Source organism: Gracilinanus agilis, chromosome 1 (assembly GCF_016433145.1).
Source record: "Gracilinanus agilis isolate LMUSP501 chromosome 1, AgileGrace, whole genome shotgun sequence".
Lineage (NCBI taxonomy): Eukaryota > Metazoa > Chordata > Mammalia > Didelphimorphia > Didelphidae > Gracilinanus > Gracilinanus agilis.
This window is the reverse complement of record NC_058130.1, coordinates 661,210,779-661,282,867: the sequence shown is the minus strand read 5'-3', so window position 1 is coordinate 661,282,867 and position 72,089 is coordinate 661,210,779.

Here is a 72,089-nt window from a genome sequence, read left to right as displayed (position 1 = left end):
TGTTTCAGTACCATCCACTCAGCTTTGAGTCAGACAATCATTTAATTATAACTTGAAACACAATAAATATTTTTCTCAGTGCTAGTAGCCATAGCAAAACACCAAATTTTTCTGCTTTCCTATGCTTTGGAAAATTTTTAAAGTCCATGCCTGTTCTTATATGTCAAAATAAAAGGCACACATTAGAAAATACCCAATGTGGATGCTTCATAATCAAGACTATAAGTATACTGAGGCATTTGGGAGTGCAGAGCTATTTCAGGACACAAAGAGGCTTGGGTCAAAAGTTCTCCATATCCATTAATTGCATTTTTGTATTACAATACTTTCTGAGGCCCTATTAATAAAAAAAATCACGGGCAGTCATTTAGAAAAAGTTGTTGATGACTATGACTTCATATTTACTCATCTATCATTTTATACCTTTATGCCATTGCAAGTCTCTACCATTGATAGGCTCAGTACCACCATTAGAATAAGTAGATTTTATCCTGTCCACACAGAAATTGAAGAATAAGCATTAAGAACTCTATTTCCATGCTTAAAGTAGACGCTTTAATATACTTGTGCAAGGTTTTATAGCAACTTTTAGAAAGATTAAAAAGTACATAATCCTTATTCTTAGACTCTTACTTCAGGATTTTATTTTTTCCTTCAGAATTTTTTTTAAAAAGTCTATTTACAATTTTTATTCTCTACACCTTCCAAAAGTTGCACATATTAGGGAAAGGGATTTTGTTAAATATCTTCTCTATGTTGTCAGAAATAGGTTCTATTTTACAGACCCCTCCCTGCTAAAGAAATGGTAACCATCTTGCTCATTTGACTGTTTCTGCCAAAACCTTTTGCTCTTGACTAATTTTACTGTTTTTTAAATTAGATTTAGACAAATAAACAAATATTAAAGGCATTTTCTTTTCTTATTTCCTGAAATATTATGGAATTTTGGAAGAACTGGCTAAAATAAGTGCAGCACATTACTTACCTTACATAAATTCATTCATTCAAATTTTTAGTGACTACCTTATACAGGCAAAAGACTATAATAGACCCATTGAGAAGTCTGTCCTCTGGGAGTTATAGTCTACTTAAGAAAATAAATTAGTCAACACACAGAGACCTAAAACACAATACAAGGTAGTATGTGATTATTATCATAGGAATTACATAGAAAACTGGAGTCCATAGTCAATAGGAATCCATAATGAGGTGATCACTCATAGATGAAAGAAGTTCAAGGCTTTGTGGCAATGGTGCAATTTCAAATAATTTTTTTCTCAGTCGGTCAACAGGGACTAATTAAAACCCCTCTCGCTAAGTGCTTGTGATATAAAGAAAGCCAAAAATGCAATCCTTTCCCTCAAGAGGCTCACATTCTAATAGGGATAACAATATGGAAATAACTATGTACATACCTAAGAGATACAGCAAAACTGAATGTAATTTCAGAAGGAAAGCCACATTTCAATGGGTGGACAATAAAGCGAGGGCCTTACAAGGGTTTTAGGCTAGCAGACTGGTATGAGATCACATATTATTTTGCTATGATGCGCTTCTTGTTTCTTTCACTACCTGAGTGATTTTGACAAAATACTTTGTTCTGTCAAGATCTTAATTTTTTCATCCCCCAAATGGGGTTAGACAAAAGATAACATCTAAGATTCTTCTCCAGATCTAGTTCAATGACTGCATGATCCTATGACTTCTGTGACACTGACAGTTCTGATAAAGTATCCCCAATTCCTTCTAGAATGAAAGGGTGAGGATCCCAGAATGAAAATGAAGAGATTGCTAATCATTTGGAGGATTGTTTTCCATCTGTCTTCTGAGTACAGCTTCCATTCATTCACAGTGCCCCTTTCCCAAATGCATGCCCTGCATATCATACGACCTCCCCACCCCCAATTAGTGAAGAAGATTTAGATCCACAAGCTTTTGAATTGGCTACAGGTATTGTGAATCATTAAAAGCATATGCCATAAAAAATGAAGACATTTTTCAAATCATTTAAATTATAATAATTAATTTAATACGCTTCATATGTTTAAACTATATTTAGTTGCATGCCATATGTTTTCTGACACGAAATGGAGTTCCAGATTTTTCTATTGCTTTTAAAAGACATTAGCCAACCTGGAATTCAGCCAGGACACCAAGAGTTAATCTGCTCACATTAGAGAAGCATGTCATCACAGTATCTTTAATGAGTATCAAGAGGTAGGGTCCTTGATTTTTCATTCATGTGATTCACTTAGAGGGCCATCAGACTATGTGTTTAGACCCACATGCTCTGTGGATTAGTGAGGGCTTTGTGTTGCCTGACATTTTTATAGTATTTAAGTTCAAAAAGCACTTTTACTGATAAGGAAACTGAGACTGGGGTGGGAGTGAAGTGATTTTTCCATGCCTTCTAACCAATAAGAGTAGGATTTGAACTCATGTTTTTCCCAACTCTAGATCTAGTGCTCCAAGCCCAGCATTATAAGACCTTTGCTTTGTGATTTCCTGCTGCATTACAGCCAAATCGCTTCCAGTTTTATATTATATATCACTACCAAATAAAATTTAATTCTCAACTCTGATCATCTCACTCCACTGCTTTAGTAGCTCCTACTGCTAACCAGATAGACTCCACATTCCTCATCTTGCATTAACCTCCCTCAATTTAGTTCTAACACAGTTCTAATCTTGGCTCACACTATTCCTATGATACTCTCCACTCCATATATGCTGGACTAATTGTTCTCCCCAAACATATCTCTCACTTTCTTACTTTTGAGTCTTTTGGCCACTCTACTCCTCTACACCCAAAATGCCTTCTCCCAGTCTTGTAATCACATCTTCACCCACTGAAAATCAACCCTCTACCCATGCTTAGTAGATGGGTCAGTGGCCAGCTTAAAATCCCTAAGAAGACTTCTAAAGATTGCCATCTGTTTTTCCTTCATGATACTCCTTTGGTAAGAAATTTTACCCTCTTACAAATTTCCGTATCAATTTGTGTTTCTCTATTATACTTGTCATAGTCTATTTTAGAATATACCTTTTTAGAGTTGGAAAAGAATTTAAATATAATCTTGTTCCCTCTTCATTCTTACAGAAGAAGAGACTAGTTACTATTGATATATTCATTAGTTAATTATAAGTTTCTTGATGTTAAGGACTATGTGTCATTTATCTTTTTATAATTCCTCATTTCTCCAATGGTGCCTTTGACATAGAAGGTACTCAATACATGTTTGTTGAACAAATAAATAAATGAATGATAACATAGTAGTTAAAGAAACTAAAATCAGGTAGTATCATTGGATTCTTTCAGATAGGATTTAGAGTTGAAAGGAACCATAACATTAGCTTTCTTAACTTTTTAAGAGATGAAGGATTTGAGGAGAGAGAACAAACAAGTTAACTAATATTTATTTCATTTCAATTCTATTCAATTAAAAAAACCTATTTAGTGAAGAGTTTGAAGGAAACCATGAGGGTAGTGGATAGAGAGTCATTGTCAAAGAGAGGAAGACCATGTTTCAAGTCTTAGTTCTGATACATACCTGCTTTGTGGTCCTGACAAAGTCACTTAACATTTCAATGTGCTATATTATTCTCTAAGGCTGTCAGTTTTAGAGAAGGTGCCATAGTGAATTAGTAGAGGGAATTTTCTACTCTGCCAGATTCCAGTGAAATTAGAGTCAAATTCTGTCTCTGCATCCAAGGCAATGATCTAGTTGCTAGTTGTGAATAGGAGAGTTGATATTTGAACCCAAACCCTTTGGCTATAAATCCTGAATTCTTTCCTTCATTTTGCGCAAATCTCTTCCTTCAAGGAAGATAGGTTTGGAAACATTTTGATATTAAAAGCCTTAGGCTGTCCTTTTAAGTTTTGCCAGTTCCTTCATTTTTTTCCCTAAGGAGAGGGAAAAACTTTTCTTTACAATTGCCTCTTTTCTATCTTCTTTCTAGTTGCAGTATACAGGTAAAGGACTTTGAATTAAACCACTGAGGAAGTTAGTATTTAATGAAGAACCACTCAAAAGTCTGGATAAATGCCAGTGTAGCAGTGGCAAATAAAATATTTTATGACTTAAATATTATTTTAAGTGGAAATATTAATCAACAACCAATGATATTCCTTTTAATACTCCAGAGTTAACATCTATTTTTAAAAAGACGTTTAATTTTTTGGATTTATCTGTCATTATTTTCTGGCAAGAATTTCTTTTCTGTTCATCTGGGCACTTATTTTCAACTTTCCCAATGACATTTTGCACACAAAGAATCATGTTTTGCCTTGAAAATGAGTTATGGTTAAGGAACTTCTGAGTGCTCTCCAGTGACTAGGGGCTATCTTGAAGATAATTGTTGATTAAGGATCATGTGGAAGGGACTTTTGTCAAGAAATCTCCAACTAACTCTTGATTGTTGATCATTTTCAATTTATGTATTACAAAGGACTATAGAAATTTTAGTTATTCTTAAACTTGCCTGGATTATTGAATTAGCTGCCCAAATCAGTCTTCCTACTTCCAGTCTTCCCCATATCTAATTACCCCATTCTAACTGCTGCCCAAAGAAATATACTAATATCCTTTTGTACATCATTCCCTTATTCACATGGATTATCATGGTCTAAAGAAATGAATTATGAACTCTTGATCCTGAAACTTAAGTTTCATCATGATCTAGTTGTGAACATTGCATTGTTAATATTAATGTACCCTAGGTCTAAGTCAAATAACATTATTCTTTTAGGACCATTCTTAGTTTATCTCATATCTCCATATCTTTGCTTATGATGCTTCACCTTTATTAGAATGAACTCTTTCTGGGCAGCTAGGTAGCACAGTTGATAGTGCCAGATCTGGACTTAGAAAGGCCTAGATGTGTGACTCTGGGCAAGTCACTTAATTTCATTTACCTAGCCCTTGCTCTTTCTGCCTTAGTGCTGTCATTAAGAGAGAAAGTAAAGGTTTAAAAAATATACTTTTCCTTTTCCCAGAAAGTCCATGCACCTTCTCCCAGCAGGCATGGAGAGGCTCAAGCTAGTTTGCCTTTATTCCCTTCTTGCACTTGTTCCTGAATTCCTGGACTTCAAAACCATGTTTGTATTGCTGTCTCATTCTCCCCTTAATGCCTAAGGCCTGTTTCCCCTGGAACAGACTACCACTTATTACCTCTATGTCCTTAAGGCAAGTTGATTAATCTCTAAGTCTCATTTTTCTCATCTCTAAAATGAAAAATTGAAGTAGCTGTCCTCTCATGTCCCTTACAGCACTAACTGCAGGATCTCCTGATTCTCTTCCTCATCTCTTTCCCTTGAAGTGTCTTCCTTTCTTCAAGGTCAGAGCCAACTGCCACCTCTTCCTCAAAGTCTCACTTGACCCTCCCTCACTACCTGTTCCCTAAAAGTGACTTCTTTCTGCTAAAAAATTCATCTTACTACTTTGCCTATACTTCTCTCTTATAGGAGAAATAGAGTAAAACAGGTTGGCCTGATAGACCAACTATAGATTAATCCAAAAATAGATGTTACATTAACAAAAGGGCATGGTACAATGGAGAAAAATCTCTTGTTTTGGATCTAAAGGACCTGTGTTCAAATTCTGCCTCCATCATTTACTGTTGATAGCTCAATAAGGCTCAATTTCTGTCTCACATGGTAAGATTTTGATAAAAGAAGATAAATGATCCTCAAAGTCCTTTGTAGTCCTAAATGAATCTACAAATCTATGAAGAAAAAGTTTTAAAAATTCACATTTTTAAAAGCCCTGGTCTTGAAGTTAGATAATCTAAGTTCATATCTTACCTCTCATACTTAATAGTTTGTGACCATGACTAAGATATTTTACCTCAGGTTCCTGACTTACAAAACATAGATAGTAGTACTCACAATATGCCCCATAGGATTAGCATCAGTAAAATGGCAAAAATAAGGTGACATGTAAGGAGTTATTATTATTATTATTATTACCATGCTTTCCTTGTATTGTAGCTATTTGTGCATCTTTTCTACTCCATTCCACATCAGCTGTGTTCTTTGTGGTGGCAAAAAATTGGAAAATGAGGGGGTGTCCATTGATTGGAGAATGGATTAATAAATTGTGATATCTGATGGTGATGGAATACTACTGTGCTGAAAGGAACAATGAACTGGAGGAATTCCATGTGAACTGGAATGACCTCCAGGAACTGATGCAGAATGAAAGGAACAGAACCAGGAGAACGTTGTATACAGAGCCTGATACACTGTGGTACAATTGAATGTAATGGACTTCTGTACTAGCAGCAATGCAATGATCCAGGACAATTCTGAGGAACTTATGGAAAAGAACGCTATCCAAATCCAGAGAAAGAACTGTAGGAGTGGAAACACAGAAGAAAAACATGTGATTGCTCACATAGTTCTATATGGATATGATTAAGGTTTTGATGTTAAACGATCACTCTACTGCAAATAAGAATAACATGGAAATGGGTTTTGAAAAATGATATATGTTTAACCCAATGGAAGTACTTGCTGGCTTTAGGAGAGGGGAGGAAAAAGGGGGAGGGGACAAAGAATCATGAATCATGTGACCATGGAAAATTATTCTAAATTTAAAAAAAAGAAAAATTTTTGCTATTAACTTGTTCTTATCTTTTATATCAAGACAAAATCTCCCCCCCCACACACCACCACTTTAACTATTGGTCTTAGTTATTTGATGCATAACCTTTAATATACCTTGCAACCCTATTTTCTTCAAATATTCTGGCCCCTAAGTTAAAACATTTCCATTTCCTTTGACATCCTGCTAACCCTACTTCCTCCTCCCCTTCTTTGCTCACTCTAATCAATCTATAATTATTCCCTTTGCTCTTAAAATAATTTGGATTTGCTCCATTGGTTGAGCCTGTTGAGATCTTTTTGGATCTCAATGCTGTCATCAAATACAGGAGCTATCTTTTAGCTTTGTGTCATCGCAAATTTTCTATGTAGGTTATCTTTCCCTTTCCTCTAAGCGATTTATAAAAATGTTGAAGAAATCAAAAGAAAGGGCTCACTGAAGTCTTTTTATTATTTAACTTTATTGTTTAAATTAAATTTGGACCTGGACTTTCACGGTTATTTTCTGAGGACTTCCATTTCTCTTGTGTGTAGAGGCAGTTACTTTAACCCCTTGTCTTTTCTATTCAAGTATCATTTGTAGCACTGGAAATATAGTAAGGCATTTTCATGATCAAAATTCCAATATCTGTTTTATGTATAATGTCTCTATTTATCTCTGCAATCAATAATAACCAAAGCTACCTGATTAATGACATTTGAAATGTGAGACATTTTTGTCCAGATGTCATAGTGGAGACCTTGCAGCATTTTCAATCAGAAAGAACTGAGTTCAAATGTGTTCCATATACTTACTGTGTGACCTTGAGAAAATCAATTTAATTTCTATCTAGTTAAAATTCCTAATACATAAAATGGAGATGATAATAGTACCTACCTTCCAGAGTTATGTGAATAAAATGAGTTAATATTTGTAAAACATGTTGGAAAATAAAAAATTCTATATGAATTTAGACTTTATTACTATTATTATCATCATCATCATCATTTAGAAAACATGAACACATGTTTAAAAATTAATTTATTTGGTTGTTACATTAAAAGTCCCAAGTATTTGCCTTCCTAATCAAGTTTGCTCCTCCAAATAGTGCAGTAGATAGAACACTGACATTAGAGTCAGGAATATCTGAATTCAAATCCAGCTTTAGACACTTGCTAGCTGTGCAACCCTGGGCAAAACACTTAAAACCTCTTTGTCATAGTTCTTAATCCATAAAATGAGAACACTCTGGAAAAGAAAATGGAAACCACTCTGGAATATTTGCCAAGAAAACCCTGTGAACAAAATGTCTATAGAGTCACAAAGAGTCAGACGCCACAGAAATAACAAAAATTTTGCCCCATGGCTAAATCCTCAAGAATAAAGTTGACAATTTAAGCTATTTCCTATTCAGTGTCACAACCTCAGTACAGCTATAGAGCTGTAGGAATCATGATTTGTAGATCAGTGGATAGGTAAGTGTTAAAAACAGCTGCCTCGACAAGGTCCTTATATTTGTTATATCTAATTTTCACTGGAACATCAGGCTAAATACAACCATTTTTGTTATTGTTTCACACTGGCTACTTCATTAGGAGCCCTCTATAAAGTTTAATGACCAACAGCTATAAATATTTAATATGCATTTGACTAAAAGCATAGGTGAAATTAAAATGAACTAGAGTTTTTGAAATCTGCTAAATTGACAGGTGTTGGAAGGATGCAAGATATTTGAAATCATAGTTGATTTAATATGGAGCATTCAGGTAAGCTGTTTATACCAAAAAAAGTTATTCGGCATTTAGAAACTAATAATAATTTCTGATCAGGTTCTAAGAATTAATCCCTAAGAGGTTATTTACACTTATAGCTAGCATGTGATATTTTGTTTTTGTTTTATATATTGACCTTGCCAACTTAGCTCAAGACCAATACATGACTAAACAAGACTGTGTGTTTTACGTGCAGTATTTTCAAGCGGTTGAACTGTTTGTGTGGACCAGTTATCCAATTTATAGTAGGACATAGATAAGAGTCACAGAGGAGTTGACATCTTCCCTTCATTAAGAAAGAGTTTGTGCAGTCTGAAGGCAGCTTGAAGCATGCCATCTTTCACTTTATTTTCTCCATAAATTTTTCTCTAGTTTAAGTGATATGTGTCTTCTTTCACTCTATAAACATAGAAATATGTTTTTATAATAACATAGGTACAACCTATAACATTTTACCTGCTTTCTTCGGGAGGGGGAGGGATGAAAAGAAGGGAGAGAACACAAATCACAAAATATCAGAAAACTATTATTGAAAATTGGATCAACATGTAATCTGGGGAAAAATTAAAAATTAATTTAAAAAGAATACACACTTTGTACTCATTTATGTGCATTTTCTTCCTCCCTTTAGAAAATAAGCTCTTTGAGAAAAGGAACTGATTTGGTTTTTTCTTTGTATTCCCAGAGTTGAATATATCACCTTGCATGTAATAAATACACAATAAGTATTTGTTAATTGATTTATTTTTATATTTCTTAAACTTTATGAAATATTTTAAAATAATTGTAGTGATAACTTTTGTTTTATCATCACTTAAATATCATTCTTTATTGTTTTTCCTTCCCCTGCCAGGAAACCATCCTATATAACAAAGGATGCTTTTTTAAAAGATAAAGGGGAAGAAGAGGGGAAAATAACTGAAGAAAAGAGAGCAATACTTGGAAAAAAAATCTGAAACTAGAAGCAATACTCTAGACTTGTATATTTCTTACATCCAAAAAAGAGTGTGGAGAAATAACTTTCTGATTTATTGATTAGTGCATTAGAGAATATATCCATTGGGAGAAAGAATAGGCATTTCATCATTATGCAATACAATGTTTATTAAAATATCTTTTATATGATTATCTGGCAAAATCTGTTTATTCTCCAAAATATGTCAGATGGTGTAAAGCTTGGTTTAAACCTGTAATTTAAAAAATTCCACCTCACCAACAGATCCTAAAATCTTAACTGTGTCCTTCACTAAAGTCCAAATTTGATCCTTCCTAATGGAATGTAGGTGATTCCCGATAGGTCCACAGAAGAGGACAAGCTCAGGCATGTCATACAAAACTAGAAACATTTTGAGTTTGGACCCAATGATAGATTGTATGTCTCTTGTGGAAGGACCAGCTTAGCCACGTCAGGACAGGCTTTAAAAAAAAAAAAGATGAATTAGAAGGTGACAATTGAGTTTTGTCCCTAGAAACTCTGGGGTGACTATCAATCAAGATGGAAGTAGAGGGAAGCCCCAGTCTGATAAAACCATGGATCTGTGAAATATTAAAGTAAACTAAGAAACTATAAAGGAAACTATGACAAAAAGTCTTTACAGAAAATATATTTTTTTATTTCATGGAATGGATGTAGTCTAGAAAGTTCAATATTAGATAAACCATATTTTTGTTGACTCTTTAAAATATATACATTTATACACACATACATATATATGTATATGTGAAAAGTACTCTGGAAATTACTGGTTTTCCATAAGAGTACCCATTAAGAATCATTTTGTGCAACTTAGTTGCTATTTTGGGGAAACAGGACTTGATCAATATTTATCAGTAAGAGCACTAAACACCATACTTTGAGGAGTTAGTCCTATCTAGAGGTAATCAAATTCAGAAGGAGGCTCTAAAAGGAAAATGGACAATTGATCAACTGCTTCACCTATTTTAATCTCTGGAAACTGACTGATAATGATTTCTTTCCTAATATGCAAGTCTGTTCTTTAAGATATGGATTGTAACTATCCAAAGGAAAAATATCTGAAACATTTCTCATTTGTGATACCAACTGGAGGCTTCTTAGAGTATTTTGCTATGTGACTTGTCAAAGAGGTCTGTTCTGCTAGAGCCGGAGCACCTGCTGGCAGCCCGTCTTCAGGTTCCTTCATTGCATGCTGTCAGTAGACCCTCTCTGCCAGAGTAAACTCCAAAGACCCCTTCAGGCACTCTTGAAATGTCATGCTACCAATCTACCACATTCTGAAAACACCACCAGCAGGCCAACCTCGAAACAGGTTGTTAGAACAGACTATATGGCTGTCTCTTTTTCCAGTGATGGTGCTAATTACAGCATTCTACAAAGTGTCTAGTGCCAATAAATATCATTCTTTTACCTACTCATTTTGAATTAGGTTCATCTTTATAGTCCAGATTTTTTTCTTCAATCGTTTTTGCCAACTGATATTTATAGTGAAATAAATGAAAGGGGCTTGTACTGGCTATACAATTAAGGTACTTGAAAGAAAACATCCTTTGCCTTCCCCCACTCCCATCCCCCCAAACTCTTTCTTAACTTAAGAACAGACATGTGTCTATATTACAACTAGACTCATAATATCCTTCTTGTTCTTGCTATTAAAATAGTTTACAATTCATGGTGAAAAAAAATAAATAAATAAAATTAGTTAGAGCCTCTGGCAAATGCATAGAGTCAATCAGCCCTACCCTTCCAGAAGTTTTAATTTGCATGCCTGTGTCTCTGGAAACATTCCGAAGTCTTCTAAGAAAACATTCCAATGTCTGCCTTTGTGTGAATACATATGGTAGAAGCTGTTTGGAGCATAGAACTCTTCTCATTTAAGACCAAACATACCCCTTTTTAAGTTCAGAGTATTCAGTAGAAGCCCGCCATTGATATTTAACATTATAGAATATATATGTATAAAACAGAGACTAGTGGATAAAGGGAAGGAAACCAAATGAGGCCAACTTACATGATGATTCAGCCTTCCTAAAATCATAATGAATTGACCAACAAGCTCAGTCTTTGTGATTATGTGTAGAGTCCTTGGCCCATGGAAACCCTAATATAGAAGAAGCCAAAGAGCCTGATTCTGGAAAGTCATGATCATATGTGTTCTAAATGCCTTAAAGAGATCTTGGAGAATTTATGGATACATTCTATAACTAGTTTCAATCTACTAACCATATGGCAAATGCGATTTTCTCTTGATTGGCTATAGCTATGGAGTCAAAACGGGAATATATTCAAAAGGCACTAGTTGACTTCATGTTTTCATTTGGTTTAACTTCTGCTCTGGTTGTGTTCTGAAGAGAGATAATGCTATCAGTTAGGGAAAAGACTTTGGGACTTCCTCATCTAGAGCTAAAATGTAATCCATGAACAGAAATCTCAGTTCTTTACCTTTCATTTTAGGTGAAAGAGATAAAGGGTTAGAATTTCAAAATTTTTGAAATATCAGAAGCCACCATGAAGGAAAGTCATGCTGAGTCAAGTTTGAGGCTCCAAAGAGCAAGAAACAACAACCATCAGAATCTAACACTGCACTGGCTGAAAGGAGGGTTCATTCAAACAAAGAAACAGGCTTATGAGGAGATTGTATGAAATCCTAGCCCATCTTCCTCAGAGAAAAAAGTAGTATAGGGGAGACTATTTTTCTAAGCTATTTGGGGTGGAGGGAGGAGGTGCAGTGCATTTGTACTCTTTTTGCTATATCTTTGAAGTAAAAAGCTAATGTATTAGGTAAATGGAACTGGACCTTTAATCACTGGAAATTAACAAGATGTGTGTGTGTGTGTGTGTGTGTGTGTGTGTGTATAAACACTTGAAGAATGGGGGGGCTCAAACCTATAACATTAGAAAAAAGGCAATCAAACTCTTCATGATTATCCCTAAAACTTTTAGGTAGAAATAAAGCCTTCCTAAATCTAGAACAAAAGATATTTCCTTCCTCTCCTCCTCCTCACACCCCTCCCCTCTTTCTTTTCCCCCTCCCCCTCCTCCCTCTTATCTTTTTCCTCCTCCTCCTCCTCTTCCTCCTGCTCCTCCTTCTCCTGTTTCTCCTCCTATTCTTCCTCCTCTTTGTCTTTCTTCTTCCTTCCTTCCTTCCTTCCTTCCTTCCTTCCTTCCTTCCTTCCTTCCTTCCTTCCTTCCTTTCTTTCTTTCTTTCTTTCTTTCTTTCTTTCTTTCTTCCTCTTCTTTCTTCTCTCTTCTTTTTCTTCTCTTCCATTTCCTCCCCCTCCCTCTAGGTGGGGGCATAAATTAAGTGCATAATAAAAACTTTTTCATTGATTCATTTATCCAATCCTGATATTTTCAATCAGAAGGTCATTAAACAAGTTTAGCTCTGTTATTTTTCAAGGAATCTTGAATTATTTCGATGTATTTGTTGTATCTTCTTCTGCCTCAGTGGTTGCTATTGTTATACTGTGAGGTTCAGAAAAATGTTGTTATGGGAAAATGACTATTTAAAAAGAAAAAGTAACAATAAAAGTCAGCTTAGAAATAAAAATGAAAAGACAAAAAGATAATCAATATGGTACATGGTTATTTTAGGATGTTTTACTCAGAAGTCCTAAATGACTTTTAGTCCAAAAAAAACCCCTAATGATTTGCAGAGTATTTGATTCGACTTAATCAAGTGAATCCTTTAAAATTGCAGTGATATATATACACCAGACTTACAAATATGCAACCATTCATTTCAATATTAATTATGAAATTCTGCCATAACTCTGGCAATAAGACAAATCAGACTATTAATTCAGTAATTGTTAAATCTGAAATTCAAGACAACTCTGAAATAATATTAACCAGCATTTTGCACTACTTTGTTCAATCACAAAATCTGAGTGAAAGAAAGCTCAGAAACTTATTAGTCAGTCATGTACATGACCAAGAATCCCTTCTATGACATAGTGTGACACGTGAGCTCAGGGCTTCCCTCTCCTGACAATAAAATATTCTAGGCTCACTTAAACCTTGTCTAAGCCTCAAGACAGACTACAAGGAGGCCATTGTCTCTCTGATTCATGTCTTCATCATGAGTTGCTCCAAGAAAATATCATACTATGAGTATAGCTTATGTCTTGTTCTTCCCAAGTGTAGGAGAGAATCAATCAAAAAAGTGGGTTATAGAAATATATATATCTTGGAGAGAACTTACAGCCAATCTAATTACTTTACATATGAGATCTAAAAAGACTAATGACTTGCATAAGGTCACATAGATAGTGAATAAAAAGAGCTGTATTTCTTATCTAACTCCAAGGCTCTTTCTAAAACTTCTGGAAATCTCAAACCAGTAATCCCTAATTAAGTCAACATCCTGTTCAGCACAAGGGCTTTCTTAAATCTTCCCATCCATATCTGAATCTCCAGTGAAATTTGCCTTGTATTTTTTTTAAAGAAAAACTGAGTCTATGTGCAAAGATTTCTCTTTTCTATTTCTCATCCTACATCACAAAGAAGTCTTCTACTGTTATCTATTCCTTTACTCCTATCTCACAAGAAGAGGTGGTCCTTTTCCTGGCCAAGGCCAATCCCTCTAAGTATTCAGTTAATCCCATTCCTTCCTGTCTTCTCCAGTAGATTGTTCCTTCTACCATATCTACTCTTTCACATATCTTCAATTCTTTCCTATCTGGAGGCCACTTTCAAATTGCCTACAAAGATTCCCATCTCTCCCCATTCCTCAGAAAGCCTTCATTTGATCTATCAATCTCTGCTATCAGATCATATTTCTCTTTCCTTTAGTGACAAACCTCCTTGAGAGTGCCTCTACTTCCTTTCCTTTTACACTCTTCCTAAGTCTCTTCAGTTTGACCAATAATTGTATTATTCAATTGAATCTGCTCTCTTCAAAGTTACTAATGATCTTTACTTGCCAAATATAAAGGATTTTTCTCAATTCACTTCTCCACTTATTTCACAGGGCTGTTGTGAGGATCAAATAAAATAATATTTGTAATGGGCTTAGTACAGTGCCTGGAATATAGTAGACTCTATATCAAAGGTCAGCAATCTTTTTGGCCATGAGAGCCATAAACACCACATTTTTTAAAATGTAATTTCGTGTGAGCTGTACAGTGTTCACAGTGCACGCTCCTGTAACAGTGTGTGCTCTTATAACAGCACCTGAAAAAAAATTGATTTTATGCCTCCTGCAGAAAGAGCCATATCTGGCCCTCAAAATAGTCAGATATGGCTAGAGAGCCATACATTGTTGTCCCCTGATCTATATCAATCTTTATTCTCTCCTTCCCTCACTTTGACACTGTCAATCACTTTCTTCTTGATACCCTCTTTTCTCTAAGCTTTTGTGACCCTATTCTCCTAGTTGCTCTCCCACCTATCTAATCTTTCCTAAAACTCTTTTGCTATATAATTTTGCAGGTCATTCCCATTCAACGTAAGTATCCAATGGGGTTTTGTCCTCATCTCTTTTTTCTTTTCTCTCTACACTATTTCATTTGATGATTTCATCGATTGCTATAGCTTCAATGATTTTTTTTCTATGCTGTTGATTCTCAAACCTACTTATCCAGTATTAACCTCTCTGATGACCTCCATTCTGACATTTCCTTTGGATGTATCATAAACATCAGTTCATCATCAGTTCCCATGGATTTAATTACAATGCCTATGCTATTGATTCTAAAATATATCCTATCCTAACTTCTCTACTGACCTCCAATCTCATATCTCCAACTACCTTTCAGACATCTCAAAATTGATGACCAATAGGTCTTCTTATTAAGTCTTAAACAATAAATCTAAAACAGAACTCATTATCTTTGCTCCTGAACCCTCTTCTTTTTGCTCATCTCTATTATCGTCCTTATTGTAAGATCCATTAGTATTGGTAAAGATGAGTGCCTTTCACTATTGATAAAGATGACTGGCCCCACCCTGTGTGAGGGGGTAGGCAGAGTTGATGACAGGTGAAAGAATTCACTTCTTATACAGGTCCCCTTTGAGACTCTTCAGAGCCAGTTCCCACTTTGGGTCTATTTAGGGCCAGTTCCCTTTTAGGACTCTTCAGGGTGAATCTACTTTCTGGACTCATTCCTTTTGGAATTCATCAAGCTTCCAGTTCATTTACTTTTGGCAATTCTGGCTTCTAACTTCAAGAGAGAAGATGTAAGGGGCCAACTCCCCCTGTGATTGCTAAGGAAAAGGAACATGAAGAAATGAGAGAAGCTAGAAGTTTCCATTATTGTCCCTACTCCCATATTCCTACCATGAGAGTCCAAGTAGTTTCCTCCTCTGTGAGATATCGAACATTCTTTCTTGGTTAAACTGAATTATGTCATTCCCAGTGGAAGATCTCCTTTATTCTGCATTGTTTAGTATTTATTCTCTTTTGTATACCTTCACTGATTTGTTTTGCTATGATATGGTAAATGGACCTCTTTGTTATTCTCTATGTGTATTCACTGTGAGACTGTTACTTAGTGGGGAAGAAGTCAAGCCTTGAATATACAGCCTAGAGACCTTCTTCCCCAGAAAAGCGACAGTAATATTAATAACAACTTATATTAATCCAGGTATTATTGAGCATTCTGTTTCAGAGCTCTATAGTATTAATGCTGCCCTTAGTGGTTATCATAAAGTCTTTGATTCAGTTCTGTACTCATGGTTTATTCATATTCTGCAAATATATAAAACAGATCAAGTAGAAAATAAATGCTAGAGTATTTAATATCTAAATAGAACATTGGCTTCTATTTAAAACATGATACCAACTGACTAAAGTCAAAAACAGTTGATATAAAATGCTATCTCTTAGGGACACAATTTAAAGCACTTTAATTTTGTATTGGCTTAAATACATTATCATCTTTCCTAAACAGAATTGAGTGTGACTTCTAAGTTTAAAAGTAAGTCTTATCAAAATATCTTGTAAATTCCTTGTAAATATACACCAGTGACAAAAATTATATGGATCCATGCACACTTGAAACAGCTTCTCTATTTTTTAGAATCTTTCTCCAAAGATATCAAAATATCATTTAGACTTGATTAACACAAAATTCCTAGTGAATTACAAGGAAATATAGAGATAGAAGGTTTCAGACTTGAATTTATAGGTATTGTTGAATCAATGAATAAATGGGATACTTACGAATAACTTGCTCTCCCTTGAGGTAAAACATAGTCATAAAGCTATCAAAGAGAAAGAAATGTTCAAATATTATAAGATTTGCTATAATTCTGAAATATAAATGGGATGAGTAAATTTTAAAATGATTAATAGATAAAAAAGCAAGCCAGATAATTTTTGAAACTTCAAAATTGATGATAATGGGTTTATGAAATATCCTAAGAAAAATTATTTGTTAAATGCAATATTCATTACATAAAAGTGGTTATGAAAAGATGAATACTTCATATTCAAAAATGAAAAAACCTGGTTCATACTTATAATTCTCTGCTCCAGGATTAGGCTAAGGCTGATAGATAGCTTCAGTTTAGAAGTTTTGAGCTGCAGTGGTCTAAACCATTTGGGTGTCTGCACTAATTCCTACACCAATATGATAATCTCCTGGGAACAGGGAGCTGCCAGCATGCCAAGGAAGGACACACTGGCCCAGATCAGAAGTGGAGAAAGTGTAAGTTTTTATACTGATTATAGTGGTACAGAGAGTGTAATTTGCTGTTACACTTCCAGCCTTGGTGAGAGAGCAGGGCAGAGGAGAAAGATAAAAAGAAGGAAAGAAGAGTTTGTGATAGAAACATTTAAAGTAAAATATTAAATAATTCTTCCACAATAGTCTATGATCACTCAATCTGAGGTGAATGAATCCTTGAAGGCTATGCCAATGATAGGCAAGTTCTGGGTGGTTTTGCTAGGTTAGAATGTCTCTAAGTTCAAGCCCCCCAAATTATATGTACAGGGATCATCTTATCTCAGTTCATTGAAGATTTTCTAGATAGTTAACAAATGGAGAAGTGTTTTGATCCATGAAATGCTTTTGTCCTTGAGTTGTTTCAGTTGCATCCAAGTCTTTGTGATTCCATTTGGGGTTTTCTTGGCACAGATATTGGAGTGGTTGGTCATTTCTTTTCCCATCTCATTTTGCAAATGAGGAACTAAGGAAAACAGGGTTAAGTGACTTGCCCAGCCCAGCTACTACCTCTCTGAGATCAGATTTGAACTCAGAAAGATGAGTCTTCCTGACTCCAGACCTGGCACACTTGTCGAGGAAATGGGCAAGTATATTAAACAGTCTTCAGACCAATATCCCCCTTGTTTCAAAAATGATAATATTCAATGTGATATAAAAAAGGAAGGAACTAAGAATGTCATTTTCTAAGCTATATGCAGACATGAATCATTGATACTCTTAATATGCAATCTTTGTTAAGCAACTTTGTACACTGCCGGAGGAAACGAACCATGAACATATTGACACTGTCACTATTAATAAATTCTAAGACAAAGAACCTGCAGTTACATGAAGGGATGACTTACAGGCTCTTCTCAAAGAGTTGAAACAAGGAATTGGCAGAGTATGATCCATCATGTGTCCAAAAGCAACAAGAAACATCATCTGATCACATCTTGCCTTGCAGTGTTCTCAATAGGAATAAGCAAACAGACAGCCATAGAGGTAATTACAGCTTATATACCTACACCAATGCATGCTTTTTCATGCAAAGAATTGAGGTATTAGAGATAATTGTGCCCAACATAACATCCCTAAATTTAAATAGATTATATTTTAAAATATAGGGAAAGACGTAACAGATGTAGAAGATATTCCTTAATTAGTTTGTATGTATACAATTAGGCCATCAACTTGTCAGGTTTTTTCAGAGCAAAAATTGGAATTTTTTTCTTTAAATTTAATTTAATATAATTTTAGTTCCAGATTCTTCCTCTTCCCTACCCCATGAAAAAGGAAGAAACACAAACCCCATAATGAACACAAAGTCATACAAAACAAATTTTTGAATTTTTTATGTTCTCAAAGAGATAAAAAGAAGAGAAAGAGAAATAATTTGCTTCAGTCTTCACCCAGAACCCAACAGTTTTCATTGTGGATGTGGATAGCATGTTTCATCATAAACTTTTTGAAACTGAGTTAATAACCTTTATAATATTACTTTTGTATAAATTGTTCTTTTGGTTCTTTTTCATTTTACTTTGCATCAGTTCATATAAGTCTTCCCAGGATTTTATGATTCTATCCCTTTCATAATTTCTTATGGCACAACAGTATCCCATGGCATTTGTATATAATAATTTGTTCTTCTATTCTACAATTTGTCTGTATCATTAAAAAAAGCAAAAATAAAGAGTAATAATAATAATTACATGATATGACATTCAATTGAAACAAAAAATCTAAATTATTTTACCACATAATTAGTAATAAAAACAAAAATTGGAAGTGATAACAACATCAATTATGATCATTTATATAGAAGTTTAAACAATGAAATCTATTGCTGTAAGACTCATAACCAGTGGAAAAAAAAAGCTGTAGTGAGAGAAAAAAAAATGACTTCTTTGTCAGGCAAGCGAAACAGTGGCCAAAAGGCATGAAGGGATTTAAAAAACAAATAGAGTAATACATATTTGGTTCTGGAGGTGATAAAGAAGCACTGAAGCTTGTCAGGGGAAAATATGGTCAGCCATGAACTTTAGAAAGATCACTTTGACATTAGAGAGGTGACTAGATTAGAATGTGGAAAGAACTGACAGTGGGAGACCAACTAGCAGTCTTTTGCAATTGTCCAGGTTTGAGATGATGAGGAACTGCATCAGGAAGATGGTAGTGTCAGAAAAGATAATGGGTCCTATATGAAAGATGTTGCAAAGGTAGAATTATTTTGGAATATTCTATGTTTTGTTTCCTGACTAGATTCTGTCCCCACTATCCACAGATCTTTCTATCTGACTTTCTATGTTCATTCCCTATATTTACCTTTTCTAGGCTACTAAATCAAGAATCAGTTGGGTACATCTTCTATATTTTTGTCAAGTTATTGTCAGGGAGTAGTAACCTATTCTTCTTCCTTCTACTCCACCATTTTTACTAGAATGCAGTCAAGTTTTTCAAGATATATGACTGAAAAAGGACTGAAAGATGTATGATAACTTCAGAAGATGGTAAGATATAGTAAAGACTTTTTAAGGAGCACCATCGAGTTGGGAATTTTTTAAAACAGCAGATAAGGAATGAGTTGATTAAAAATAGTAATCATAATAAAAAATAATTATCCTTCATAGAGCACATTAAGGTTTGCCCAAAACTTTAAGATAATAGGTAGGGATTGAAGACTTGAGGTAGGGTGATTGAAGGTTTGATGTGATAGAGAGAATGAGAAGATACAGATTGAGAGCATATGTAGGATATACATTTCTCTAACAGAGATATGAAAGGAAGAAAAATGTAGTACAAATTTCTAAGGAATTTATTTTATAAATCATATGAAAATTATATGTATTGTTAGGCATAATATTGCCTCATTAAGCAGAGTGAATCAATGGAAAGTAAAGCCAATTCTTAAAATATTGATAAGAGCACCAACCAGTCATCCCAAGGTATTTAAGAATAAAAATGAAAAACATAAATATTCCATAAAACAAACTTTTCACTATCATAGACAGTAGAAATACCAAAATTGAACCTTAACATCACAATCTTGGGTGTTTTTATAGGGCAGATGACACCAGGAAAACATGGGCAGAAAGTCATTGAATCACATATATAGAGAAGATATCCATCCTGAAAAAGACATGATTTTTGAGGTCATTGAGGGCTTGATAGACAAGATATATGTTGGAGACTAAGCTGTCAAAGTCATGGGGGAAAAAAAAGCAACCTAAAAAACATCAACTACACCACCGGTTTACTCTGCTACATATAAAATCTTAATGAAAGATTTGCCTTCATGTGTACACACATTGAAGACATCCTTGATGAGGATATTGGTAGAGAACAATAGGCCTTGACAAACTTTATTTAACAATGGTCCACACCTTGGCCATTTTGCAGTTGTCTAAAAGATATAGAGAATTTAAGACCTCATTGTGCTTATTGTTTGCAAATTATGAAAAAAAAACATTTGATTTGGAAGTACAATATGCCACCTTAAAAATTCTTTTCCAACAAAATGCTTCTCACCAATAAAACAAAATCATGCAAGATTTCTCAAAAGTCATTAAAACTAAAATAAATGTATTCAGCAGTCCTCTGATTATAAACACCAGATGAGGTAAAAAATAGGTAGATCATTCTTGCCAAAGGTATTGTCTACCATAATGAAACATATCTAGCATGGAGTCCTAGATATGGAGGAATTCCCTGTAGATGAAGAGGCCTTCCAGAAGTTCTGGTTTGTGTGTAACATTATGTTGGTTACGTCATATTCTGGAATATATTAGAGTCTCCTGGAAGAGATCTACAACCAATTTCAAAAGTTTGGTCTGAGTATTCATCTAGGAAAGACAAAGTATGTGAAGAATGTTTATCCTTCAGATTATTACATGCATTTGAAAAGAAAATCTACAATCCTTGTAAATCAGGAGAATACAGAGAATACATACAAAGTGTTGTCCCAGACTTTAACAGAAGAATAAAAGAATATTAGATTACCTTGAAGAAACTGCATTGTTCTTTTATTGATCTCAAGCTCTTCATGGAAACAACAGTCTAGGACCTAGACTCTAGGTGTTTGTTTGTTTTTTTTTTTTCATTTTAGAGGCAGCCAGTTTGGTCAGTGGACAGATCACTGACTGATAAAGCCTTGGATAGAAAGTGAGGAAGACCTGGCACCTAGCCTCAGGCACTTAGCCACTATGTGGCACTGGACAATTAACTTGTCTGTCTCAGTTTCTTCAACTGTACAATGGGGATAATAATAATAACACCATCTCCCATGATTGTTGTGAAGATCAAATTTATTTTTGGAAAAGGTTCATGTATTACATATTATTATTCATTGGAAAACAGGAACAAAAGATATTATCAAGGAAACAGATGACTGGAAAAGAAGATAGTCTTGTCTCATAACAAGAACAAAAACTGACACATTGGCAGCCAAAGTGATGTGCTAGTACCCCTGAACATTCAGTAGAAAGCCTCTAGTAGGATGATCTGCCCTTATGTGAAGAATTTATGAAAGATAATCAACATGAGTAGACATGGATGAAGTATTTATTGAGAACAATATTAAGATCTCCCGAATTGATGAGATCTCTAATTCCTTTTAGTATTTGAATAATGAGTGTAAGGCTTTTTCCTTGGGGTAACTAGCCCAGCAGTAGAATTCCTGGGCCAAGAGGATATATAGAATTGAATTCTACATCTTTCATAATTACACATTATTGTTTGGAATATTTGGAACAATACAGAGTTTCACCAGCAATGCATTAATGTTTCTATATTCTCACAACTCTTTCAATATTAACTATTAACATTTTTGTCATGCTTGCCAGTTTTTGCTAGTTACAAGGTAAAATCTCACAATTATTTTAATTTGCACTTCTTAATGGTGATTTGGAGAATTCTTTCATGTAGCTATAAATAGCCTACCATTCTTCTTTTGTGAACTGTTTGTTTCATATTAACTTGGCAACCATTTCAAAAGTCATGCTTTTAATAACATGAATACTTTCTTTAAGGAGAGAATTTGAAAGAGCTGAATGTAGTAAACACCTAACATCATAGAGAAATAAAACTGAATGTCCTAAAAGCAGGTAAATAAATGCTTACAGACGTAGTACTCAAACTAATGCAAACCAAATTAATCATGAAAATTGTAGTAACTTCAAAAAAAGATGAATTTTTGGTGCTTAATAATCTTATGAATGGAATGCTAATAGAGGTAATATGTGGTCTGTGTGAAGTAACAGCAACTATCCACCCATGACATGCTCAGAGCAAAGATTAGAATAAATACTAAATTAGAAGAAAAAATACAAATGAAAATGCATCTGTTGATTATAGCAGTTCCTACCCAGCTCTTTCAAACAAATTATTCACACTAAAAATGAGTAAAAATAATATCATCAATTTTATGACTATTTTTTGAACATTTTCATTGATACAAAACACTCAGAAATCGCTTCAAAAAGCAGCTTACTTCCAGGCTAAAAAGAAGGTGGAACCAAAGGATATCATCAGAATAGAGTATGCGTTCCCTTGTAATTTTAATTATGTGTAATACCAGCTATCATCAAGTTACTCTCTGAGTGTCATTTAAAATGAGAATAATACTATTTATCTTACTTTTATTGATACTTTAATTACAGAATTGACTGGGAGAAAATTATGTAGTAAATCTCAAAGCACCTTATTTATGTGAGATTTATTGTGATTTTTCTTATCAGAAGAGATGATTGAAGAAATTATACAATACAAACTCACAAAACAGGACAAAAATTAAAGAGGAAAAAAAGAAGTAAAGACTTTGGCATGACATCTAGGTAAGTTAAACAATTGATCCTGAAATAATTTATAGATGGAACCTGGTTGAGCAGCTACAAAAAGGAAAAAAAATCCTACTGATATTTCTAATGTGATCTTTTCATATTACTTAAAAGAGTAAAGCCATCCATTTGGACTCTGCCACTTCAGTACTTGGCTATATCCTTTGAGGAAGTAGTAATATCATTTAACAAATGGAAGCTGGCTTGAATTTCTGGATTTGATCAAATAGATGAAAGGAAATTATTTGCTATAGCTGACACAATTTTAAAGGACCTAAGAATCTGAGTTTTAAGATATCTCAAAGAAGAGATACAAGAATGGAAAAAAGATACTGGGTAATTTTTTTAATCAAAATAGACAATCCAGAAAGGATTAGCAACTTATGTGCCATACATCCACTGCTCATCTCCATTACATCTTCAACAATCTAATCATAATTGTTGTTGTCATTATTCAGATGTTTCAGTCCTATCTGACCCCTTTTGGGGCTCTTTTGGCAAAGATACTGCAGTGGTTTTCTTTTTCCTTCTCCACCTCTTTTTACAGATAAAGAAACTGAATCAAATATGGATAGGTGACTTGCTCAGGGTCACACAGCTAATAAATTTCTGAAGCTAGCTTTGAACTCAGAAAGATGAGTCTTCTAGACTTAGACTTCAGGCCAAGCACTTTATGCACTACACCCTCAGTTGCCCCTTTAAGTTATTAAACTTTTGTTTATTGATGGTATCCATCATAATAATGGGAGGAAGAAACTTGACTTTTGCAGAAAATTTTCTATAAGATTGATTAATGGAATAAAGAAGAGGCCACTGTGTCTAGGATTTTGACTTTTATAACAAAATTTTAGAAAAAAAAATTGCCTTAAATTTTATCTTTAACATCTGCAGTGTCTCTCATGAATTTTGAAATCATGAAAAATGATTCAAAATTCTCTGACCAACACAACAGTGAGATAATTCTGTTCCAATGACTTGTTCCATATTAACATCAAGTGATGCATAGAGTGGGGAGACTTTTTTCCCCTCAGATAAAGTGTTTGTCACTGTCATAAAGGATACATTTTTTAAAAGATGTTTCACTATTGATGGCAATTTCTTAAACTTCATATTTTCAGATGGCATGGCACTAATTGTATCAAGTCCTGGAAAAACTACACAGGCTCCTCAGCAAAATTCATAATTATTCAAACCACCCACAGTGAAAAAATAAAATGGATGTAAAACAGGTTTTCCCCAGATCATGACTTGCAGCTGGATGGAAGTTAACTTAGTACATCAGTATTTCAGACAGCCCTAACAGATGGATAAAAAATTGTGCCCAGAGTAGAGTAGGAGGAGATCTGACTGGATTACATTTGATATTCTAAAAGACTTTCAGTGGTCCTAAACTGCTTGTTTCTATAAAAGTCAATCAATCACCAAGCATTTTTAGTGCCTATTAAACGCCAGGCAGCATGCTAGGTACTGGGTATACAAGTTCAAAGAATAAAATAATCCATACAACCAATTACCTTATATTCTAATGAAGATGAAAATAAATGCATATAAAATACATATACAACATAAAGTTGATCTGTTTAATACTACTATTGATCCAGTGCTACATCATGTAGCATTTACTGTCCTAGATTGTTATAAGGGTTGAATAATATTTGTAGAATGCTCAATATAATGTCTGGCACATAGTAGAACTTTATGTTGGTGTTGTTCATTTTTCAGGAATGTCTTATCTGAATTCATCGGGAATAGATTTTGACCAAGTGACCTTTAAGGTCCATTCTCACTCAGATTCTGAAAATGGCTGCTTAATTATTTCAAAATTCTAACAATTGGGGAGGGGTCTGTCCTGTGACAGGCATTCTTGAATAGCTTAATGCTATAATGATTCCTTACTCCATATTATATGCATATATATATATATTTGTTTAAAGTTCATCATATTAAGTTCCGTATTCTCTGTATTCCTCTCCTCTGCGTTCCTTTCCTCACAATTCCTACTTAAAGTGTGACCTTACAGTATAATCTTTGCAAAGAAGGACTCCTTTGTTTCTTGAGGTTTTGTTTTCCAACTCCACTTTTGAACCATGGACATTCTGTTTGGTTTCTAACTTCTTACCTGTGTTACTCCTCCCATATCTACCAAATCATCACTAGCACAAAATTGAATTTAATAAAAGTTTTGTTTGATATTGAGCAAAAAAAAACCCTATTAGATTTAGAGGCAATGCTTTTAGTTAGAGGGTAGAGGGTGTTGGAATTACTGTCTTTATTTGACTAGGAGAAACAAATAAGGCAGTTGCAATGTTTATCCATGTTATCAAAGTCCCCCAAAATATTACCAGGTGATTGCTACCTCTCTGAAGAGAAATAGCAATGACTTCCAACCAAAGTTTGACTAGATGATATTGATGACATGATACATGGGGAAATTGACTGAAAACTAATAGTTCACAGAGGGAGATTTCAACATGTTAGGAGTAGTGGATCTCAGACTCCCTTCCCCCCAACATCCTGGAATATACCATATACCAGAAATAATAATGATAGAGAAAAAAATAAAAAATGCCAATCTCTACTCTTGAGGCAGCTAGATTGTTGGGGCAGGTAGGTGAATCAGTGAATAGAGACTAGTCCAGGAGTCAAATCTAACTTCAGACACTTACTAGCTGTGTGACCCTGGATAAATCACTTAACCTTGTTTGCCTCAGTTTTCTCATTTGTAAAATGAATTGAAGAAAGAAGTGGCAAATCACTCCTTTGCCAAGTATCTTAACCAAGGAAGCCTCAAATGGGGAAAGGAAGACTTGGAACTAACTGAAACAAATGAAGAACAACAAATCAGCTTCTCCATTCAGTCCAGGACTACACAAAAGATAGCCAGAATCCTGAGGAATTTGAGTGGAAATAAGACATGGTAGATGGAAAGCAAAGCCTACAAATATAGCAAAAGATAAGGTCATACCTGCTTCCAGTGCTGATCTCAGGCAGCCAATAGCCAGACCCTTCAGTCAAAAGGACCAGGACAATGCCCAAAACAGGGCTCAGGTAACCTACGCTGGGTCATTGTAGAAGACAGACTCAAGACCAGCATATAGGCAGCCCAGACCTCACTCAACCTCTAGGTAACCTCAAACATGTTTAAGTAGAGCCTCAGAGAAAGGAATATGGTAGCCATAAAAACAAACAAACACTTGGAAAAATGAAACAGAACATACAAAATGCACTTGTAAAGGAAACGCTAGATAGGAAGAAAAGAATGGCAAGGAGAAGTAGTAACATGGAACATATTATAGTAAATCTTATCTGGGAATTTAAATCCTTGAAAATCTGAATGGGCTAACTAGAAAGCAACAATTCCATTAGAAAACAGGAAATATTAAAACAACAAAAATTAACGAAGAAAAAGAAAATGATTTTATATATGATGAAAGCATATATGATCAAAAGTAATTGACCCAGAAAATAGGCTAGGGATAGATAATCTAAGAATCCTCAGACTACCTGAAAATCATAAGCACAAACTAGTGCATCATATCAATAATCTATCCAGCCTCATTTTCTATTTCTAATTAGTGACTCAGTGAGCTCTAACTACAGTTGTGTTCCCCAGTACAGTCTCAAAAACTGACAATGACCCTCAGTCATCTCTAGCATTCTTCAGGTCAACTCAACAAGCATTTATTATGAACATTTATTATATATCAGCATTGTGATAGCCACTGTAGATACATACAGAAAAGTAACAAAGATTACTTTGAGGAGTTTAAAATTTGCTTGACAGAAATGACTCATGTGTGTGTGTGTGTGTATGTGTATGTGTGTGTGACACACATCTCAATCCAAAATACATGCAAAGTAAAAGCAATTCTTGAGAAAGGGGAATATTAACAATCAGGGAAGGGTATTAAGGCTTTCTGTCTTCTCTAAGAGGAAAGAGGAAGCTTATAAAGAGGTAAGGACAATAAAAGACAAGATCCAATTAAGTATTAGATGATTACCAAAAAAAAAATTACTTTGGGAAGTCAAATGAAGAAGGATAGTCAATTGCTTTGGAAAAGTGAAGGAGGAAGAAGACAACTTTATGGCTATGGCAACTGGCCTCGCTTCAACATTTCTTCTTAAAATCTGAGTGGGATTTTGAGTCCCCTGGGCAATCATATTGGTATGTTCAGTGCAAAACTTTTTTTTTGTACTTATTGAAATTATTTTTCTTTGTATCTTAAGAAAGTTGATGTGATCCTTCCTTCCTATACTTTACTCTTCCATTTTAATTAATGGGATCATATTTATCATTTCTCTTCACCTTTTGAAACATACTTTCTCCAAATCTAAGAGACACATTTGGCTGGGAAGCAAGAGTAATGGAGAATTCAAGGAAAGCTTCACTTAAGAGGTGATGGGAGTCTTGGAGTATACATAGTTACCCAGTTAATGCATAGAAGCAATTCAACACCCCACAGCATCTGCATGGCTTATTGGATTAAACTCTTATTTGTAGTCAAGAAAACTCAGGATTGAATTCTGTAAATGCTTATTAGCAGAACAACTCTTGGTAAATTACTCAATCTCAATTTCCCCATTATATAGACATAATAATATTTCTTATCTCACAGAGTTATTGTGAGCCTTGTATGAGCCAAGGTTTTAAGAATATTTTATTAATTTTCAAACTCTGATGAAATGTGAGCTTTAATTAAAATAGGTTAAATTTTATAGAACATGGGATTCAAGATTTTTTTTTGGTGAGGGAGAGGAGACTTTTTTAAAGAGGAGGAATTGGGGAAAAAAGTATTGCGTTAAGAGGATGCATAGTGCATAGAAGGCTAGACTTGAAGATCTGAAGCTTGTCAGGAGGATCTCAGTTCAAATCCTATCTCAGACACTGATACTCTCAGTTTTTCCATCCATAAAATGGATTCAATTTGTTGGTTTTAAAATCTCTTACATTTCTAAATCTATTATTCTATGACTTTAATAGGTTGTTAACTTTTAAAATTATTTTTATTTTTATTTTTAATTTATTTGTTTGTTACATTTAGATACTCACTTAACTCCCTCCCTCCTTCCCCTGCCTCATTAAAGAAGGCATCAATTGACAATTATTTATATATATGTATATATATATATAAATCTTTATCTTAATCATTTCAATCTTTTCTTTCTCTGCAAGTTGACATGCACAAGTCATTCTTCAAACAATATTTCTTTTGTTGTATATAAAGTCCTCTTGATTCTTCTACTTTGTAAAAGTACACAGGCGAGCTAATATACTCAGTTAAATGAAATGAATAGAGAGAAAAAAGGTATGGAATAAATTTGTGGTTGTTGATGAGATTAGGGCAAACATGGCATAAGTCTTTCCACTTAGTAAATCTGTAGCCCTTGTCTCCTCTACCCCCAAGCTCTGGTGAACATTATTGAAATAACTCAAGATTATCTATATACCGGGTAAGTACTAATTTAGGATACATGTGTTCAACAACTGGGCTCTACAATATCTTAGCTTTTTGACTTTGGACAAGTCACTTAATTTCTCTGAGCCTCAGTTATGTTAGTTATCAAGTGAGGGGATTGAATTAGATAAGTTTTTAGGTTCCTTTTAATTTCAAATCTATGTCCTATTTCCTTAAATAGTACTTAAATATATCTGCTTATATCAATATACTTTTGTTCTTTCATATATCAACCAACTACCCTAGTTCAAGAAGCATACTAATAATGATAAAGAAGTGAATAATTGAGACTGTCAGAACAACTGCTCCCTTCCTATCCTCGTCCTTTTAAAATTTTTTCTAATAAGAAAATAGTTCTAGTTACATATAATTAACATTCAGTTATAGAACACAAGGGAATGCCACATAGGGATCTCACAACCCCATCAATATGGAAATCATAACAAGATGCAGATAAGGGAGTAGTAACACATTCAAGGTTTCTAGGGCAAGTCATTTCTCTTTTCACCACTGGGTGTATTCCAGCATAAACCAGGGTCTTCTAATCCATGGGGAAATATGAACTTGGTTTCATCTGGTGCTTTGTTGCATAAATGTCTGCAACTCACTCCAATTCCGTGATTGAGATTTTGTTCTAAAGTTTGACTCCAAGGAATCATGCAGATTTGTAAAGTGGGGAAACCTTGTGAAGGCAAAACTTCTCAGCTTATTGCTCACACTGATATTCAAATATTTTCATCCCTAGTATGTAAAATCCCTATTACAATCATTCTCACTTTCTGTATGAATAGCATGAAGATATAGCATGAATCCTGCTATAACCTGATGTTAAAAATCTCTTTATTTCTTCCCAAACACTTTAGATTAGAGAAAACCTAAATATATGTATTATATATATATATACATATAAAATATATATTGCCAAAACCATTCCCCCTCTTCACTGCACCCCACATTTTTTTAAACTCATGTGTATCTTGAGGGGAAATGCAAGCCATGTGTTTCCAACTCATCGAAATACTATTTTTTAAGAATTATTTGATGCACAAAAAGTCTTCCGGGAATATATTTATTTTTAATAAGCCCTTCTCCTTTGAAACAGGAAGTTCTGTTTTGCCAAGAGTGGACAAATTTCTGACTTCGATCTCGAAAAAATTCTTTCTTTAGTGGCAACACTTGCAAAATCCCCTCTGCCCCTCCATTCCTAATTTCTGCCCCAAATCATGATCACATAGCCTCTTCACACACCAAGTCCCTCCTTTTCAGTGAAACTGTATCTGTTCAAATGGCCTGGCAAGACTCCAGCCTGGGATCCCTGAAGTTTAAGATCACTTCATTTTTTCTGCATTTGGGGATCAGAAGTAATTGTTCCTGAATACATTTTTAGTAGGAAACTTTCCATAATATATTTTTAAATGTATACTGTCTCATGTTGTAATGGTCCCAGAGAAGTTTTCCAGTCCAGATTTCCTCTGGCTCTTTTGAGTTTGTCATTTTTTCCTTTTTCTTTTCCTCTCTTTTAGACCCCTACTCCCACCCTGATTTCTGTAGTCTGCCTTACTTTTGTTTTTCTCTCAGTCAAGATGTTAAAGAAATTTTCTGAATTATTATGTTTTAAAGTCATTTCTACTTCCTAATATATAAACTTGGTTCAATCCGTCATAGACCATGCATGTGAATTAGAGAACTATACAAAGAAAAAATATGTAAGGATCTATGAGACAGAAGAGAAAGCCAGTAGCCAAGTCAATGCATACCAAAAAAAGAACAAGAAAATATTCTTTAAAAATGTTTTAAAATTTATTCATTGTTATCATTTATTTTTACTTTCATATATAACTATATATAATACAACAATAATATAGTACATATTTATTATAAATATTTAATAAATTATAAAAATATGCTAATCCAAGAGACGGAAATTCTCATATTAGATACATACAAAAATTTGTCCCATTCCTTGTTTCCCCCCTCTACTATTCCTTCCCCCTCCCTAAGAAGGCTTTATATATACATATATATATGATATAACTTATACATATATGTGATTAGATAATATATATTTCTCTGTTCATCATGTGAAATAAGACACATATAGCTTACACTAGAGAAAAATTAATGGAGGAGATATAGTGAAAAATGATATGCTTTAATCTTCATTCAGACTTCATCAGTTCCTTCTTTAGTCTTTTAGGAGATAGTCTTTTTCATAGTGAATTTCCTTGGAGTTGTCTTGGATTCCTGTATTCTTGTTAATAGTTGTCATTCAGAGTTGATTGTTGTACTTTATTGCTGTTACTGTGTACAACATTCTCCTGGTTCTGCTCACTTCACTTTGCATCTCTTCATCTAAGTCTTTCCAGCTTTTGGGATTTTAGGGGGAATGATCATCTTGTTTTTCTGATGGCACAACTGTATTCCATTGCAAACACATCCCACAACTTATTCAGGCATTCAACTGATGGACATCCCTTCAGTTTGCAAATCTTTGCCACCACAAAAAGAGCTGCTATAAATATTTTTGTACAGGTTATTTCTTTTCCCATTTCTTTAATCTCTTTGGAACACAGGTCTAGTAGTTGTATTGCTAGGTCAAAGGGCATGCAAAATTTGATGACCTTTGGGCATGGTTCCAAATTGCTTTTCAGAATGGTTGTATCAGTTCAGAACTCCATCAGCTGTTTATTAATGTCTCAATTTTTTCACATCCCTTTCAGCATTTATCATTTTCCTTTTATTTCAATATTAATAAGCTTGATAGTTGAAAGATTGTACCCAGAGTTATTTTTATTCACATTATCTAATTAATAGTGATTTGGAACATTTTTTCATATGACTAAAGATAGTCTTAATTTCTTCATTTGAGAATTGCCTATTCATATTCTTTTAAATTTGACTCCATTCTGTGTTTTGAAAAAATGAGATCTTTGTCAGAGACATTTGCTAAGAATTTTTTCCCATTTTGTTGTTTGCTTTTTAATTTTAGTTGCCTTGGTTTTGTGTGTACAAAAGGATTTTAATTTAATGTAATCAGCTATTTTACATCTCATGATGTTCTCTTGTTCTGTTTGTATATAAATTCTTCCCTTATCCATAAATCTGACAGGTAAACTATTCTATGCTCCAATTTTTAGGCTTTCAGCCTCTATTTCTAAATCATGTCTCCATTTTGACTTCCCTTGGTGTCAAAAGGATCTTCTTTTTTTTAAACTCTTCCTAATTCCATTTTTCTATTCCCTCACGAGGTAGCAATCTTCTTTGGAAAGGGTTCCTTTTCTATACAACCTCATTCCTCTCTGTGGTTCATAGTGTAAGATTAAAATTAATGTCCAATAACTCCAAGTATGATATTTTATATGATTTATTAAAATCACTTGAAGTAGAAGAAATACAGAAGTAAAAGCCTGAGTAAAGCAAAGTTTTCTCAGTTGTGTTAGAGGGGAAAGAGCATGAGGCGGGGTTCCACACAAACTTTGTCTCCAAAAATGTAAGGACTTAACATGAGAATGAAAGTCGGATGCTGGGAATTGGAGTCCTCAGAGCAAATTCTAATTACACAATAGCAAGCCAATATGGGTTGGCTTACTTGGCTCTTACACTGATCTTTAAACTCCTAAACACAACCTTCTTCATTTTGCAGGTAGTTCATTAAACCTCACTGAAAGGAGGTTATTTGGTTTTCTAAAGTTAGGCATCACCACTCTTAGGGAGCCAGAACTCAACTTCATTAGTCACTCTGATTCATTTACTAAATCCAATAAATGGCAGTCCAATCCAACAAGACTCTGTTAAGGTCCTACAGAAAGGTAAGCACTGTAGTGCTGATACTGGGGCTAGCTACAAAGCCAAAGGCAAACCAGTTCCTGCCTTTCAGAACCTTGCATTAAACTATATGTAAAGGATAATCTGACAACAAAGAATGAACACTAAACAACTACCAGGATCAGAAAAAAGTTTTTCATAGAACGTGGTAAACAGATAGAGAGGGGGAAGAGAAAGCATAAATAAGCATTTGTTAAGAGTGACTTTTCCAGGTACAATGTTATTGGACTGATTTGGATTCAATAATTGAATTAGAACGACTTGCGAAATATGAGTACTGTACAAAAATTATCTTATTTTATTTTTACAAGGACCCTGTGACATAGGTGTTATTGTGATATAGGTACTATTTACAATTCAAGAAACTGAGGCAAGAAGAGGTTAATTTACTTGCTTAGGGTCACAGCTAGCAAATGTTTGAAACCACATTTGAACTTTTGTCTTCCTGACAGCAGGTTAAACAATCAATCCACTACACATAATTGCCTTAGATAGACAGATAGATAGATAGATACACAGGCACACAGACACGCAGAACATTTATTAGATTCTACTATATACAAGATACTATATTAAGCACTGAGCTTATAAATAAAAATAAATAAGATGGTCCCTATCTTCAAGAAACTTTCATTCTTATATTTTTCAAAAATTCAATCTTTATCTAGCGCAAGTATAGCAGCTTAAAAATGGGTATTTCCTTGCTTAAAGCCCTGAGAAGATATTTTCAACTTAATTTATTTTTTTCATTTTTTCATTTTTCATTTATTTTCTTTCCTACCTTTCCATTACCATGACTGAAAAAGAAAAAAAAAATCCTACTATAAAATTAACCTAATCAAACAAAAGAAATATTGACATGTCAAAAAATGTCACATCATGTCCATCAATTGGGGAATGACTGAAGAAATTATGGTATATGATGTTGATGGAATATTATTGTGCTAAAGAACTGGAAGGACCTATGTGAACTGATGCAAAGTAAAATAAGCAGAACAAGGAAAACATTGTACACAGTAACAGCAACATTATGGACTTAGCTACTATCAGCAATACAATGATCCAGGAAAATTCTGAGGGACTTAAGACAAATAATATTATCTACCTTCAGTGAAAGAACTTTTGGAATGTAGATCAGAGCATACTATTTTCACCTGTTTATTTGGGTCTATCTTTTGGGGTTTGAATTTTATAAGATTACTCACTTACGAAAAATGAACAATATGGAAATATGTTTTGCATGATAATACATATCAAACTGCCTGCCAACACAGAGTAGGGGGGAAAGGGAAGAAAGTTCAATCATAGAACATAGGGAAACTTGTGTGGAAATTCGATATATCATGTAATTGGTAAATAATAATATATTTAAAACAAATTTTTAAAAATGCCATGTCAAAAAAAGGGTCACAATCTACATATTTAGTCTGTCACCTCTCTCTCAAGAAGTAGGTAACATTCTTTCATCATTCTTCCTCTGAAGTTATTGTTTATCCTTCCATTGCAAAATACTTAAGTCCTTCAAGCCTATTCATTGTACAGTTTTGTTATAATGTAAATTCTTCTTTCACTTATATTCACTTCACTCTGCATCAGTTCATCCAAGTTTTCCCACATTTCTTTGAAATTGTCCTCTTCATTATTTCTTATAGCATGATAGTATACCATTATGTTCAGATACCATAATTCGGTTAGCTATTCCCCAATTGATGATCACTCCTGAAGCCCAATTTTGTAATCTTTGCTTCTACAAAAAAGTAGCTATAAATATTTTTATAGATGTAGGACCTTTCCTCTTCCTTTTATCTCTTTGGTCTATACAGGTCTATTAGTGGGATGTTACTGGATCAAGCAACTTATAAAACTTGGCAAATTTTGTGGCATGGCTCAAAACCGTTGTCCTAAATGATTTAATCAATTCACAAATCCTCCAAAAATACATCAATATACCTGTTTCTCCAAAGTCCCTCTAATATTTGTCATTTTCCCAAGCAGCTTATATTCTAATGGGAACGACAGAACATAAAGGGGAACTGGGGTTTTGGGCTGGGGAGACTAAAGAGAACAAGGACGAAGGGAGAAGGAAGTGAGTCAGGCTGAGAATGGGTTGAACCTTGAAGAGTTTTGGAAAAAAAAACACCAAAAAGTCCCCAACTTCCTTTATGATATGACCTAGGAGCCAGGAGTTGCCCTTTACCTGTCATTAATCCTCAGGCAGTATGCTACAATCATTAAGGCCCTTCCTTGCAAGTCAATAACGAATGCACAGAAAGGAAGAAAAAGGCAATCTGGCAAGGCCAGTGACAAATGGCAATAACACTAGTGAATAAATATTCAATTCTCCTGACTTTGAGGGAGTGGCTTCCTCAGAGCAAACACAAAGTCTACTTGGTTAGTGGTAACTTTGTACAGTTTTATGATCTACTGTACTTGGCATCTGCTCTGGCATTGGTGGTTCTGTCTATTTTGGGAACAGCTATATATTCCCAGGTTGCCGTTTTGCCCTGTATTTCTTTCTGTAAAATATTCTACAAGATATTATCACTTCATTTTACTTTCAGTCATTTCCACTGACAGAGGGACAGGCCAGACTTTGGAATTAGAATCACTTCCTCTCTCATGATCAAGCTGTCTGAAGGTACAAACACACACACACACACACACACACACAATGTGTGTGTGTGTGTGTGTGTGTGTGTGTGTGTGTGTGTCAGAGAGAGAGAGAGAGAGAGAAACAGTTCTTTAAAATACTTGTGTATGACTTCCCCAAATTTCATTGCATTTGATAGGCATCAAATCTTCTAAGTACTATTTGACTGGAAGTTGGAGATGAGAGAAAGAGAACAGGGAAGTGATATATTTTCCCCCTTTATATTAGCAGTCAGCATATACCAAAGTCAGGACAGTGCAAAACCTTGCAATGAGAGTGGCTGGATTACCCAAGAGCTTAGTAATGTACCTAATGCTGATGGGGTTTTTATTTGGTTTTATGTTCCTCCAGACAGTGCTGTTCGCAAATCTGAGCACAGTCTGATATCAACCTAGATCTAGCACATCTGATAAGCAGAGGAGGGTGGAGAGAATATTTGGTCACAGCCTTAGTGGAAATTAATGGAGGCTAAAGGTTATCTTCTCTTTTTCTGTTGTTCCTCACACTTTCTCCTTTATTTCCCACTCTCTTACTTCCTGGTGCAGGATTTCCAAAGAGCTCTTTAGAAGATAAAAGAACAAATCTCCAAAAAGCCCTCTGCCTCGTGAGGATAAGTACTGGCACAGAATATGTTCCGGCTATTTTAGACAATCCTAATTATAGACTATCAGGAATAAAATTAAGGATGGCTTAACTGGGTCAACAGAATTGGGTGATAACCCATAACTCCATTGCAAGAGTTTCCTGGATTAATGAAGTATTTTACTGAAAATAAAACAACAAAACAACAAAAAATATTTTATGGAATAATTCTCAGAACTATGCTAGTTTCCTCTGTGGTTGGAAATAGAGCTGTAACTACTAATAATGCTGAATAATTCCCTCCTCTATAGAAACAGGATGTGTCTGTTGCTCTCTCAATTTCATAATCTTTTTTTTAACCCAATGTAGCTTTTTGATCTTTGTTGGTGATGTGAAACTATAGTTTTGTTATGGCATTGCATGAGGGTTTCACCAATTGGTTAATTTCATTGTTACAAAAGACCTCGGGCCATCAAGTCCAACCCATATCTGAAAAAGAATTCTCTCTACCAAATATTGAGCAAGTACTCATAAAGCCTTTGTGGTATAGACCTCTGATGACCTACTTTTCCCTAAAAGAGTCTATTCCATTTTTGGAAAATTATAATTGTTAATGAATTTAAACATAGATTTGACTCTTTGCAACTTAAGCTCTTAATTTTGTTTCTGGACCCAAACAACAAATCAAATTTCTCTTTTACCTAGCTTTTCAAATACTGAAAAGTAGCTACAATGCCAAACTCTCCTCTCTCCATTTAAAACATATACTCATATATAGAACAAAAAAGGGGATCCCAAAGATCCTTTCAGATTATCTCAGAAACCAAATCCCTTATTTTATAGAAGAGAGAGGTTATGTAATTTACCTACAGTCCTACAGACAATGTGTCAGAAGCAAATTTGAACCCAGGTCCTTTGGCTCCAGAGCCTGTGCTCTTTTCCCTGTATCACAATACCTCCCTTCTTTCCATTCTAAATGTCCCTACTTCTTTCAATGAGTTCTTATATGCCACAAATTCAAGGACTTTCATTTTCTGATTATTTTCCTTTCCAGATTATTAAATGCCCTTGACAAAATTTACCATTTAGACATGAATACAATATTCCAGATATGGTTAGGCCAGGACAGTATACAGAGATAGTATTACATCCTTTTTCCTGGATGATATGTTTTCCTCAATACAGTTCAAGATTGAATTTGTTTTCTTATCTATCATGTCACACTGCTTTCTCATTTTGAGCTTACAGACTACACAAACTCTTGGATTTTTTTTGGCAAGAATTACTATCTAGTCATATCTTCTTTAAATTTGTATATATGTAACTGATTTTTTTATTTTTAATACATTTTTATTTTTGTTTTGAGTATTTTCCCATAGTTACATATTTCATGTTCTTTCCCTCTCCCCAAAACCTCCCTAACCCCCCTTAGTCAATGCACAATTCCACTGGTTTTACATGTATCATTGATTAAGACCTAATTCCATATTATTGATAGTTGAACTAGAGTTAACGTTTAGTGTCTTGATCCCCAATAATATCCCCATCAACCCATGTGGTCAAGCAGTTGTGTAACTGATTTTTTAAATGTAATTGCAAGACTTTAAATGTAGCACTATTAAAATTCATCCTCTTCAATTAAGCCTGGCATTTTAGTCTCCCGATATCTTTCAGAATCCTCACTGCCATCTAACTTGTTAGGTCTTGACCTTAAGAATGCTTTTTGATATCTTGCAAAAGACTGATTCTCACAACCATAACAATAATATTACTTTGTATTTATGTATCATGTTTTAAATTACAGAGTAATTAAGATATCCTATCTCAAAGGACCATAAAATTTCATTGTTTTCTTTTCCACTGTACATATATTATCATATAATACATATTTCCACATTCATTGTGTTGTGAAAGAAGATATATTTCTTATACTAGTCAAAAATTCGTGGAGGAATAAAGTGAAGAATGGCATGTTTCAGTCTACATTCAGACTTCATCGGTTCTTTCTATAGCAGGGGATAGTTTTCTTCACCTTGAGTCTCTTGGAGTTGCTGATGATAATTAAAATGTTTACAGTTGATTGTCAGACTTTAATGCTATTACTGTGTACAATGTTCTCCTTGTTTTGCTCATTTCACTTTGCATCACTTCATATACGTCTTTCTAGGTATATTTGTGATAATCTTGTTCATTATTTCTCATGGCACAACAGTATTCCATTACAAGTATATACCATGATTTCTTCTGCCATTCCCAAATTGATGGGCATCCTTTCAGTTTCCAGTTCTTTATCACCACAAAAAGAGTTGCTAAAAATATTTTTGTACAGGTAGATTATTTCCCTCTATCTTTAATCTCTTTGGGACCTAGTGGTGGTATTTGTAGATCAAAAGGTATGCAAAGTATAATGACCTTTTGGCCATGGTTCCAGATTGCTCTGCAGAATGGTTTCATCAGTTCAGACTTCTAAAGTCCTGATTTTTTTCACATTCCCTCAACATTTATCATTTTCCTGTTATGTCATGTTAGCTGATCTCATGGGTGAGATGGTGATTCAGAGTTGTTTTGATAATTATTTCTCTAATCAATAGAGATTTGGAGCAGAGGATCATAATATTTAAAGTTGAAAGAAATTATAAGAGAGGAGAGAAGAGAGCAGAGAAGAGAAGAGAAAAAAGGAGAGAATAGGAGAAGGTTCACAAAGATAAAAGGGGATGGTATAAAAAGCATTTCAGAGGGATTGGCATTGGTAAGAAAATGTCCCCGAAATGGAAGTAAAAAACGGAGAAAATGCAGGAAGAGACAGGGAAATTGAAAAATGTGAGATAGAAGAGATGAAGGCACTCACTAGAGGTATGAGCATGAAATGTGAATTGATGATATGTTGGATCATATTTTTCTTTGAATTTGGCTAAATGGTTTTTACTTTACTGCTAGGTGGTGAAGTAGATAGAATGCTGGGCCTAGAGTCAGGAAGGCCTGAGTTCAAATTTGGCCTCTGACACATATTAGCTATGTGACACTGAACAAGTCATTTTTCCTTGTTTACTTTAGTTTTCTCATCTTTTAACTGAGCTGGAAAAGGAAATGACAAGTTATTCCAATATTTTTGCCAAAAAAAAACCCCAATTGGAGACATGCAGAGTCAGACATGACTGAAATAACATTAGCAACAAACTACTTTTTATCTAACAATGCCAGGTAGGCTCAACTTAAAAGAAAATTTAAATCCTTACCTTCAGTCTTAGAATCAATACTGTGTATGTGTTCCAACGCAGAAGAGAGGTAAGGGCTAGGCAATGGAGGTTAAGTGACTTGTCCAAGGTCACACAGCTAATAAGTGTCTGAGGTCAGATTTGCAGGTAGGCTCAGTTTTGTTAAAGATAAATGAAATTTCAGGATTTTATATTTTTGTATATATTTTTATATATTATGTATAAACATAGAAGTATATAGTGTATTTTGAAAATAATATTTTCAAGTTTGGCCAAAGTTCTGATTCATTTTCCACCCTTTTACTTAGGTTAAATAATTTTCTAATTGAGAATTCTGCTGCCAAGAAATACTTTTGGTCAGATTGGGGAAATAAATAAGTCAATTTCTCATTTCAAATTTTCACAAGTCATCTTATAAAAAGTCATTCCTTTACTCCATCAGGAGCAAATATGTACATAGATGAGATTTAGAGCTGTAAGAAGAGACCTTAGATGTAACAAAGTCTAAGCCTATTGTTTTATGGATCATGAAACTGGGATAGAAAGGCCACATGAGTGGTGATTTGAAGAGTGCGAATTCAGAACTCCATTAATTTCAAATTCAGTGTTCTTTCTGCCATACTAAAAGACTTTGATGGCAGGCTTCTTATATGCATGGAAATTTCATTTAGTCTATCCTGCATATTTGAAGCTGTTTCCTTGCATTGTATGCCAGGTTCCACTGAGCCCCTTACTAGTCTATTCTCTTGATGACAGCTGTCATCTCCTATGTTCTTTCTACATCTGCACAAATGTGGGATATTGGGCGAAGATCAGTACAATCAGCTCAGAAATGGGACTGCTTCTTGCCCACCGTGTTCAAAAGAACACCGAAATTAGGATATCAAGAACACTGGACTAAACTATCTAAGAAGTAAACATTTTCTTGCTTGTTTTGTTTAGTAGGCATATTTGATCTGAAGGTTTTGTTTTTCCTTTCTTTTTTTTTAGTAGGAGAAATTGAGTGGGAAGGAAAATAAATACATGTGAATTAAAATAAAATAAAGCTAACCAGAGGGAAAAATGGAATTATGCATAAAAATTAAATGTAGAAGAAGGCACTAAATGGAGCCTGTGTTTTACTACCTTGTTACATTTTATATATGCTCCAAAACAATATATACCATAAGTTCACAGTTTTTCATTTAATATATTCTCTTTCTTTGTATATTCAAAGGTATGTTCTTACTGATAACTATTAAATTTATAATAAAAAATAAAATTTTAAGAAAAAAAAATGAAGGTTGATGAAGAAATATACTCCTTTGCTTTCTCTTTGGCAGCCAGATTAATTTTGTTTCCCAACCTACTGCCCTCACCTTGAATTCCCATGAGAAGAAGCTTCTAATATATCTAGCAGACTTTTTTTAAGTTTGAAAAAAATGTTATGAAACCAACAAAAGGAACCCTTAGGCTTCTACCAAAATAATTATTGGATGACAATGATAACAATAAAGAAGCTTTCTCCATTATCACAATCTCTAAGACTACCCAGAATCAATGGTTGGGGAGGGGGGATGATGGCAGTTAGAAATGTCTTGACTGCATTTTCAGTCAAGCAATGTGGCAGAAGTGGGTTACACATGAACCAGGTCATAGACTTGTACAGCAGTTAAGGAAACAGGGGACTATAAATAAACATGATTGCATACATGTCTATGTACCCATACACAAATGGAAGAGGGATTTCCCATGTATCCTATGATGACTTTGTATCATTGGGAGATGGAGATATGGAGATGGTAGAGTATTTAGAAAGTAGGAAATAGAAATAAAAAGAGGTTTCATATTTATTATAAACAGAAGTCTAGTCCCCTCTTCTATTCCAATATGATCTATGATTCTGGCTGACATAAACTTCTATGGGGTTTTGTTTTGGTTATTGTTGTTATTCCTTCAAAGCACTGTCCAAATAAAGCTTCCCTCATGAGGGCTTTCATGATTCCAACCCAGTCATTTTTTCCTCTGTCTCTCTGTCTCTCTGTCTCTGTCTTGATCTCGGTCTCCCCCCTCTCCCTCTCCCTCACTGTCTCCCCTTAATAAATTTTACTCTTTTTCATGTCTCCTAGTAGAATGTTAGATTCTTTAAGGCAGAAAGGTGTGTGTGTGTCCAAGAGTGAGATTTAATTGTTAAAGGGAACCCTTAGTTTCCAAATCTCTTCTATCAGTGCATGTCAGTATTTTTTTATATTTATTTTTAAGTTGTATGTGTATTTGAGAGACTTTGCAAATAGTCCAGCATCTCCCAGCTAAATCATATATATCAGTGACAGGATTCAAATGTATATTAGTTCCAGTCAAATCTATCGAATATATGGCAGGACTCAATATATGTCAGTACTAGGTCTTTCCTGATTATGAGGTCAGTCTTCTATCCATTAAACCATCCTACCTCTCAGAGGTCATGCTATCGAAAATACAGGAAAAACTGATTCTATACTATATCAATTACAAAAGACAACAGCGTTTTCTAATCAGAATGTAGAGTATATTCACCTAATCATAAATATAAATTTTATGCTGAAATTAGCTCACGTTAATGAATTTTTTGGTTGAAAATTGGTTTTATGTACATTATCTCATCTGATTCAAACAATTCTTTAAGGAGGGCACTTTTATAATCTCCTTTCTTAGAGCTGAGGAAGCAGTCTAAGATATTTTAAGTGATTTATCAGTTTCATACAGCTAATTAGAACCTTTGTGAGGATATGAACCCACCTCTTTCTGGTTTCAAGTTCTAACAATTGATTCGCAATGCCATGTTGTACTGCCTGGGTTACTGAGTACCTGATTTCTTTTTCTAGTCAAATCAGAGTAACTCATCAGGAAAAAACACATCACCACCACCACCACAACAACAACAAAGTTTAAAGGAGAAAATAGAGGAACCTAAATTCCTAGTCTAGGTTTGAATCTGAAAGGTATCACCATAATCACATTGATATGTCCTCTTCACTCATGACAAGCCTATTCAGAGTACATCCTCTCCATTTATAAGCATTCTCATACCTATGTGTCTTTAATATGGAGGAGGAAAAAGCTCAAGTTTCATGTTAATATTTGTGGAACCATTGGAACAGGATCCTATGATGAAAGAGACTCCAAATATGAAATATGCCATTACTCAATATATATCAAAAGGGGTTAATAAGGAAGGAAACAAACATTTAAGAGCATGGTGGACATTAAGCAGTTTTCAAATATCATTTGACTTGATTTCCCTATAAGCCCTGAGATATAGGTGTCAGTTTTATCCCCATTTTACAGATGAGGAATCTAGGACAGATATGTTAAATGACTTTCCCAGAAAGAGGTTAAGTGATTTGCATTGCTAACAAGTATCAGAGACTGGATTTGAATTTGTGTCTTCCTGATTCTAGCTGTAACTTTCTATCTACTCCATCACATAGTTGCCTAGCTAGAGATGTCCCACTGCCACATAGCATGAGAACTGGAACAGAAACAATGGAACAGTGAAGATTCGTTAGGGAGATTGAAGGATATAGGATAAAACAGAATTTCACTTGGTAAGCAATAAATTGATTTCTGCTATTGGCTAGACTTGAAGTTACTGTATTGAGAAAAGTTGAGTAAAATACATCCAATCAGTAGAGATTCATAGAGAGTTATGAAGTTCAGAATTTTCACCACCAGAATGAAGGGGACAAGCTCTGTGCAGGAAATGACGTCATGTGCTTCCAAAGGAATGGGGATATTTTTCCTTTTGCTATGATGATTGCTACTAAAAAGAATTCCAGATTACATGTTGATAAAATTTTCAATGATTGTTTTTCTGACATTTTGTGATCCATGTTCTCTCCTTCCCTTCCATTCTCCCCCCCGAAGAAAGCAGGTAATATGATATAGGTTGTACATATTATTATATAGTACATGTTTCCATATTCATCATATTTGAAAGAAGACACAGAGTACATAGACTAGAGAAAAATTAATGGAGGAAATAAAGTGAAAAATGACATGTTCCAATTTGCATTCAGACACCATTAATTCCTTCTATTAACAGTGGACAGCGTTTTGTTGTTATTATTGTTATTGTTTTTCCATGAATTCCTTGGAGCTGTTCTGGATCCTTAAATTGCTGATAAGAGTTATGTTATCCAAAGATGATCATTGCATTTTAGCATTGTTACTGTGTATAATGTCCCTCTGGTTCTGCTCACTTCACTCTGCATAAGCTTTTCCAGGTTCTGTACTGATTGTTCTTTAAACATTTTTTCTCTTTCCTATTCCTGATGAATCCCCATCCTTAATTTGGATACTATCTACTTCTTCCACAAACATTTAACAAATATTTTGTTGTTGCTGTTGTTATGCCATTTCAGCCATGTTCAACTTTTGGGGTCCCCAGTTGGAGTTTTATTGGCAAAGATACTGGAGGTTTTTGCTATTTCCTTTTTTAACTCATTTTATGAAAAAGTAACTGAGGCCAACAGGGATAATTGACTTGCCCAGGATTACATAGCTAGAAAGTATGTAAGACTGCATTTGAACTCATAAAGAGGAGTTTTCCTGATTCTAAACCGTGTTCTCTATTTCTTACCGTGCCTAAGTACCCTAACTAATATCTATTAAACACCTATTACCAGTTGCCATAACAAAAATGAAATGGTGCTTGGTCTCCAGGAAATCATATTCTTTGAGGGAAGATAACATATATACAGAGAAGTAAATGCAAAATATTTACAAAGTAAATAATATATAATAGTTTTCAGGATGAGGCATTATTACTGAAAGGATCTTCATCAAGCACCTATCACAATGCTTGGCACATAGTAGGTACTATGTAAATGTTTGTTTCCTCCTCTTAACCCTTAAATAGACCAGTTTTGGAGTTAGATGACATGGATATGAAATGTAAAATCATACACTGGGAACTAGAAGGATTTTGTTTGGTGTCTAGTCCAATACCTGTTTTGTCAATTTATCTAAGAAACAGGCCCACAGTTGGTCAGTGAGTTAACATTTATTAAACACCTACTATATGTGAGATACTTTGCAAAAGTACTGGGTGTACAAAGAAAGACAATAAACAGTCCCTGTTCTCAAGAAGTTCATGATCTAATGGGGGAAATGATATGTAAATGATTATGTACAAGCATGACATATATGTGATAAATTGGGAGGTAATCTCAGAGAGAAGGCACTAAGATTTAGGAGACAGTCATTGAGAAGGAAGGCAATAAAACTGAGGCTTAGGAAGAACATTTTTTTTAAGGTAGGGCTACAGCTGAAACTAAAAAAAAAAAAAACAAAACAAAAAAACCAAGAAGTCAGGAAGTAGAGACAAAGAGGAATAATTCCAGTTTTGGAGGCGAGTCAGTGCAAATGCTTGGAAGCTACAAAGGTCCCTTAGGCAGTAATAGAGGTAGAATTTGAGCAGAGATCCTCTTACTAAAAAGTCTTTTTAAAATTTACTCCAGAGTATTCTTTTCTACTGAACTTCATTGAATCGCAACTGATCTCACTGCTACTCCTCAGTTTTCTCATCTTTAAAATGGGCATAAAAATTATCCAATTTGCTGGCTCAAAGAGGTAGTGTGGTTCAGTTGGAGTCCTGAATGCTAGGCACCAAATCTCACTTCTGACCCTTCCTTGCTGTGTTATTATGCACAAATCATTTGACCCTTAGGTGAAATTCCCTTAGACGGTTCTCTAAGATTTGATTTGTCTGCTAAATCAGAGAGGATTTCTGTACCCTATCAAGAGAGAGCTGGTAAAGGTAATTTCCAACTTGAAAGTTCCTCACACAGACACCCACTTCAGAAGATTGTGAGGAAATCTCTTCTTGTAATCGATAAAGCACTCTATAAGTATGATTTGTGATTTTATGATTATGATCAAATAGCACAGGTATGGTCACTGGGTCAGTACAGTTGTCAAAAAGAAACCTGTGATTTTGTTGTTATTAAACAGAGAGAATTTGAATTACATTGAAAAGGCTCTCTTTTCTTATTGAACTTCTAATTTTGTTGTCATCCCAGGGAACATCCCTGACTCATCCTGAACTGTTTCTTTCCTGTTTTAGGAAGTGGAGGAATAGTATTTCCTTTTAGCAAATGCTTCAGGCATTAAGAGGTGGTGTAGGGCATGTGGGGGGGGGGGAGAAATAGACAGACATCTCTCTTCTTATTACCGGCAGCTTGAGCATAGCTTGGAAATTTAAATTATGCCATTTTGGTCCTTCATTTTAATTTTTTGAAAGGAACAGGGGGATCTATTCTGGCATCTAAATATTGTCTTACTTCTCTGGAATGGTTTCAAAAGGAAATCTCGGGGAAATTTCACTGTCAGAGGAAGAGAATACAGTAATAGCTTAAAGGAGAAAGACCCAGGTGAGCATCCTCATTTTTCAACTATAAGCGATCTTAATTACCCAGAGTGTGGGAATGAATAGTTGACCTTTTACAACTTCTCTTCCCTGAGAGTGGTTTCCTTATTTAAAATTCTGAGCTATCAAAGGAGTTCGTGTCCCCTTTGATCTCAGCCCCTTTCTTTCTCTTTTTTAAGCTCCCTACCCAAAGTCCTGAGAACTCAAACTTCGAAAGTTAGAGCTGACAGCCCCTTAGAGGCCAGAGAGTCCAAGCCCTTCTTTCACAGAGACCCAGAAAGCTTGTGATTTAGCCAAGATAAAAAGCTAGTTGGAACTAGAACCCAGCTTCCTCCTATTAGTTCAGTACCTATTCTACTACATAAATTATCACATGTCTTAAGGTAAGATACAGCATGACTAGGAGAAATCTGTCTAGGTTACATAACTTTTTAGATTTAAAGTTACAAGGAATCAAAAGATCAAAGATTTGGAGCTGGAGGGAATCTTAAACGTCTGCCCATCTGAAAAACTCTCATTTTTCTGATGAAGCAATTGAAACAGAAAAAGCTTATGTGATTTACTTAAGATCATATGATAGTAAGTGGCAAAGTTGATATTTGAACCCGTTTTCCTCTGCTATACCACTCTAGGGTTCCACACTCCAGACCTGACCTTTCAATTCCCTTTTATTTCCCGAAAACATTTACCTTCTTAGAGTCAAAACTAAAGGGGGAAGCTGGGTGGCTCAGTGGATTGAGAACCAGGCCCAGAGACAGGAGATCCTGGGTTCAGATATGGCCTCAGTCACTTCCCAGCTATGTGACCCTGGGCGAGTCACTTAACCCCCATTACCTAGCCCTTACCACTCTTCTGCCTTGGAACCAATACCCAGTATTGATTCTAAGATAGAAGCTAAGGGTTTTTAAAAAAATCAAAAGTAAATATTGATTCCAAGGCAAAAGAGTAGTAAGGCCTAGACAGTTTGAAGCCAGCTTTGAACCCTGGACCTCATGTCTCCAGGCCTGGCTCTCTAGCCATTGAGCCACCTAGCTGCCTCCTGTTCTTTAAATTCTTAAAATTTATTTTTCTAATTCAGGCTTTACAAATCTGAGATCCTGTGCATAAGGGATACGAGTGGTAGGAAAAGGGTAAGATTCACTTAGGGAAGGAATATTGCTATTAATGATTCATCATTCAGATACTTGGTCAAAGTTTGAGCCACCTCCCTAAGTAAATAGAGTAGAAGCCCATGAAGTAAAGGTTTAGCAGATCCCTTTCTATTTTCTGCTTTGTACTGTTAATCAATTATTCTATAAATCAAATCTGCAAGTATTTACTGAGAGATGATTTCAAGCTTTGTGTGACAGAAGCTTATGAGAGATACTTTCACAAAGATTAAAAGTCGACTGAAGGAGAGAACAAAACACATGTATCTGAAGCAAATTGAGAATTAAAAAACAAAATCGTGTGAGCCTAATTAGAAATTATAGCTGTCATATTTCATAAGACAAATCAATGAAGGCTAAAATGCTTAAGTGATACTTCATAGGATCATAGTAGATTGCCTTGACTGGTAAGTAATAGCACTGTCTACTCACATAGCCATTGAAGGACTACAAAATATTTTCTTCACAACAGCCTCGTGAAGCAGATAGTATTTCAAACAAAAAAATTAAATCCCCAAGAATTCAAATGATTGATCCATCATCACACAACTGAAAGGCTTCAGAAGGATACAAACAAGTATTTTTTGACACTAAGGCCAGTTTTCCATTCATTATTATTTAAAACAACAACAAAAGTTACCTTCTGGCTTATAACTAATGCTATGTATTGGTTTCAAGGCAGAAGAGTGGAAAAGGGCAATGGAGGTTAAGTGACTTGCCCAGAGTAACACAGCTAGGAAGTATCTGAGGCCAGATTTGAACCTTGGACTTTCCTAGGTTCTCTAGGCCTGGCTCTTAATCCACTGAGCCACCCAGCTTCCCCCTTCCATTCATTATGCTAAAGTTAGAATAAGTGGAAGAGGTGGTATTACAGATAGTGACTTAAACAATATAAAGGCAAAGCACTAATAATGAATACAGGCAATATTGAGGAGACTGGTGTGTTCAAAGTGGTTTGGGATTAATGAAAAATAAAATTGACAAGGCAGGGTAAAACTAGATTGTGAAATACAAAGGAGATGATTAGACTGGATGATATAGAAAATAGGGAGACATTATAGGTTCTTGAGGAAAAAATAGTCAAAACAAAAATGTTTAATTACTGTTGCAATGAGGAGCGTAGATGTGGGATGTAGGCTGTGAATATTTCTTTTCAGACATACTCAGGGACATCCATGCCTCCCTATAACTCTCTCAGCTATTGGTTCATCTTCATAATAATTCTATTTTTATTTCTCCAAGTTCAAAAGTAGTCTATTGATTTAAGTTCTAAAATATTCTCAGTAAATATTCAAAATTCCCCAAACTCTTTCTAATCACCGCAGTTTCATCTGGAAGTAAACATAAGAAAATATTTTTTTCCATAGGCTAACCTCCTTTCTCTCAATTTTAAATGTATAGGTTTAGACAAACTCACTGCTAATGGTCATATGTTTTATTGGCAGTATCAAGTAACATAGAAATAGAGATAAACATTCACATTAGGTATAGAAGACTGTGATAGGGCTCACAGCTAAGGTCATATTTTTTTCCATGCTCTGCCCTACTTCCAGCTGTTGGGAAGGGGTAGGGTAAGTGTTGCTGAATAAAAGGATTGAAATGTATACTCTAGGAGAAAACTTTTCCAACATTCTACCCTAGTAAAAAATGGTGGGACAGGAGCTGCTGATGGGACATCAGTCTGACCAATTTTCCACAACTTCCACAACTCTTAGTCTGATTTCTTCTTCATTTCATTCCTGTCTTGCAGCCATCTTCTCTCTTACTCTCTGGTTCACACACTAATTTGCTCACATTTGCCTCTCTTGAGGCAATGATTGAAATCCCAATGCTTGGTTGGAAGTTACTTTTTATGTTCATGGTAATCTAAAAAAACCTTAGTTCTTCTGAATGCCGTCAAACAATTTTCTATCTAAAAGCCAAATATACTCTAAACTTTCAAAGGAAAGCCTCCAAAGTCATTATGATTCTGGAAAGGTCTTCCTGAACCTCCATAGGTTCCTATAGCCTCTAACAAACTTGGGGCTATAGGAAAACTATCCTGACAGTGGCGTACAGGAGAAGAGAAAATGAAAGCAGGGTAATTTGCCTATACTAGTGAAACTATGAGAATCACAATCCAAATATGAAGCTATAAAAGGTGTACTAATATATTAAATATAAAAATGGAAAAAGCATTTAAAAAATTTAAGGATTTGTTCTTTAAGTTATTTATTTTTTTCTCTTTCACATTTACTCCGAATTTTTTTAAAAGTCCTTACAAAAATCTTTGTTATGCACGTGTGTGTGCGTGAATACATGGACAATGCAGGGTTTGGTTTTGCTTGATCTTATATATTTTATATATATATATATTACATGTATATTTTATATATCACATATGTCAATGTATATTTTATATATTGATTTTATATGTATAAATAAAATTAAGTATATATATACATATATATATAAAATCAAGCAAAACTGACATTGTTCATGTCCCAAAGAAATATTTCTTATTTAAGCATTACATCAATTCATTTTGAAAGGGAAAATGGCATGACTTGGTGTCAAATCAGATAAAGGGAAAGAGTTAAAAATAATTCCAGGGTTTCTAAGCCAAAAGATGGGAAACATGACCTTCTTGACAGAAGTGGAATAGTGAGTAGGGATAAAAGTTAAAAGAATATGTTATAGTTTATATTCACATCAACTTCAAGTCATTCAAGGAAACATTTCTTAAGTATCTTCTTATATAGTATACCGTTACAAGTCATAGGGTTACAGAGTTGAAAAAACTGGCAATGTCCAGGGTAAGGACAAATGATAAATAGACAAATAAGAAGGGTACAAGATGGAGTATAATAGAAGCAAAAGAGACAATTCTGTGCAAAGTATAATAGGAAAATTTGAAGAGGGGAGAGCTATTTAGGAAAACATAGAAGAGATGGCGATTCAGCTTGTTCTTGAAGGAGGAAGAGAATTTCAAAAACATTGAGGTGAGGAAGGAGAATGTTCCAGATTCCTGGGAGGTTTATGTGAATGTACTGATCAGTGAAAATAGAGCTCTGAAAATTGCTCACCTTTCTTTTGTCCATAATTATTTTTGTCTGCTTAATCCATCAAATATCCTAATTGAGGCACCTTGGTGAGCTAGAAAAAGTACTCAAATCAAATTATTGAGATGAATTCTCACCCTGATACTTGGGTTTTTATTTATTTGGATCTGCTTCCTAAGCTGTAAAAAGTAGAATTTCAGACCGGATGGTACCTTCCCACTCTCAAATTCTCTCCTGCAAAGAACACTGGATTTTAAATCCAGAGGCCCTAAGTTTGAGTCCCAGCCTGATTTTTTTCTACTCACTACCTATGTGTTCATGGCATGTCATTTAGTCTCTGTAGAGCTCACTTTTCTAATATCTAAAATGAGAGGTAGGAATAAATGACCGCCAAGCTCCATTTCAGCTTGAAAACTTGAAATCTATGATTCTACTTTTTCTCCAGCTGGAGAATGGAGAGAATGATGTGTGCTTGTATAACCTGATAGGTTTGATGTGAGAATTAGTGTTTGTATAGCTGTTTGAGTCTCTCATTTAGAAAGCTTTCTGTTTATTATTTTTAACATTATAATATACACTGAAACCTCATTAGTTGCTATAAAGAAGAATTTAGTATAAGGCAAGGTTGACTTGGGCCCCATCCATTGGGGGTTCAGTTACCACAGTACCAAAGGGGGCTTTGTTATAAAATGGTGCTTCCTTTTGGGTAGTTCCTTAACATAGGCCCTGAGGCACTGCAGCAAGGTTCTAGTGTACTTTCACAAGGAAAATGGGCAACAGGAAAAGGGTACCTTGAAAAGACGCTTTAATGGAGAGGAAGTCTAATGAAAGAGTAATATGTTCCATAGTCTAAGGTTTTTCTGTCAGAAGATTGCCTCTGGATTCAAAGTACAACTGACAAAATGTTTAACTTACGGAGGTCAGCATGTACACACTTACCCAGATTTCTTGATTGTACTATCAGCCAAAATCACAGTTCTGAGTAGAACACCTGACATCATTCTGATATCTGAATATATCTTTTACAAAGTGAGTGAAAAGGCAATCATATAAATCAGCCTCAGGCTAGACTGTGAGACAAACCATTGCCAGGATTTTAACTGTGTTGTACGGGGGATGGCAAGGCAGACAAGGGCAAATCCTAGCAGTGGGCATCTTAATGATCTTCTTGTTATGTTATTAATTCTTCCCATTCTGACCCTCTCAGATAAGCTAAGCAGGCAGACAGAAAGATACATGAACACACATGAACACACTACACAAAGGTACTTCAAGAATAATTGTCACTTATTTCCAGTTGGAGAAAGGATAGTCGATTTAACCTTTGTAACCTCTCTCCAATATACCTCCTTTTCACCTCTGATACTCCCACCACACTGGTACAGGTCTTTACACTCTCCTGGGGAGTATGAGTGTTCAAGGAGAATTAGCACTTCTGTTTTAAGGGGTTGCTGAACCTTTTTAAGGGCTGGTCATCACCTTTTTCACCTAACTCATACTCACTTATGACTCCACGAAGCTGAAGCATGCACAGTGGCCACATCCTGGTTAACCTGGGCTAACCCAGGATGAGAGTAACCAATGGGCTTGTTGGAGAGTTAGGGAGGTGTCTACCTCAAGCATGTGAAGACTTCCCTGAGTGGAATAGGCAGATAATGATAATTTGTTCCAATGGCCATGAGGGTAGCTGAAAAAGTCACTGTGGAGTGCTTAGAGCTTGGTCAGATATAAAAGAGACTCCAGAGTGATCCATTGCAACAAGAGCTATTACCAGTTGTACTGACTCTTGCCTACAACTGGATTTGGATGAGTGGGAGAGAGGATTGAGGCTGATGCTTTTGTGCAACTGTACCTCACTTAAATCATTTCATGCACAAGTCAAAACATCACCTGGTGAGGTTACTGGTCCTCTATGAAAACGAGGGGCAAAAAGCAACAGGCATTTATCACTTTATACCTGAATTACTGCAGTAATAAGCTGGTTGGTGTCTCTGACTCAAATCTCTTCTGACTTCAATCCATCTGTTCTACTCAGTCGTCAAACTGATCTTTCTAAAGCAAAGCCTAACTGTATAACTCTCCCTTTTCAATAAACTCCAGTGGCTGCCAATCAGCTCTAGGATCAAATCAAATCCCATTTGGCATTCGAAACCCTTCATCACCTGGCCCTTTTGTACTTGCAGGTCTTGGACCTTCCTCAGCCCCACTTGCTCTGTGATCCAGTGACATTTGGCCTACTTGCTAGTCCAGAAAGAAGACTATATTTTCTAACTCCAGATGTTTTTGCTGGTTTTCTCTCCTGTCTGGAATGCTCTTTTTCTTCATCTCTATCTACTGGCTCTCTTCAAATCCCAGCTAGAATTCTGCCTTCTAAAAGAAGTTTTCCCCTTTAATTCTAGTGCCTTGTCTCCATTAATTATATCTTGTTTATATGTAGTTTTTTGTATGTTTTCTGTCCATATTAGACTTGGAACCTCAAGAGCATGATCTTTCTTTTGCCTTTTGTTGTATCCCAGAAGTTAACATAGCACATAGTATCTGAACTTAATAATAAATGTGTATTGGCTGATTGTAAAATTTTATGTGGAGTCAAAGAGGATATCACTTGAGGAGATGTTTAAGTCATATCAAAATGTGCTATTCCTTATTGAATAACCTTTTTTGCACCTTCCTGTTAAGGAGGAAATAACAGGCTTTGGGATCCGACTATTACCTATTTCTGTTTCCAATAATAGCATTCAGGAGCACTTTGTCATCACAAGTTCACAGAACCAAATGCAATTGTGGCAAAAGGTACAGTGAGTAAAAAATGTTTTTTTATATTAAGAAGAGAAAGACAGATAGGTGGTTTAAAAAGCGAATGAAAACTTGGGGGCATATTTCAATAAATCACCGAGGGATGGTTTAGACCTATCCATGATAAGTCTATTGACACAATTTTCAGGGGTGATAAAACTTGAATTTTCCAATTTATTATACTTTCCAGGCTATTTCCTTTTAAAATAGCTGGTTATAACTCTTAACCAAAAGTCATATGTACAACCTATTAGACTGCATTTTGTCAGCAGATTTTACTAAGATGATATAAGATTTGACATAAATGTCTTCTCATATTGTGCTCCTACTTCTGGGACATAAATCTAAAGAGTCCTTGACCCCAAGAAAATACTTCTAGCAATTCTCATTCTCAGTGCTCATCTTGAACTAAAACAGAGATACAGGAAATGATACTGAAAGCTTATAATTTAGAGCCAAACTGGGGCTTAGCCCAATGCCCTTATACTGCCAAAGAGTAAACTGACTTACAGAAATGCTAAATGACTTTCCCAGGTCACTGCAGTAGTAAATGTTGAGGAAGAATTAAAAGCCAGGGCATCCAATTCTGTACCCAGTGTTCTGGCCTCCAAACTAGGCTATATCAAGGAATTAAATTTATCTAGACAGTTATTTAAATGGTTATAAACACACTGAAATTTTTGATGGTTATCATTTTTAGCAATAAAATATTTTAATTAAGGTATGTACTTTTTAATAAGTAGATATTTCTCTTTTTTACATGTAAATACAATTTTAATAATAGTTTTCTGATGTTTTACAATCCATGCTCTCTCCCTTCTTTCCACCTCTTCCTTAAACACACTGAATTAAAAGAGCCCCCTTCTGAGACTTATAATACTGACTCCTCATCTCAATACCCAGATACGTCCCTAAATTTAATATATGTGCCTATGACATGAAGCACATTCCAAGGAAAATAAAATTCAAAGGGATTCAGAGTAAATAAAGCAGTTAAAATTCAAACATTATGCCAAGATATGAACCAAAGTTCTTTTCCCCTCCCATCCCAGTTTCTGACTTAAAACTATGCCTTGGTTCCTTTCTCATACCAGAACTTCCTTCAGTATCTGGTGTCACTTCACTTCTATAATATACAATCAACTTGGGAGCTTCCTTAACCTGGAACAACTCTGAAATACCTACCCTGTAGTCCTATTGTTCCTCCTGGAGCCTCCATTTTGTGGGATATATATAAGTATGACTTAAGTTCTTCTCCTCTTGGCTCTCTTTCTGCTTTCTGAACTTCTAAACCATGCCTCTTCCTTTGCAAAACACCATTGTATGAATGTAAAGCTCTTTAAGGTCAAGGGCTATCTTTCTGTTTTGATTGCTTGTATTTATAACATAAGAGTTTAACACAGTCACTGACATATAGTAAACATGTGACAAATACTTGCTTCTCCCTTTCATTGTCATCTCTAGTAAAATAAAAGTTATTAAAAAGAAGACACCGAAGTTGAAGAAAATCCCAAAGTCACATATTATTGCCATTTACTCAGATCTGGCTAATGAATACACTACTTTCCTTTTGATTTAGGAAATGTACTGTTTTTTAAAGTGCCAAGTGGTACACAAATGAATGCCCAAACAACAATAATAACTCATATTCATATAGTACTTTATTTTACAAAGCACTTAAAGATGTATTAATTTCATTAACCTCATGAGGTAAATACTGTTAGTATCTCCATTTTACAAAAAAAGAACAGATTGAGAGAAGTTAGATACTTGCCCTGGGTCACTCAACTAACCTGAGACTGGATACAGAGCCAGGACTTGCTTACTCCAAGCCAGTATCCTATCCTCTATCCCAGAATATTTATTTACTTGCCAGGTCAAAGTCTTTATATATAGCAGACTTTCCTTCGAAGTTTTCATCAAGTGCTGCTCTGTATTCTATTCATCAGACATTCATTGAGTGACTCTTGCATCCTAGGCACTGGCAGTAGGAGGATTTTTTTTTTTAAATAGCATTTTGTCATAAAAGGAGCAGTGGTTTTGTTGATGGAGCTATCACTGCTCTCAGTTGGAGAACTTTATACAGAGACTGGATGCTCACTTATTAGGTGGATTGAAGAAGGGATTGTAGGTGAGACAAAAGCTGGATGCCTTCCAGGTCCCTTCTATATCTTAGTTTCTGTGAATTTACAGTAAATAAATGTGAAGGTGTATGCGTGAGAGGTCATTCCTATTCTGTAGCCATTCCTGAAGATTCCTTGTTAGCTGATAAGGTTCAAATACTACCACCCTGACTTTTGTAAATCACTGTGACTTCTTGGTCATGTCCCAATTGATGTCCCTCTAGTCCCACTACATCCTTTAAGCATGCTTCCCTTGACCCACTGCTTATGGTCACCACACTACAGCTCATCACATAACAACTGTTGGAGAAACCTGTTGTCATCCATTCTTAGCATTTGCGTAGTCTACTGGGGCCCTGTTGGAGCAGGCATTGCTGGGAACCTGGCTGGGTTCCAGGTCCTTGTTGTTAGTAATCCCTCTTACCATTTAACATTAAATGTGGGCTTAAGATGGTGCTGATGTGATCATTCAGGAAGCTGAATATAGTGTCTGTTGCTTGTGCAGGTCCCATAGTCATTAAAATGCCCAGGCCTATGAAAACACGCATGGCTGCTCTAGGGGCTGACCTCTTCGTAAATATATGTAAAGAAAGTCCTGTTGCAACAAGCTGTAAGAGGCTGCTCAAATCCATTAATTGTATTGGAATCCTGTGGCTCTGAATATTACTTGAAAGGGGGCTACCCGTCAGAGTTCAGAAGCCTTTTTCTGTTAAAAAAGAAATTCTAATGACCCCAATGCTTGTTGGATTGTGATTTAGCCTGTGTGTATGCTGGGCTCTGACACTTTCTGAGATGAATACTTGATAAAAATTTCCATGGGAGATGGGATCATAGCTAGTAAGGTCTGAAAGGACCATGTGGTCCACTTCGCCTTCTTCATTCTTCTTCTTCCTTTTTTTAAAGTTGTGTAAATTTCCACACTGTAACTATGCACCAGATCTTGAAACAACGATAGGCCATTAGTTTTGGGATACAATCTGCTGATATAACATAAAGGTCTCAGAACAATAAACAAGATCTATAATACTGAGAACTGATGGCATCAGGATAATTAGATCCATCAGGACATTTAGTAACAACCAAATGAAAGAAAACCACAGACCGACAAGCTAGGAGGCATTTTGCAGGGGCCCTTTTGCTAAGTAATTCCAAGGAGATAATATTCAGTGATAATGAAAATAATCAGTAAAGTTTACTGAGTAAATAACTGAGGCAAATTATACCCATAATGATTCCAGAAAAACAAAACCCAGCAGGCAGCCTACAGACAAAGACATCAGCATGAGTTCCTCCCTCCCATGAAATTATGGGAGTCCTAGCCACCAGGAATATAAACACCTAAATGGGAAGCTAAAATAGAGAAGCTCCAAGGTGCTTGCAACATATTTTCCATTGTCATGAGTCATTAAGGGAATGAATGCTGGAACTTCATAGCTTTTTTTTCTCAAATTCCATTCAACATTTGCTGAACACTCTTCATAACTTATGCCCTTCCTTCTATTCCAGTCTTCTTAAACTTTATGCCCCCTCTATGTTCTCCATGAGATGGTGACAGTGGCCTCCTTGATCTTCCCCAAGAAGAGAAGTCCTGACTCCCAAGCATTTTCACTGACAGTCCCTCATGCAGCAAATTCTCTCCCTTCTCATCTCTGTCTCTGGGCCCCTCCGGTTTCCTTCAATTTTCAGTTAAAAGCCCTCATTCTGCAAGAAGACTTTTTCTCATCTATTTTCATGCCGGTGCCTTCCTGTTGTGATTATTTCTAGTGATCCTATACATATGGCATATGTATATTGTTGTTTGTATGTTGTCTCCTCCATTAGACTATGAGCATGTGGAGAACAGGGACTTTAGTTTTTGTTTTTCTTTATTATCCTCAGCATTTAGAATGGTGCCTGGCAAATAGGAAGTACTTGATAAATACTTATTGATGGATTGACTCATGACAAAGTCCCAGGTTTTGTGCTGTGGATGATTTGTAGGTTTCCTGACTTCATAATGATGTTTATCCTCTAATAGAAGGATTAGACCAATATACAAAGTTCTATAAGGAACAGTAAAATATAAGAAGTATAAGAATGTTCTGAAGGGTATCACATTTGAAAAAGAGGGGAGGAAGAGTTGGGGATTAAGGAAGGTTTTAGAAGAATCATAGCAGCTAAGTAATATGGAACTAAACATTGACAACAACCTTGTCATGTGGAATAATACATGTGTAATAATGATTCTCACAGGAACCCTTTGAGGTAGCTCTTACAGATATTTTTGTTCTCATTTTTATATATAAGGAAACCAAGGCCCAAGGAGATAAAATGACTTTTTCATCGTTGCATAGATGGCAAGTTAAAAATGGGCATTGAATTTACAGATTCCATGTCTTCTACTTTCACATTTTTCTCTACTATATCACACTGCTTCTTGAGTTGCCTCTTATAGTTGGTCAACTGGAATTTTTAAGTACCTAATATGTACTGGTGCTGTACCAAATGATACAAATAGAAGCAAAAGACAATGAGCTTTTATTCTAATGGGAGAGTCAATGCACAAACAACTTTGTATAAGCAAAATATATACAGGATAAACTAGAACTAATCAACCAAAGAAAAGTGCTAGAATTAAGTGAGATCAAGAACAATTTCTTAAAGAAGATGGGACTTTAACTGAAACTTTGAAGGAGGCCAGGTGATAAGAGATAAAGAGGAAGAGAATTCCAGGCAGCTGAGACAATCAGAAAAAAAAATGCCCAGAATTGGAGTGCCTTTTATGAGGAATAGCAAGAAGGCCTTAGCCACTACATAATGAGAGTTGAACCTTAAAAGTTGAGTAGGATACCAATTGTTGGATCAATAAGTTTATTGAAACCTGCTAAATATGTTCCATCAGGGCATTTATTCAAAAAGTCTGGTAATCTTTCTTTCATTTCCAACAGTAAAGGTTGAGGGAAAAGGAATTGAAGATACTACTACAGAAATACAAAAGTGGTAATGATCCGAGCAAGTATAAGCTTGTAGTTCTGACTTGATACAATTTTATCTAAAATTAGCAATACCAGGTTTCTCATTTTTCAATTTAAGATATTTAACGGAAAAACAGGAGACCCTGATGTGAGAGATATATCTTGATCCTCATTTTGCTAGTATAGGAATGAGCAAGAAGGTCTATCATTAAAAAACTGATCCAACTACTTTTCTTCACTCAGTCACTTCATTGTAGCCATGTATAAATTGTATATAAAGAGATGTAATGATATACCAAAAAATGTATAAAATAACTTGGCAAATTCAAGATACTATACAGATGCCAAATGAAAACTTCAATCTATTCTCAAAGCAGGAAATAATATCAATTTCCCTTACCCTCCAAAAAAAAATCAATAATGGAGAAACACATGGTAGACTGAACAGTCTTAAAAATGTACCTAATATATTCAGCCTGTAACTTTTTGATCAACCTTCCTGGTCAGATTATAGACTTGTGGCAGTACAATAGATAGGTAGCATGTTTAACTCTAATTGTACTCATAAAAATAGACCACCGTTTGTCATTTTAACTGAAAGCTGTGATTAGAATGGTCACAGATCATAGAATCACAGAGTTGGAATAGGATGGCAGAGGTCATAAGTTTTCAGCCATACTTGTCTGAAAATCCCCATTGTTAAACCACTGACTGATATCCATTTCACCTACTCTTGGAAACCTTCAGCAAAGCGGACTTAATTACACTCTAAAGCAAACCAAGACTTTTGAGGACAACTTTAATTTTTAGGAAGTCTTTTTCTTTGTAGGAATAGAAATTGGAACTGTCATTTTATTGGAATTGGGCATTCTTAACTGAGGAATTCCCTTAATTTAGACTCTTAAAGACTCTCTGTATACACTAAAAGGTTAAGTGACTTGTCCAGAGTCATAGTCAGTATGTTTCAGAAGAGGAAATGAATGAAGTCTCATTTTGGAGATCAGACTCCTATCCAGCAGTTTGGAGGTCAGATGTCCATCCACTATATCAAATTGTTATCTTTCTTTGTATGGAGTTCCAGCCCTCTAATTTGTAAATGTTTCAGTCACTGCCAAAAAGAAATAATAAATAATAACACCTTTCTATTTGCTCTTAGTAAGTTTTGTAACTGAGCATACGAACCACACTTGACTTTGACAGCTTCATTCTTTCAAAATGAGGATTTTTGAGCTGACTGGTCCACACAGCTCAAAATTACATTTTTCCAAAGACATAATGTGAAAACGCAAGAAAAAAAAAGTTGCAATAGATTGTTCTTTGATCTGTTTTTCCATTGATTTATAAAATAAGGCCCTCTGAATAGTAATAGTCATATAAAAGCTTTTAGATAAAGTAATTTGCATATGGCATCTCAATTGATCCTCACAGAAAATCTGGGAGGTAGGTACTATCTCCATTTTACAGATGAAGAAATAAAGGTTCAGGAAGGTTAAATGAGTTACACCAGATCATAGAGCTGATCCATAACTAAGGCAGGATTCAAACTCTGTTCTTCCAGACTCCCAAGTCCAATTCTCTATCTGGTATTCCATCTAGCTACACTGATCAGTTCTGAGTCTTAATCTTCTCCTTCCACCTTCCACAAAGAGGGAAACCAAATATCCCTGGCTGGCCCCTACAGAGTGTTATGAGCCATCAGGCACCTCATTTTCAAATAGAATTTGAGGCCACCAGACAAGAAAGGCCTCTGTATATCCACAGCATTATTATTGTTTGGATGTTGTTGTCAATAAGGAGCAGCCTGCTTCAGATACATTAAGCAGATGTTCAGGGAGAAGGACTGTCCCTCAGGGCTCTCTTAATTTCCTCCTTCAGTATGACCCTAGCAAGAGCTATTTTCTTCCCTACTACCTTGAAGACTATTGACACTCCCATCAGAGAGCCCTTTTTTTTCACCTTTGCCTTTCAGTTTTGTGAATGAAATATGCTGGCTTGCGTTGCCCCTTCCTAATCACTTTGTTTGTAGAGAAAGAAGTCATCCTTTTAGTGCCTTTCAAATTCTCCAGACTGTTACTTTCCTTGTATTCCTTTCCTCATCCACTGGGTGCACATCTGTAGCTACAATAATAGTCCAAGGGCTGTGCCTAGCACCTAGAACCAACCCTGGCTACACAACGGGGCCGTGGCAGACAGGCATTACGGGCCCCAGCATGCGGATGCTCCATCTTGAGCCAAGGCCAAGGGCTCTGCCCAGGATGGGGCGCCCCAACACATGCCGGAACCCGCAGTCCCTGAGGGCCACAGCTCCAGAGTACACAAAAAGGACGTCTGCAATCTGCTCGGGTTTATGCAAATGAGTGGCAATCTTCAGCCTTGGCTAAGACTCCAGGGTGTCTCTGTTGGGCAGAGTTAAGCTTTGGAAAAATGATACATGTGCTCTTGTGCTTTATGGTTTTAAAATGCTAGGATAGAAAATGACAAAAGGAAGGTAGATTAGATAAAGAGGTTAGGTGCATGCATAGAGAGGAATACTATCAAATTAAGATATGCCATGTTATCATTGAACACAATTTAGAAAAATGAGGGAAAATTTTACACTGGTGTAAATGGAAGTAATCAAAGTGGGAACTTTGTCCCCTGATTCTATTCTTTGTACCCAGCTTCTGTTCTTTCTTTTATGGCATGGAGAATTCTCATTAAATAGGAATTGAATTCATTTCTATAGGCATTTTCCCTGCCTTCTTCCAGGATCAGAGAGGAAAGGAATTCTTTCTCCAAGAAACAGTTTAATTTGGGACCAACATAGTTTTCCTGATGAATTTTTTTTTTCAGTTCTTAGCATTTGCATGGGCCTGAGAGCACTGGAGATTGCTCCTGGGCTCTGGATCTGGTTTTGCCCCCTTCATCGACTGCTCTGCACACTGAGATCATGAAATGAACATCGCTTTGGGAAGGAAAAGTAAATACTGAGCTGTTCTCACTGATGTCATAGTTTCTCCACGTCTAGACATCACTGGTAACTGCTGCCTTTTCTCTTGCTGCCCTGGGTTCCCTGTTTTCAGATGGGTGGGAATTTTTTTGCATTTAGTTGTATCAAGGGTGCGCATTTCCCTATGAGCTTCCAAGAACGGCTTTGCATTTTAGAGCTTTCTGAAAAAAATCACTGTAGGTATTATTATATTTTTTCCCTTCTTGCAGAAGTAGATGGTCCTGGTTGATGAGTCAATGAGGTTAATTTGATTACTGATTTTTCCATAACGACCAGTTTGTTAGGCAAATGCTGGTGGGCTTTAGCAAATAAACCTGCCTTCTCATCTCCATGCCTCATGTCGCACTTGTACCTTTTGAGGTTACTCATTATGCAAAATAATAATTATAATAATAATAAAAATAATAATAAATTGGAAAAGCTTACTGAAATAGCATGATGAAAAAAAATTCTTTCTGGAAACAGCAAGAAAGTATACTACTGGCTTTTTCCCTCTGTATTTCTCTTTCTAAGCCTTTTTTTTCCCCATTCACTGTGTGAGGGTGAGCAACAAAAGTAATGTGTAGCAAAGTATATGCTGTGTGCACACAGACCTTTAAAGACAGTCCAGGGAAATAAAGTTTTATGAGTAGGACTGAGCACTTATATCAACTATGTTACTATTGAATGCCTAAGAGTGTTTGTTTTAATTCTCCAAATAATACCTACTGATGTACTTTACATAATCTTCTTCAGGCCAGACATCAGTTTTATATTAACATTGACCTAGAAAGTAAAGCTGTGTGTTTTTGTGTGGAAGAGACAGATACAGAGACAGAAACGGAGAGTGGAGAGAGGAGAGAAGGGAGGACAAGCAGAGCAGGCATACAGGGGTCTATGATCTAGAAAATGTACTATGGATTTCTATCACTATTTGAGAACCGTTCTGGGAGAAGGAATGTCAGCCAGTCACTTCTAAAGCTTATTCAGGAATCCCCCATCGTGATATTTAAGGAATCACATCACAAGATATTCTCAGAAGCAGAATTCCCAGTGCTTCTTCAACAAAGCCTTGATTTAAATAGAAAATAAAATCCTGGGCTCCTACAAGAATAGGCAGAAATATAGAGTCTCCACAAAACAAGAATGTTACTTCTTGTGGTTGGTAGCAATACCTCTTCTGCTCTATTGACTGGCCTTAAATTATAGAAATCTGGTGTTCTGTTGAGGGGGGCATTGTTTTGTTTCATTTGGAGCCAATTTACTGCCTCCTTTTATTACTTGTTCTCCTAAAATTTGAAGGATATTTTAGTAGTGCATTTGTATTTTTCATAGAGACAGACTCACAAAGTACAGATATAAAAGGATGATAATAGTAGCTCACATTTATGTAGTGAGTTACAAAGAACATTCTTCCCCATAATAGTGCAGTGAGGTAGATAGCACGGGAAGCACAGGCTCTTTTTTGCGAAGGCTAAGCCTTGCAAAGGCTATAACTTGGCAATGATCATTTGCTTTAAAGTATCAGAGATGGGATTCAAATACAGAACTCCTTATTATACACCCAAGTATATGTTTAAATACATCATTAAGCTTATAATGATGCCCACCTCCTATTTATTTAAACATGATTTGTTTCATCATTTAAAAATTAAAATTGCAAAAAGCAGCCTGAATTAAATTCTATGAAATATAGTTTGTAAGTCATTTCTCACTTCTTTGTGTGGCCCAAAAAACTGCAGATCACAGAGGTTCTTTGGTCTCTACAGTGAGTTTTTCCTCATAGAACACTATAACAATAATTGACATTTATACAGTATTTAGAATTTTTAAGGCATTTTAATGCACTGAGCTGTCACAATTATCATTATTTATGTTACCAAAGATAACTGACTCACCTAGTTAGTTGGAATGAGAGAGATTAAGTAACTTGAATAGCAAATAAACATGCGAGGTTAAATTTGTATTCATATCTTCCAAGTCCCAAGTCTAATACTCAGTTTCCACTATAATACAAGTTATAGACATAACAGGAAAAAAAGGTATGCTAATTTTACTTCTGAGAAAGAGATAATTAAAAAAAAAAACTACTCCTAGTTTCTCAACAAGTTAGACATTTCATCAGTCACTATGAGGAATAGTTAGGAAATTCATGGAGGAGGTGAAATGATCCTCTGGCTCTAATTTCACAATGGGTTACTATAAAAAAGAAACAATATTTAAGCAAATTGTGTTTCAATTTATTATAATCATCAACACTGAAATCCTCCAAAAATCAATGATTTCATAGATATGGGCAATACAAACAGCAATGCAGATTTCATCCCCTCCGTGACTTTAGCATATGATCTTTGACACTTGTGACCAATTTCTTTTTTTACTCTAAAATCAAACAGGTGATGAGAACTTGCAAATGAAAGCACCACCAAAGCGCTTCAGATTCAGATCCTTTTGAGTACGCCAAAACTGGGTCTCTAATGACAAAGTCTTTGAAGGGTCACTGTTCTATCAGAAAGAGACATCAGAATAGGACTTTAGTCCAGGAAATCACAAACGTTTAGGAGGCTTTCATATTCTGTGCAAATATAAGATATTTATTTATAAAAATAAATATTTTATTATGTATCATTTCATATAAGATTAACAAGCAGACATTTAAGGTTTACAAAACACAACTCATTTGCTACTCAGAAGAATTCTTCAGATATTGTTATCTTCATTTTAAAAGTGAGAGAACAAAAGCTTGTAAAGGTGAAGTAAATTGCCCAGATTAACAAAATTTACAAATATCAAAAGTGGCAATCGGACCCCTTTCTCATTGATTTTGGCTCTGCATTCTTTCTACTACATCATGTTACTTTTCTAGGAAAGAAAAATTAATGTCATTAATATCTGAGCATCAGCATCACCACGATATGGGGAAATGAGTTCATTGCTGTGAGCTGAGCTCATTGCAGACATAAAGAAGTATTCGCTTTATTTTAAAATGGAAATATAGCCCATTTTCCTGATTTTTAAAGGGGCATGTTTCATACTACCAATTGACAATTCTTTAAAAAAACAGCTTTATTTAATTCATCAACACCTCTAAAAGCAGGTTTGGTGAAAATTTAAAAACAGTTACTTCATAAAAAAGGGAGAGAATTACCAGTAACAACTGCTTTTTTCATCCAAAGCAATGGATGTTATTGAGATAAAATGCATTTCCCTTCTCCCACTCCCTCTGCAATTTTTATATCAATCTGTTTTCCTATGCAGGTGCTAGTTGTTTTCTTTGTTTAATGTGACTTTGACCATAGCTCAAAAGTCAATATTCTGCTGTCAGATGCAAGCTTACATGTGAAGAATAGGAAAGGAACTTAACTGGGAAGCATGGAGTTCAGGGAATTGAATTTGCATCTAATTCACTAAGCACACATGTTTACATGACCTTTAAAAAAAGGAATTAAACCAGTTTTATCACTAGCTCTAGGCAGCGAGCATTACAGGGCCATTGCCTTGAGAAGCAGAAATACTCCTTTACAGAGAATCTTATAAGACTGAAGGAAAATCACTTTAATTTCAATATCACTCTCTTTCAAATTCAGAGTGATATTAGCACAGTGAATTGAAGCTAGCAGAGGACAGGAAACCAGACAATGGAAGGTTTATTTATATTCTAAGTTGTTTTCGCCCTTTTAAAATGTAAAAAACACTTCAGTATACAATCATAGCATGCAGATTGAATATGAAAATTCCTAAAGTGGTACCAGATTCAATAATATTCTAAGCAACAACAATTTCAATTCAAGTTGAGTCAAAAGGCATTCCTTAAAACTGCTCATTATGTGCCTGGCTTTCTTAACAGAAAGGCGACAGGGATACAAAAAATATAATAATATTCCCCACCCTTAAGTGGCTTACATTCTGCTAGTCTTCAACATGATATCAAGCCAAAAAAATTAAATTGTTGAAAAAATGTGATAATAATTTTCTGTTCTTTCTTAAATGATATCCATAAGTAACTAAGTGTTACTTAGTGTGAAGCAGTACAAAATTATCGCATAGTAAGGCATAAAAAGCGAAGCAGAATGGAATTACTTATAACTTTCTCAATTGCCATCCTTAATCTTAAATAATAAATCATTTTCTTTACTTATGGAATTGTCATTAAAATAGATACCCCTATTATAGTGGAAAAGCAACAACAGTATTTGATTTGAAATTAGAATACTTAGTTTCACGTCATCTTCATCTGCTGCTTATTAATGATTAGACATTGAGCAAATATTTAACTTTTTTGAGAATCAGGTCCCTCATCTCTAAAATGGGAATAATAGTAATGATCCCTGTAGTTGCTGCCTCATTTACTGATGTGAGGATCAAATGAGACAGCATATCAAAAGTTATTCATAAACTATAAAATGTTATATGAATTTCAGCTGCTATTATTACATATAATAGGTAAAGTAAAGCCTTCATACATGGTATAATGATATATGTTTCTCTTTTTTTCTAAACCTTTACTTTTCGTCTTAGAAACAATACAAAGTATCAGTTCCAAGGAAGAAGAGTATTAAGGGATAGGCAACTGAAGTTAAGTGACTTGCCCTGGTTCACACAGCTAGGAAGTGTCTGAGGCCAAATTTGAACCCAAGACTCTTCTCCAGCCCTGGTTTTCTATCCATCAAACCCACCTAGCTACCTCTATTATCTATTTCTCTTTCAAACATTACGTAAATATAGCTGAGCTTATTTTGCCCAAAACTATATTGGTTTTATCTGATCGTGTATTTGTATAAGTCATTAAATTTGTTTAAAAAAAACTTATTTTAAAGGGAACCTACGAGTAGTTTGTTGAAAGGGTATGTAAGGAAAAAGATATGAAGGATAAATCAGACATTGCAAACTGCTACTGTTTTGCATGTTTTTATCCAGTTTCCCTTAAAACAATGAAAAAAGTTGCAAATAATGTGATTTCTTTTGAAACAAAATAAAGAAGGGTTTCAGAAAATGTTTGGGATAAGGGGAGGAGTCAGCCATTTGGAAAGAAGTCAGAAAAGCTGAGCAAAAATTATTTTAAAAGTTACAAAGATTCTGGAACTCTTCAGAACTACATAGAATTTGGCTCAGTAGAGACGTAAGTAGAACTATCTACATCTACTTGAATACTTTCAAAATGTTAGTCTGATTCAAGAGAGACAATATTAGTTCCATTCAATATTTGAGGAACACATTTATGTCATTTGAGGAATGGTATGGATTATGGAAAATAAATCAAATGTCAAGAACTTTTCTCAATGTTAAGGTATTATGGTTGTGGAAAAAAAAGGTCTACCACTTCAGTTATTTATGATGGAATTTTCTGGATATTCAGCTGTTCCTGGATTCCTTCATGTAGCTAGAAATGAATTTACCATCTATGTTCAACATTTCTTTACACTCCTATTTATTGACCATAATGAGTGGAGCTCTCTTAAATCCTATACCAGACTATTGGCAGTTGGACCATTTTGAAATGTTGAAAACTCAGCTAACCATCATTCAGTAATGGAAGTACATCAAGGTAGGTCAGATGGAACAGAGCTCTGCCTACAGGAAGAGGTGTTAATAAATGTTGGATACTTTGAATCAGCTGAATATTGGCAAAGTTTCACCTGCTTCCTCCTTAGTAGCTCAACACAATTTGTCCTTAAATGATAAAGCCTTATGCAATTTCAGCTACATTAAAAAAGAAAGGAAAGAAAGAAATCATCTCTCTTTTACTTACAGTGACAGCATTTAAGATCAATGGGAGCATTCCTGTTAATGGTTGCCAAATTGAGATCATGAGGGACTGTGGTCAAAGAACTTTCCATTGAGGGCAGCCATCCATGGAAATGTTTCCACACTAAGCCTTTTTTTCACTGAAGCTTCCTTGTGTCCTCAGCCCAATAGGCTCAAGTTTTATTTCCCTTCATCATATAATATGAAATATAGCTTTTTCTTTCATTTAGTTCTTTTGTTTTCTTCTTTTTCTCTTTGGAACATTCTCTATTCCCTACAGACACAGGCATACGGGTAATCAGCACATTTTTAATCAATTGGATTTGATGACCATTATTACTAAATCAGGGAGGTAAAATCTGATTAAAAGTATAAACCAAATTGCCCCTCCTTTCATGTTCTAATAAAATCCAATGGAGAACAAGCCTCTGCTTTCAATTGATGATAGGAGGCGTTACTCATCTGGAATCCTCTAACCTATAACAGTATCATGAAGTATTCACAATCTAGCAATTTTTTAATACAACATTCAAAATCTGAACCTAAAAGAGATGGTCGTACAATTGCAAGGAAAATAATTAAATCATAATATAATAAATAAAAGTTAGTGATTTTTCCTGGAATATTCAATGAAATATTATCCCTTCTACGGATTCATGTCATTTATCAGATGCCTAGTGCCAGCCTAGGCAATGGGTTTCTTTGAGTCTCAGTCCATGAATAATTTGCTAGTTTTGTTCAGCGTAGATTACTTCTTCTAAGTATTTGTTTTGGATAAAAAAGAAAGAGAAAAAGAAGGAGACATTATGATTTTGGGGGCTTAGGACATAGCCTATTCCAGGATCAATGATTCACCTTAGTTGTCCTCATAAAGATGCCTTGAACTTGAAATAAATTATCCCAGAATTTCAGCGTAGAAGGGATTCCAGAGGCCATATATTCCATTCTAAGTCCCATTCTAATCTACAAGACAAATGGGAATGCAATTTTGCTTAAAGACCTTCACTGAGAGGGAACTCACTACCTTCCAAGCTAGTTATTTCCATTTCTGAACAGGTCTAATTGTTAGAAATTTTCCCTATAACATCAACTTTAAATGCATGCTCTGTAGCTTCTGCCCATTACTCTGAGAGCTTCTTTCTAAGGCCAAACATATACAATTCCTCTGCCATGTGATAGCCCTTATAAAATTAGAACTTCATCATTCAGTATCATCCTTTCCTCGTTTTCTCTTTTCTAGGTCAAACAGCCAATATTTTCAATTAATTCTCACGTGGCATTAACAAGACATTTCACCATTTAGATACTCTTCATTGTCTTAGCATCTTTCTAAATATAACAAACTGATCTCAATATTCCAAATGCTTTCTTAACCAGTATCTCCTTCAGGAGTACTCCTATTTTCTTAGTCCTAGAAATATACTGTCTTGAATGCAACCTGACTTCATTAACTTCCTTATGCTACCCTATTGCTCTGTGGCTTAATATTAAGTTGGCAATTCATTAAATCCACAAAGACTTCTTCAGATTAACTGATGTCTAGCCAAGACTCTCTCAGTCTTCCAGTACCAGGCAAAGGATAGTCAACAGACTTTAAAATTTTTGGTGAACTAGGAAGATATCTACTTCGAGCACATAAATATTTCTTCCCATTTGAATGGGCTGATGAGGATAACTTGTTCAAACAGCCATGAATACAGCTGAAGCAGGTCCTGTGGAAGGTTTTGAGGAAAGGTCATTCACTGCATCCCTGGGGATCACTGGGTGTGTTGACTTTGGTCTTGAGACTGCACTTTGATGAGTCTGGAAGAGAGAGGAAGGTTGACAACTTTAGCCTCACTTAAATCCAATTTAAGCTGGAGTCAAGTCATCATCTCATAATACTATTAGTTCTCTTCAAAAACAAAAGATGAACAACAGTCATGATGATTTTTTTTTTGGAAACCATGTGTAAAACTTTACATTTAGCTGAATTTCATAATATTAGACTTTTCCCCATAGTCTAGACTCTTGAGAATTCTTTCTAAATCCTGATTCTACTATCCAGTACCACAGCGAACACTTCTAGGTTTGTGTTATCTGCAGAAGTTATCTGTTGTTTCCAGCTCAAAAGTATTCTTCTTTAAAGGAAAAAAAATGAAGACTCAAAATGAGTTGAATATCTTTCTTTTCTCTTTTCCTCTGGATAAAATTTTCTCATCCACAATGATCCATCTATATCTGTTGGACTAGTCGATCTCTAAAATTCTATTATCAGTTATAGCTGATGTTCTTATAATGCTTTTAAGAATTTCAGAGGGCTTTGCATACATTGCCTCCTTGGGGACTCACAAGAATCCTGTGATGTGGGCACTGTATATATTATTATATCTTAAAAAATAATGAGTCATCAGCTTCTTAGCTTCCCTGAAGTCTCAGCTAAAATTTCGTCTTCTGTAAGAAGCTTTTCCAGATACCCTTAATCTTAGGGCCTTCTCTCTAAGACTACCTCCCGATTTTTGTGATATGTATTTTTTGGTTGGATCAGTTCATGGATCTACCAACAAAGTATTAGTGTCCCAATTTTCCCACATCCCCTCTAACATTTTTAATTTTCCTTTTTTTCACATTAGCCAGTCTGGTAGGAATGAGGTAGTTATTCTTATACTTTTTATGGAGAGATAACAAGGCACAGAAGAAAAACAGCTGGGTTTCCAGTGGCATCAGTTATGATTCTGGGTAGCTAATTTTACCTTTCTATGTCTCAGTTTCTTCATCTGTAAAATGTTCCTGGCCCAGAGGAGCCACTTCATAAATGTTTATTGTTTAATTGATTAAAATGGTATAATAATACTTGTGCTACCTACCTTAGAACATCAGAGTGAGGAAAATTCTTATAAATGTTTTATTATTAGACATTGTCAGTCAATCAGTCAAATCAGCATCTATTAAATATTTACTATGTACCATGCATATGCCTTGCTAAGCACTATGGGTAAATAAGACCCCAAAACATAGTCCATGATTTCATGGAGTTCACTTTCTAATAATAGCAGCTCTCCTACAAGATACATAATATCTAAATAGAAAATAATCCCAAAAGAAAAATACTATGAGCACATAGGAAAAGGGTTATCCCCCACTCAACTCTGTCCATTTTTTAAATGCACTAGGAATCACGCAGAGGAACTTTAGAGTGAAATGCTTTTGTTTTTGTTTTTGTAAATAGAATATTTAAACTAAGAAACCTTTGGAAAATCTTAACTGAATTATTCAATGTGGTACTGAGAAAAGAGCTCTGGATTTGCAGGTTAGTGGTCCTGTCCCTCCTGTAGAAGGTGGGTCAAAACATTGAATGATTTGCATCCTACCCATATATAGCTAATTAACACCTGAGATAATTCAAGTGTAGATATTCATAATTCTAAACTCAGCTCTTTTATCTATTATACCACACTCCCGTTCTTCCTTTTAGAGGTTTGTGGGGGTTTTTTTTATTTGTTTTTTTTTTTAATGTTGCTGAAAGGAAGTACAGACAAAGGCTACATCATATAAATAGAACTCAGGACTATAATTTAAGAGAACATTGTTTCATTAGAGTGTAAAGGATTTAACTTTGGTCATCTCCATAAAAATAAAAAAAAAAGATACTAGCATAACAAAGGTCCCTTTAAGTTTTTGAAGGACTTTTGAGAATGAGATATTTGAAGGATATTAAAATAAAATATGGCATGTCTAACAAAGAGTATAGTATCCAAATAATCCACATCTTACTTGGTGTTTAGGCTTTTCTTCCTAGTTTTGTTTGTGGAAAACCTTAGAGGAATCATATGTGTTTCCAAGGCCTTTCTCTTTACCCTTCATCTTTCCAAAAGGATCTGAAGCAGATCTGAGTACAGGGTCTAAGTTAGTTCCATAAGGGGTATGCCCCAGCCCTCATGCGTTACTGAGGAAATTGATGATTTCCCCCCCATACATTCATCCAGATTCATGCTCCACCTGATCTGTAAACATCCTAAATGTATTCAGTTGCTATTCTCCACCCCGTTCCTCCTAATGATATACCCACTCAGACTCTTTTCCCCAGTAGTCAGTCTTTTCTCTTCTTTCTGCAAGTGGATATTCTATTTACCAGTATGTTTAAAGAGATAACTTAATCCAGCTGCCTGGATGACATGAAGGGAGACATAAAAGTTATTGCTCTGGGTGCTGCTGCTGGCGGCCTTCTTTCATCTTTCTTTACTGTCTCACTATCTGTTGGAAATAAAAAAAAAAATCTTTGTTGTTCCCTGAGCTCCTACACTGCCACACACAACTACCCAAGAAATAATATTTTTCTAGCTAATCTACTTTCATGTTTGATTTGATGGAATTTCATGAAATCTTGAAGTTGTTTTGAAGTTGTTTTGTTTTTTTTTTTAAAGACATAGTGCCTTTTGCAGTCCCTGAATTTTTCTGTACCAAAACACATTCCCATCAAGCCTCGGGGGAAAAATACAGGGATCTGAATGCCATTAATTAGCTTATTTTCTCAAAACTAGATTGACTGATACAGCTTTACCTACTTTAAAAAATTTTTTCATTTCTTCATTGTTGTGGTTGTGATACCTCATTTTACAGAATAGTTGTGTTCCTGAAAAGTTGTTAGTAAACTTCTCTCAAATCTAGTCCTATTTTCAATTCACTACAAATCACATAAAAGAATGTTATGGTAACTTTTTTAAAACTAAAAGTCTTTTATAAAATTTCAAATGATCATTTCACTGTGGTATTGTGGTAAGAGCTATGGATTTGGAGTCAGTGGACTTGGATTTAAATCCTGGCTCTGTAAGTTATTTTGGATGTGATCTTGGACGAGTTACTGCTTATCTTTAGGTCTAAGTTTTCTCTTCTAGGCCCCAACCCAATGAGGGTCTGAGTCCAGATGACTTTTTAGGTTCCTTCCAACTCTAAATCTATAATCCTAATAAAGATTTATTAAGTACCTAATACATTCAAGGCACTTTGCTAAACACTGGGGTTAAAAAGACAAGTCCATTGCCCTTTCTGCTATATTATTTCTCTGCACAAAACCCTTAAATGGATCTCTATTACTAACTGACTAGAGTTAATACTTCTTAGTGAGGTATTCAAGGCTCTATATATGAATCACTATCATACTCTTTCAGCTTTAACTTATACTACTCACTGGAGTATGATATTTAAAGCTAGATATGCCTGAGAGACCATCTAGGACAGCCCCATCACTTTGTATCTGAGGGTACTGAAACCAGAATACTTAAACAATTTTCCCAAAGTAACAAAGAGAGTTGTGATTCAGTACCATTTCAACTACACTTTGCTAAATCTACACTGTAGAGTCTTCTCTAGAAAAACTGGGTTACTCAATTCCCTGTCCATACACCAAATTTTCTTGCTCCTCTGTTTTTACTCCAAATCTTTTCTAACCAGAATTTCTTTCTTTCTTCCGGTCCCTTCCATTGCATTCTTTGCCCATTAAAACAAACAACTTTCAATAATAGCATTTATGTGGAGATTCAAGGATTACAAAGCACTTTACACATATTTTCTCATTTTATTCTCACTACAACCCTAGGAAGTAGGTGCCATCTTTAACCTTCATTTTTGCAGAAGAGAAAACTGAGTCAGGCAGAAGTTAAGTGGCTTTTAAAGTGCCACATTGCTAGAAAGTGTCTGAGGTTTCAGGTCTTTCTGGTCCCTAGACCAGAGCTTTATCCAATGGGCCACCTACATGCCTCAAATCAAAGTCATCCTTCCTTCTTAAGATTTTGCACATGTATTAAGTACTTTTCTTGTGAATTATTTAATACAATATTTCTTTGTTTATATTATATCTCATCACTAGACAATAAGTCCTAATGATCTTAACTAACTTCTCATCTCTTCCATGGCCTCAACAAATTTCTGCATACAAGTACTTTATGAATAATTATTGGATCAAATTAAATAGAGATTGAACCTTATATCAAAGATGATATCTTTTTTTTTTTTAAGAATTGCCAAATCCTAGAGTTAGTTTGAAGAGAACTTGGAGATCATCGTACCTTTTCCCTTTCCTTGTCCCAGAAACCTCTTTTCAGATTAGTGATAGATGATCTTATTTCTCCATGGAAAAAGATAAAATTGTGAAACTGGGAAAAGATACTGATGCAGATCAAATTTACATCCTCTTTGCTGAAAGTGACAATATACATAAAAAAACAATTCAAATTTGTGGAACACTTAACCTGATCAGAATGAATTTGGGGCTTTGATATAGTTCCTCCTGAATAATTTTCATTAAAGAATAAGGCATCTGGCAAAATTACTAATTAATAGCAAAAATATACAACAATAGTAAACATTAAGAATATACATTTACACACATACATATTAAATCCAGT